General features: G+C 41.4%; 1 long non-coding RNA gene across 1 annotated transcript; it reads right to left on the bottom strand.

Moving 5' to 3' along the window:
- Nucleotides 1-40,602: 40,602 nt before the first annotated feature.
- On the bottom strand, nucleotides 40,603-62,312 carry LOC147582107 (uncharacterized). The gene is made up of 3 exons (XR_015249846.1): nucleotides 62,113-62,312; nucleotides 60,237-60,424; nucleotides 40,603-40,773 (listed from the first exon to the last, which is right to left on the bottom strand). It is a non-coding gene; the product is annotated as an uncharacterized LOC147582107 (long non-coding RNA).
- Nucleotides 62,313-72,089: the final 9,777 nt, after the last annotated feature.

Genomic DNA, 72,089 nt, shown 5'->3' with positions numbered 1-72,089 from the left:
GGCTCAACCCTACAAACCATGAGATCATGACCTGAGCCAAGAGTCAGACGCTTAACCAACTTAGCCAACCAGGTGCCCCTCAGTAAACTAGGAATAAAAGGAAACTCCCTTAACCTGATAAGGGGCATCTATGAAAAATCCACATTTAACATCAGACTTCACAGTAGAAGATTGAGATCTTTCTCCACCATAAGGATCAAGGCAAGGATTTCTGCTCCCATCCCTTCTATTCCACTTTGCACTGGAAGTTCTAGGCAGCAATTATGACTTTGGGTTTTATTAAATAAATTTTTAATTATTATACTAAAGCGTCAGAAACAAAAAGGAAAAAAAATACTAGATAAATTGGCTCTAACAAAACTAAAATCTTAAGTGCTTCAACAGATAACATCAAGAAGGCAAAAAGATAACAAACAAAATTAAAGAATGTATTTTCAACTTATATATTTAATGAGCATCTAGTGTCCCGAATATATATGAATAACATTTAAAACTCAAGAATAAAAAGACAAATCACCAATTAGAAAGTGGGCAAAGAGTTGAATAGACATTTTTCTAAAGAAAATCCACAAATGCCCAAGAACTACATGAAAGAATGCTTGACATCATTATTTGCTACAGAAATGCAAATCAAAACCAAAATGAGATACCATTTCATGCACACTAGAATGACTACAATGGACAAGATGGACACTAACAAGTGTTGGAGAGGATGTAAAGAATTTGAAATAAAATTTGTAAAGATTTTGGAATGAAAACTGCAGCTACTTTGGAAAACAGCTTGGCATTTCCTCAAAATACTAGACATAGAGGTACTATCTGAAAGCAATTGCACCTGTAGGTGTATATCCAAAATACATGAAAACGTACATCCACACCAAAACTTGTACACAGACACATAGAAGCATCATTTATAATAGCCGATAAGTGGAACAATCTTAATAGTTATCAACGGAGTAATAGATAAACAACATATAAAAAAAAATCCACAAAATAGAGTATTATTCCATTATAGAAAAGGATAAAGTCCTGGTGCCTGCTTTTGTGCATGAACGATGAAGGCATTATGCAAAGCGAAAGAAGTCAGACATAAAAGGTCACATCTGGTATGACTCCATTCACAGAAAATGTGCAGAATAGGCAAATCCTTAGTGACAGAAAGTAGATTAGTTGTTTCCAGGAGTTGGGAGAGGGGGGAATGCGGTGTGACTACCAATGACTATGTAGTAGTTTCTGTAGTTTCTTTTTGGAGCGATGAAAAGTTTCTAGAATTAGATTATACTGATGGTTACACTTTCAAAGGGTGAATATTACTCTGTGCGAATTGAAAGAGAAAGAAAAGAAAAGGATCTTCCCCACATGTCATATACTCTAGGAATGCCGTGGATACCGCCTGTCACATCATGCCTGAACTTGCTTGTCTCACCTCTTGCTTCAGTCAGCTTTGGCCTCTCAACAGACTGTCATGAGGGCAGTTGTCACTTACTTATGGAATGCACCATCTGGATACACATTAGTAGATACATAATGAGTTGTCCAGGGGAAATGTGTTTATTTTTATTGGAAATAATTCAAATCGCCCAAGCCATAAACATGAGCGTGTGAGATCTTCCTTGTTGGCACTAACTTGCTCCTATGCTCCCACCCTATCGTGTTCCATGAACTTGGTTGACCATCACAAGCCAGTAGTCGGATACCCTCGGCTTGTCCCCCTTGATGACACAGCATACCCTAACCGTTGTTCTTAATATGATGTTCACGGTCATCAAGTTTAGTTATTGGCCTAAAATAATCTAAAATAAATATCGTTATGATCTAATCTATAATTATATTGTAATTGAGGATAAGAGATAGAAATTGAGTTTAAAATCAGTATAAAAAGGATAGCATGGGGAATATAATCAATAATATTGTGATAACTTTGTATCGTAACAGATGATAACCACACTTATCATGGTGGCCTCAACTACATTATATATATATAACTGTCAAGTCACTATGTCATACACTTGCAACAAATCCAATATTGTATATTAACTATGCTTCTTTTAAAAATGTGTAAATCAATGAATTTCCTACCATATATGATGTTTCTTTTTTAAATTTTTTATAACTTTTGGAGAGACACAGAGAGACAGGGCAAGAGCGGGGGAGAGTCAGAGACAGGAGACACAGAGTCCGAAGCAGGCTCCGGGCTCTGAGCTGTCAGCGCAGAGCCCAGCGCGGGGCTCGAACCCACGAACTGTGAGATCATGACCTGAGCCAAAGTCAGACACTTAACCGACTAAGCCCCCCAGGCACCGCTGTGTGATGCTTCTTAATAAATAACAGGAACAGCTTATGTGGGACCAGCACAGTCCACGCAGAGCAAAAAGCATGTGAGCATGAGATCCCAGAGAGAGATCTGAATGAAGCATTCAAGAAATTTGTCTTGTACTTTCACTGCACATCAGTTCCAAAGGTGGTGTGCGTGTTTGTGAGTTTTCACACTGATCATGAAGGCCACGGTGTGCAGAATTGTATACTTAGAGTGATCACAGCCATTGGCAATGTCAAGTTTAATCATTTTGATTACCGCTTTTGTAAGCTTTCCTTGGGTTATGCTGCGATAATCAACAGCAATCTGCTATCTCACCGGCCTCCAATAACAAAGGTTTAGTTCTTTCCTGTTTTACGTGTCAGCAGCTGCAGGTTGCCGTGGCTCTGCTCAGAGCCTCTTTGCACTCCACAGCTTTAAGAATCCGCCCTTACCTCAACCTTAGGATAAAAAGAGAGGAAAACGACATCCAAACCACACAAGGATCTGAAAGCTTCTGTGTGAGTAGGATAAGGTCACTGCTTATTTCCTTCTCCTTCCAGCAGCAAGGCATAGGGCCGATCTTGATATATCAGTGATGTGCAGCCATCTCTAGATGCTGGCGAGTGGCACCAGAAGTCACATGTCAACACACGGCATTGAAAATTCTCCTACTGTAGGAGAGAAAAGATAAAAATAAAACAACTTGCCACATCCATGCTACTGTCTCTACAAGGACCCGTCTCTTACTTATCTTTCTGCCTTTCATATACCACCTGTTTCCTTCCGTAAGGATATCCTTTCTAATATCCTCCTGTGCTTTGACACCTGGCATCTTCTATGAAATCCCCACAATCAAGTTTCTCCATCTTATTTTCCTGATGAAGGTATTTGGTACCTTCTTTGTCTTTCCATAAATTGTTTTCCTAAGCCTTTATTATGAAATTAATAAATTGCTACCATGATTTCATACTGATTGATATTCTATTACCTCTGTCTAACCGTAAACTACTCAAGACTGGAACTATCGAAAGTTCTCTTTGGTACTTGGATTCTGAAACTGTAAGCTTTCAGTGTTTGCTAAATTAGTGACAGAACACTCTCAAGATCTATTACGAAGTTGGACACTTTATGTCTTATTTGATGACACTCTTTTCCATTTTTTCCCTCCTTCCCTGCCTTCTTTCTAACTTTAATATTAGCTGAGTGCCTTCTATTTGTTCAACAATGCAATATGGAAAAAAAAAAAAGAATGAATAAAGCATTATTTGTTACCATTCAGGAAACCACAATTTACTAGAAGACAGAAATACTTGAATAAAGAGTCAGATCAACTTAAATCATGCCCAGATTGATGTCACCAACATGAAACTGAAATCTGACAGCCTCCATATCTTCCCAGCAATTCAATTGCAGAGCTTTTGGTATTCCAATTCAGGGAGTTTTGAATGGCATTATCTTAATTGTAGAATGTCTAAGGGAATTCTAAACAAATTGTATGTCAAAATCCTTCGGTCGTGTTTTATGGTTGACACGCTTTCTTATATTTTTCAGACAGCGGTCCTTCATGACTCATACAAGGAAATCATTTCCTCATAAGTCTATGTTTTAATGTTTTTTTAAACTGGCCTGCTGACTTTTAAACAATTCTTGTCTTATTATTGCCACAGCATTCATCAAATCACTATTATCGTCTTGTCATCTTGTCCCCAGTGTATTGCAATTATCATCAATGTGTTGGTTGTTAATTAAGTAATAAGTTATACTACAAATGTTAACAATGTGCTGTATCCCAGAAGGGTTCATTTGAAGGTGGTTAAAATAAGAACTAGTCATCTGAATGAAAATACTTACTGGTTGAGATAAGGAGGAAAAGTAGAATCCCTTTTCCTAGACAACTAAAGTTCCATGAGAACAAAAATGCCTATGCAGTAACATAGCTTTTGAGGTCATGAAATATCTACAAGGTTTGGCATCCTGTTCAGAACAGACAAAGCCACAAGGGATAAGATAAAAAGCTAATTTTTGGTGGAATAACAAAGTTTGATGTATTCTTTAAAATAGGCTTTCTCCACGATGCAGGTTGATTGAGTTAGCCGATAATCCAATCATCCAAAATTCCAGATGCTTTTGAGGAAAACAATGGGCTCACTTCTCCAAAACGTTATCTTGCGGTCCTGGGAGGAAACTTCACTCTTTCCACAACTCTTTTAACTCCTTCTGATTATGGAAAGAATGTTGCCTCGATTCTTCATGCCACACTTCAGAAGGAAATTTAAACAATTGTCACCTCCCAGAGATGGTGAAGGAACAGTGAGGAAGCTGGAAATATGTCATTGGAGCAGAATATTAGCTACTAATTGCTGCAAAACAAGTTACTGCAGAACATGGAAGCCTGAGACAACAATACATTTATGATGGCACAGGGGGTCTGTGGGTGGGGCATTTGAGAGTGACCTAAATGCGTGTCTCTGGCTTAAGGTCTCTCATGAGGTTACAGTTAAGGTATTAACCAGACGTGTCATTTGAAGGCTTGACTTGGTTCTAGGACCCTCATCCAAAATGGTGCTCTCACATGTCTAGCGGTTAAGGGCATGCTGGCTGTTGACAGGAGGTACCAGTTCTTCCTCTCCACAGGACTGTTTCAGTGTTCTCATGGACTTGGCTGTCCACAGAGGAAGTGATCCAAGAGAAAGTATGACAGATCATTTCCAAGACTATGCCTACCAATCATCTAAAATAAGTCTTCGGCCTAGAGTTTCTTGACTTCAACATTATTGAAAATGTAAACCAGACAATTGTTTATTACGGGGACTTTTCCATCCAGTGATGTTTTTAACATCATCCTACCTACTAGACATCGGTTATAACCCCCACCCCCAGCTGTGACAACCAAAAACGTCTTCAAAGGGCAAAATGACCCCCAGTAAGAACCATTGAAACTCTTAGCAGTGACAAGTTCTCAACTAATGCTGGCAGAAAATAGTTAGCGAGGATGACAATCACGTTTAGAGAAAAAAGAAAACACAAAATCTCTGGAGTCTACTCAAGACCCCGGAATCAAACCTGGTATCAGTGGCACCTGGGTGGCTCAGTCGCTTGAGTGTCCCACTTTGGCTCAGATCATGATCTCACCGTTCATGGGTTCGAGCCCCGCGTCGGGCTCTGTGCTGACAGCTCGGAGCCTGGAGCCTGCTTCGGATTCTGTGTCTCCCTCCCTCTCTGCCCCTCCCATGCTCACGCTCTGTCTCTCTCTGTCTCTCAAAAATAAATAAAAATGCTTTAAACAAAAGAAAGAAAAAGAAACCGATATCGAATCCTATGCAAATATTGACTGATCACATCCCATGGTCTGAGATAATGACAGGTCTAGAGGATAAAACAGTGAATGGAATGTGGTGACCATTCTAAAGAAATTGCTCTTTTCCATTTCTGTTACTAACACTTTCCAATTCTTATCAGCCACATTCACCAAAAACTCATAGGGTATTTTAGGTGAGAAAAACAAAATTATTAAAGGGAAATAATTTTCGACAACACACTTAGCCATAATATGCTATTTTTTCTAGCCCCAATCCACCTCTCCATAGGATGTTTTTACTAGAAAGTGTTTATACCTTACCTCAAGATTCAAACTGTAACAAATAGCTTACAAAAATCTGTACAATGGAATGAAAAGTGAAATATACATGAAAATCAGAAACCAGATAATTTTGTCAAAACAAGAATAATGATAATATATTAATGTGTCCAAAGCCAGAGAAAAATAAATCATTTAAATATATTAATTACAATGCCTTAATTGATTGCTAAATATACATTCGAATTGCAATTTGAGCTTCCTGAAACGTACAGCAAAGTGGGAGATATGACCAGCTCTATTAATTTCACAGAAATATTCATTCTGTGTAATTATCATCAGTGATTTCTTTCCTCTTTCCTCCCCAAACTGTTGATAAAAGTCGAATTGAAGTTGAAGGGGGGAAATTAGTTTTCTGAGTTAAAAGCTGATGACTGTAACCACCCTTAATTTGGATTTGTGCACTGGTCTGCTACGTACTTACATTGGAATTCAGGGTAAATATAAAAAAGTATTTAGACTTGGAAACATGCCTAGTTTTCTATGACAAAGATTGATGGAAAGAAAGTTTACAATTAAAGTTTTACCAATAGGAACCTTGAAAACAAAGTACATTGGTTGCTAAAAGTTAGGGGAAGGGGAGAATGGATAGCGATGCTATTAAGTATGGGTTTCTTTTGGGATTGATGAAAATGTTATGGAATTAGTTAACGATGATGGTGGTACAACTGTGTGAATGCACTTAACAACTACTGAGTTGTACACTTTAAAGGGGTAAATTTTGTCACATGTAACGTATATTTCAATTTGTAAAAAATTAAAAATGTGTCAGTAATATAAATTCTTTAAATTCATTTTGGAGAGAGAGACAGCATGAGCGAGTAAGTGGGAGAGGGGCAAAGGGAGAGAGAGAGAGAATCTCAAGCAGGCTTGACATTCAGTGCAGAGCCCGATTCAGGGCTGGATCCCATGACCCTGGGATCATGACCTGAGCCTAAATCAAGAGTTGGACATCCAACCGACTGAGCCACCCAGGCTCCCCAGTAATATGAATATTTAACTTGAAAAAAAATCAAATGAGGAGCATCTGGCTGGCTTAATCAGTAGAGTATATAACTCAGAGTCATGAGTTCAAGCCCCATGTTGGACATGGAACCTACTTAATTAAAAATAATAATAATAATAATCAAATGAAACAAACTAGAAAGTTCTTCTACTAAACTTTCAAACAACGACAACAGTAAGTTTTGAGTCTTTTACCTGTGTAGTATTTATGAAAACAACTAGTCCTTTTGTTTTGTTTTGTTTTGTTTTGTTTTGTTTTGTTTTGTTTTGTTTTGTTTTAACCAATATGAAAGCAGGACTCTCAGGGCTTATTGCTTTCTTATCCAAATATGAGGAAAATAGCACCTGCCTCACAGAGTCATTGTAAGGGTTTGTATTAGTCTGGATCCTCCAAGTTGCAGATGCCACAACTGGAATAAATGTCCAAGGATTTAGTAGGTAGAAACTCCATTAGAAAAATAGAAGCTGGAAACACTGGGGACTGATCTGGAACAGCCCTAATCCTAGTGGAGGCAAGAGGAAAGGAAAGTTGTTAGCACCATCCTTGACTAACAGGCAGTCTCAGGAATGTTCAGCAAGGCCATTGTCAAGGAGTCCTCCAGTCAAGGTCAGCCATCAGATGAGAGCTATGTCTCCAAAAGTGGACTCATCTCAGTCACTGGCTAAGAGTGTGGCCACAAAAAGAGTGGCCTCAGTGCAAATGTGACAATAGACTTCAGAGCATGGTAGGTAGGGCCTTTGGTCAAGTAAGCACCCTGTTTTTGAAGGTCCCCAAGTCACATTTTCGTGAATGCTACAATGTTAAATAATGATGTCTAACAAGTGTTCACCATAGGATCTAAGACAGCACATTCTACTAAGTAAGTGATTGATGAGTGGTCACTATTGTTATTATTTCTGGATCAGCATAATTGAGACATGATGTTGGATATGGTAACTCTGTCCACTGCTCAGCCTGATGTCCCCCCCACCAAGGCAAAAATCATTCCCTAGATATCATGCTAACTGATGCTAACACCATGCTAACATGGTGTTCCATACATGTCAATAAACCACAACCACCGGAGTTACAGGGACCAGGGGTTGGGTATATTTAGGAAGGTTGTTTTTTTTTTTTGTTTGTTTTTTTATGTTTATTTAATTTTTTTTTTTTAATTTTTTTTTCAACGTTTTTATTTTTTATTTTTGGGACAGAGAGAGACAGAGCATGAACGGGGGAGGGGCAGAGAGAGAGGGAGACACAGAATCGGAAACAGGCTCCAGGCTCCGAGCCATCAGCCCAGAGCCTGACGCGGGGCTCGAACTCACGGACCGCGAGATCGTGACCTGGCTGAAGTCGGACGCTTAACCGACTGCGCCACCCAGGCGCCCCATGTTTATTTAATTATTTATGAGATAGAGTGTGAGCAGAGAAGGGGCAGAGAGAGATGCCTGTGAGAGATTCTGTGTCTACAGAATCTGAAGCAGGCTACAGGTTCTAAGCTGCCAGCACAGAGCCTGACGCGGGGCTCAGACTCACGAACTGCGAGATCATGACCTGAACCGAAGTTGGACACTTAACCAACTGAGCCACTCAGACACACCTAGGAAGTCTTAAGTGGACAAAGTTGGAGCCCTAAAGAACAAGAGAATGAGGGAATCCCAGGCAGGCAGAGAGAAATTACCTGTGGATGGGTCTGCTGTCAGCCATCAAAGGTGAAAGTCATGAATTCCAGGATGAGCAAAGGCCAACAGCGATATTGAGACAGTGGTGAGTCACAATATTTCCTCATTGACTATGCTGCCTGTGACCTCCTTCCGCTGAATGTGAGAGAAGCACCTTTGGGGAAAGGGTTCACGGCAGGCAGTGGAATCTCCCAAAACAAAAGAGACAACAGGGGCCTTGGAAAGACTTCTTGTGGGCTCGGAGTAAATACTACAAATTCAAGACGCAAAACGGAACCCTTTTCCACAGCGTCAAAGAAGTTCTGCGTGTTATTCACCAAGGAGGCAGCTTTCTGGGGAAGAGGAAACTCAGTGATGGAGGATGGGGAATCTTAAGATTTCTAGTTCATCCATCGTTCTTCCCTCACTCCATCAGTGACTTGGAGCCTGTCACCTAACTTTGAAACTGCTTTCTCATCCTTTATGAGAGGTGCTAGAACTGCTTGCTCTCCAAGGCCATCCCCAGCCGGAAGAACACTACAACGTTGCCCTAGGTAATCACTAAAACAGTAGACACTGAGGATTTCTGATCCAAAAGCTATTTCATCCCTTTCAGCTCTCTGCTTCTTATTTTACTCCAGGGGGGAGAGAGGCAACGGCTGTCATCCATCAAAGGTGAAAGTCATGAAATCGTTAATTGGTTTTGAATTTAGTCTCATCAGGGGGTCAAGAAAAAATTTGGATCAGAGCTGACAGTTTCGAGTTTGTCCTTAATTTATTGTCTTTGCCAAAAAGAAAAGATGAGATACATTTTTCAAAAGTAGAAGAGAAAAGTATCTCCCAGGTATCTAATTTGCATGTGAGAAACAGGCCTTGACCATCAAGGTTCCTGAAAGTTTGAGTTTATGCTGAAAGTGATAGTTGACTCTCAGATAACAAAGGAATGAAAGGGAACCGGACATGAATAACCCAAAATTATGCCAGCGGGGGGTACCGCAGGGATGACCGAGCTGGCACCAAATCTGATCTAATTGTTGATAGCTCGCCCCGCTCCCCCACTGTGGGTGTGATTCTCTTCTCTTCCTCTTTTCCATCTAAGGACCTCCCGATGTCATGCTTGTCATCTATGCTCACAAAGCTTAGAGAAGAGGAGACATATGGAGAGACCCCAGTCAATGAAGGCTTCTATGCCTCCCCTTGTCCTGATCCCCATCAGCTAAAATGCCAACTTCTTCCTTCTAAAATCCCAATTATCTGGAAAACCCAAGCTCCTTATCTGTTAAATACTGTACACCAGACCCAGTTTAAGCTACTTGATTTGAAGCAGCACATGGGGGGGCTTCTGAATAGCTCAGTTGGTTAAGTGTCCGACTCTTGGTTTTGACTCAGGTCATGGTCTCATGGTTCATGGGGTTGAGCCCTGCATCGGGCTCCACCCTGACAGCATGGAGCCATGGAGCTAGAGATTCTTTCTCTCCTTTTCTCTCTCTGCTCCACTCCCACTCATTCTCACTCTCTCTCTCTCTCTCTTTCTCTCTCAAAATAAATAAATAAACCTTAAAAAATAAAGTAGCATGTGGAGATGGGTGATGCAGCGTAGGGGGGACTGTGTATGGAAGTTAGAGAGAATGGAAATGAGAGGTTGCTTAATCATGACTCCACGCACCCTCTTGAATGGGAAGGACATCTCTATGTTAACCAGCGAGAATTTGCACACCCATCAGCCTGACCCTGGATAACTGACATTTGAGTGCTTACATGAGCTACTATGAGAGTCAATAATCATAAGCCCTAGAGATATGCAGTGGGTATACACCTGCCCAGCCAGTGGGATTGCCACAAGCATTTATAATGTTCTTAATCCGAGAAGGACCTCTTTTCCCAACACCCCTCATGCTGCTTCAGTTGAGTTCAATATGACAGCCACTATTTAGACACGTTTTCTATATCGTGAACTGAGATAGATGCGGAAGACACAATGATGAATCAGATGGGGTCCTATTAACTCATAGACCAGTGGGGGAAGCAGTTATAAATAGATATTCCAGTGTGACAGCATAAGCCCATTGATAATGGGAGGCATTGGAGGCGATGAAAGCAGAGGAAGCCGTGTACCCCAAATAGGGGAGAATTTCCTTCTCCATCTTTATAAAAATGCTCTGGGGAATTTCATGGTCTTTTCGACAATATCTCTGAGTAGCCATAAGTCATAAAAGAGTAAACTTTACGCTGAATGTAAGTTTGAAGTTCCAGCAACCTCACCAGCATGATAATCTCTAGAAATCGTGTTCTATTTCAATTTAGGGTGCTAATTATCTCTTGAAGCTTTTTAGCTTAAGGAAACAAACTCTGTTGACTCGGTATCCTTAGAATAATATGTCTTAGTCACTGAATCCTCGTGTTTGCTCATTTTCTACACTGAAGCATTATTCATTCTCACTGGGATTCCAGGGACAGAGTGTAGGGTGACTTCTGAAGCTGGAGATGGGGATGGGGTGGTGGGGGGGATGTTGAGAGGCAAAGAGACATAACTAGGAAAATAATGAGGTACTATGTCAGCTGGAAAGTTAGAGCTTTAATTGGGAGGTGATTAATATCAAGAAACTTTGGTTGTCAACCTTCTTCTCTCTTTTTTTTTTTTTAATTTTTTTTTTCAACGTTTTTATTTATTTATGGGACAGACAGAGACAGAGCATGAACGGGGGAGGGGCAGAGAGAGAAGGAGACACAGAAACTGAAACAGGCTCCAGGCTCTGAGCCATCAGCCCAGAGCCCGACGCGGGGCTCGAACTCACGGACCACGAGATCGTGACCTGGCTGAAGTCGGACGCTTAACCGACTGCGCCACCCAGGCGCCCCAACCTTCTTCTCTCTTAAAGCAAGGCAGTCCGTGTGAGTGACCCGGGCTGGTGTTCTCTTTGCAGCCTGGATTAATGATAGAAACTTGGTCGATAATTCCTGCTCAGAAAGTTAGTCCTCCTAGCCAGGAAGTCCACCCTGAGTCCCTTCACAAGGATGGATGATATCGTACTGCTCCTCACACTCCACGACTGGAGAGAACATGGGTAGCAACGCTTTGAGAGGTCATTTATCAAGAACGAATTTAGAAAAAAGCAACATGGCAGGAATAAAAAGGAAAGGTCAGGGAACATGGTGAGGGGTCGTGGACCAGAGGTCTGGACTCTTAAACAAAAAGGACTAGAGCGTCTAAGTAGCTGACACAATGAAGCAAGAGATATGAAGGAACAAACACAGGACAAGGTACAGGAGAATCGAGGGCTGATTCTAGACTTACTTAATGTTGAATGTTGCAATTTATGGCTGTGGAGTTTTTCTCACATGTCGGGTGACTTGTTAATATCTTGGTTTCCCCCAAAGTGCACTGGGACAGTGATAAAACCCATCATAAAATTCTGTGGAGAAATGCATGCAACATGCACACATATGTGGGCACAAATGTGTGTATGTATACACATAGAACTCAACCTGGTACATAGAAGTTTAGAAGGAATTCCATAAATACCCATTCTTCTTATTGCTTTTGTTATCGTTGTTGTTGTTTTTGTTGTCTTTGGAATCACATATTCTAGAGTCTGGGAACAGATCTTCGATCCTGAGGGACATTCGTAAACATCCTTCAAGGCTTTTGGGTCATATGACTAGTGACACGTTTTTGCTCTGGTTCAACCATTTCTCTTCATCCCCAATAACCGAGGTTGAGGGATTGGGGCTGCCCTGCAGTTTATAATACCCTCTTATTGAATAGGGAAAGGGTTAACATTGGGCAGGGACGGATAAGGGACCTTCAAGGAGGCAGAATGCAGCTGCAAGTCGGAGGCTAAAGCAGCGTGGTCTTTGGGGAAAGAAAAAGGATGTGGGTATTCCAGACCCATCAGGGCTAGGTGCCAGGCGTGGAGCCTCACAAACGTTCTGATAAGGTCTCAATAAAAAGTCAGCGACAAAATTCCTCAGTAGCGACCCAGTGGGGGCCCCTTTCACTCTTTTCAGCTCTTGAGAGCTTTCTACTTTCTCTCAATAAACTCTATCACTTTGCTCCCTCTCTGTCATCCGTGAGATTCATTCTTCGACTCCGTGAGACCCATCCACGGGGTCTCCATGAAGTTAGTACAATCGCCCCTGTTTTACAGATAAGGCAACTGTGCGTCAGGGAGATTAACTCGCTTACAAAAACTGGAACCACCTGGGGAAATTGGAAACCCTGGAATTGAACCAAGGCATGTTTGGTGTTAGAGTTCAATCTCTTCATCCCTCCTCTTCCTGCCTCCCAATAGCGCCATCATTAATAAGTCATAAATGTGATTCAATGGCCCTTCTCTGCCTCTTGCCTTGCACTGCTCTCTAAGAGTCTTGACAAACCTTTCTGCTGAAGCCATCTGCTTTTTGTTTAAAGTTTATTTACTTAGAAAGAGAGAGAGAGAGAGAGAGAGAGAGAGAGAGAGAGAGCGCACGAGTCAGGAGCAGAGAGAGAGGGAGAGAGAATTCTCATTGTTAGCAAAGAACCTGATGTGGGGCTTGAACTCAAGACCTGTGAGAAACGCTTAACCGACTGAGCCTCCCAGGTACCCCTGAAGCCACCTGCTTTTAATCTTGTGATTTGGAAAGGTCAAAGGCACATCTCTGATGTTCTCAGTTGCTCAGCTCCTTCTTACCTCTGTTATCTGCTGAGTGTTCTGATACATCCCTCATCCTTTCCCTTAGGAAACCCAGCAGCCATGTATCTTGGTCTCCTTCACCCCCACCCCCCCCCACCAGCTGACCATCCCCCGCAGTGTGCTACAGCCTGGTAATTCTCAGCACCAGCAGCATCTCCAAAGAACTTGATAGACGTGCAAATTCCCGGGGCCCCTGCCCAGACCTCCTGCACCAGAAACGCTGGAAATGAGGATCTCTGGATGATTCTGAAGCACATACGATTTTGAGAACTACTGTGATGGTCTAGTAAGGTGGACCCACGCATTGTTCAGCATAAAAATTCTAAGAGGATCCTCTCTCGTTTCAATCCATGAAATGATACAATGTGAAATTCTCAAAAATGTTCTAACTCTCTTTATATGAATCCACCATGCTCATGACTGAGATGGTTACAATAAAACCGGGCTTGTGTATATGGGGGTGGGGTGGTGCACAGAAGAGACAAAGAAATCCTATTTGAATGCTAGATTTTAAAGGACACTGTTAGCTGGAAAGGAAACTCACAGAGTCTCAGTTACAAAAAAATGCAGCGGTTACATTTTGGAAACCTGTATGTTAATTTCTGGTGCATGGGCTTATGCACCTCTTCCTCGCTACAACGTAGTCTGGCATTTGCTCTCCAAGTTCTTAAGGAAAATTATAGAGCAGTGCAGGGAATTGGGGAGAGGCCAATGCCCAAAGGTGAGAGAGAAATTTAATTATGACACAAAGGATATGACCTGAGGTAACAACGCTTATAAGAAAAACTGTCTTAACAGGAGAACAGTTAAACTGGACTGAATTCAACCAATTGAACTGATAAAAAGCTAATTATGGTATTTTTTTTTTTACCCCACTTTGCAGAATGAGCATCTGTTTTATTGCAGAAATACTGGTTTGATTCTGTGGTGCTGTCCAGAGCAATGGAGCATATCATGTAATGTAAAAAATGTGTTCCATATTATCTTTCAAACATCTGAAAACCTCCAAATCCCCAAGCACCGTGGTCCCTTTGGCTTCTCCTCTTAAACAAGCTCCTACACAGCAGACAAAAACTTCAGGGAAATGATCCTTTTTACGATATTGCCAGAGAGAGAGAGAGGATTGCTTTCCCTCTGGGCTCCCATTTTGCACCTGCCTTCGCATAGAAGTGGAGTGATTGTCCTAACATCACACAATTACACAGATTTAGGAATCAAGCTCAGATTCCGAGCCCTTAGAAAGGGTGAGGAGAGGCGAATAGAAATAGAAAAAGGAAGTGTCAAGGATAAGCAGAACATCCATCTAGATGCTCAACTGTCTGGAAATGCCTGGTTCCAGAAAAATCAGAGAAGCACGCGTGTTTCGTTCTGTAATCCCCGTGCGAAGTAGGGCACCCTTGAGTCATCTGCCGTTACAAAGGGGATGTTGGCCAGGCTGGGCTCCTAAATGGCTGTTTAACCTTCCATGCGGAGTATTTCTATTCTGTTTCTTTATCCCTTTAACTGCTCCCCTCTCCCCAGCACAGCTCCTCCTAGAGTCTGTCATCACACCTCACCTATCCTGCATTGGAGCCCTAATAAGTTTCTTTTTGCCACAGGGAGCTTATTGCTAAGACTTTAATGAGCTGCAGATTGCATTTACTTCTCTGGTAAATTGTTCATTACCCTTGCAAGGAAAGACACATTTTTGCCATTTTCATTATTTGAGACACTCATGTTAAATCACCGTATGTGCACTTGTATTTTATTTTATTTGCACCCATACATATCCATCCTTCAATTTCAATTATAAGAAGAATAAAATATTTACAATGTTCTGCCACCTTTAAATTTCTCAAATGAATTTTCTGAGCATTTTTCAGCTATAATAATTTTCTTCCAAAGACTGTTTCAATTGAATTCATAAAATGTCACAATACACGATACATGTACACCCTAATAGTGAAGAACTCCTGATTTTGGAGACAGGCTGGCTTGCCTTTTACAAGATATGCTTCTGGTTACTAGATGTCGTTTACTTCAACTGTTCAATACCAGTAACAATGGTTAATATTTATGCTACGCCCCCTTAATGCAAGGTACTGTGAGCACTTAACATGCATTTTCCTTTTGCAGCTCTATGATAATTATATGGGATGAGCACAAATATCAGTCCCATTTTACAGATGAGAAATCTGAAGTACAGAGACGTCAAGCTGTCTGCTCAAACTCACACAGTTATTGGGGCACCTGGGTGGCTCAGTCAGTTAAGCATCCAACTGCAGCTCAGGTCATGATCTCATGTCTCATGAGTTCCAGCCCCGCATCAGGTTCTGTGCTGACAGCTCAGATCCTGGAGCCTACTTCCGGTTCTGTGTCTTTCTCTCTGTCCCCCTGCTGCTTGCACTCTGTTTCTCTCTGTCTCAAATGAACAATATTACTTTTTTGAATCACACACTTCGTAAACAGAAGACTGGGATTCAAACCCAGGCAAGGTACCTCCAAAGTCCACTCCCAGGGTCATGTTCTTTCAAATTCAGGTTTCCTCTTTTGTAAAATGGGGATAATGTTACGGACCTGAGGGTGTTCTTGAGAGAACAAGGAGAAAGAATGGGGCTGAAACACGCAGCACAATGCCTGACTGGTGCCCAATGAGGACTTTTTCTAAAGATCACCATGAGGAACTTCCCAAGGTTACAAACAAGTAAACAGCTCAAAGGTATTCAGGAACTTAAGGGAAAAGTCAAACAAATGATCATGACTTTAGGGGAATTTAGAAGTTGGGAACAACTAAACATGAAGATTGACATTTTGGGGAATAGGACCTCATCTCGACTTCCAGAATCCCTGATGTATTAAAACGAACGAACAAACAAACAAAACCTCAGAGACAAAAAAAAAAAAAAAAAAAAAAAAAGGAAAACAATGTAGGACTACTTACATTGGTTTTTCTAATCTCCCCAGGTTATTTTTCCCTGCTTTTTTCTTACATTCACTTTGTTCTTCCTAGAAATTTTCCAGGGATAAAGCAAAACTCTAAATGCTCTGTCATGGTTTATGAAAGGAAAGAAGCGTCTTTCCAACGCCCCCCTCTGGGCCAAGACCTTGGCTTAGCTCACTGGACCCTCTCACACTGTCACGAGAACGATGCGATCACCCCACACTACAGATGAGGACATTTGCCTCAAGTCCATGGAACTGACCTTACCCTCTATCTTGCCTTCAATCCCGAGATAAGCTCAAAGGAGTTCACTCTCACGTGGACCCATAAGTAACACAGTCTACATCAACAAAGAAAACCCCGCGCGTCAGATTTCAAGAAAAATCCTTCCATTTGTTTATTAATTCAGGAAGCGCTCTCCTCTCACAGCTCTGTGTCTGCTCCCTTGGGGAAGAGAAACCAGTCTTTGCGCGTTGTTTTTGTGGCTACAGATTGACCCTTGGTTTAGCGGACCTCCTTGTCAAGTGCCTGGGGCTTCTTGCTGTATTTGGATTTTGACCCCCCCCCCCCCCCCCAGCATCCATTTGCTAACTTTTGATTCTCCTGGTTAGACTCGACGAGATACAGATGCCGTGAGCTGAGCGGCGCCTTCAGTTCTTGTCCCGGCGCCGGCCACGTGCTTGCAAACAGCCCGAATCCCCCTTCCCCACCTTGTCGTGTCGGCCTCTGCTGTAGGAGGATCGCGCTAACTTAATCTTAATCCTGAGCCACAATCGTCCTGTTCTCCACTGCCACCTTGCCTTGCCCTTCTTCTCCTTCTTTTGCTAAGTGTATTTTTTTAGGCTGAGAGAGACAGAGACAGAGTCACTTGGGGAGGGGCAGAGAGAGAGGAAGAGAGAGAATCCCAAGCAGGCTCTGCACTGTCAGCACAGAACCTGACTTGGGGCTGGAACCCATGAACCTGCAAGATCCTGACCCGAGCAGAAACCAAGAGCTGATCCCTCGACGGACTGAGCCACCCAGGTGCCTCAAGCTTTTCCCTTCTTATAAGATGGAAACGAGCTCACTTATTTCCAGAATGACGTGGTTTTATTTTTTCCCCTTTTCTGGACTGGTAGAAAATAATGAAAGCTCAAGTCCTAAACACAGAGATGGGGGAAGTTGAAGTTCTCTTTTTATATCAGACATCTAGGCTCCCTGGAGGCTCTCCCAGACCTGCTTTTCCTTCACTCTAGAACTGTCTCCTGGCAAGGCGTTCTTTTTGGCAGTTTTTTTTTTCTTTTTGTTTTCTTTTTTCTTTCTTTCTTTTTTTTTTTTTTTTTTAACACAGTAATGTAGGTAGGTTGATTTCAAAGTCTTCGGGTGAATTAGTTTAATGATATGTCCCGGAGGACACATTACCTCAATGGAAAAGAGCCAAGAGGGGAGTAGGTACTTAGCATTAGCAAGTAAGTAGATAGGAGTTTGCATCCGGTCATAAAAACCCACATGAAAGAAACAGGCAAAAAAAGCCTGGATCTGACTCTTTCAATTTTTTTTTTTAACGTTTATTTATTTATTTTTGGGACAGAGAGAGACAGAGCATGAACAGGGGAGGGGCAGAGAGAGAGGGGGACACAGAATCAGAAACAGGCTCCAGGCTCTGAGCCATCCGCCCAGAGCCTGACGCGGGGCTCGAACTCACGGACTGCGAGATCGTGACCTGGCTGAAGTCGGCCGCTTAACCGACTGCGCCACCCAGGCGCCCCTGGATCTGACTCTTTAGAGAGAGACCCTGGCTTAGTCATGTCATCCAAATAGGATTCAGCTTCCTTCAACTGTGCTAAATGCCCATGAGATTCCGGTTTAAATTGAAAAATCCTACTGAGAGAGAAGCAGGTGATGGCATTGCTAGAATGCACAGCCCCCTTGTCTCTCTCCTCCCAGCCTCACTTCTCTGTAACAATGAACCCTCGTCCTGAGCGTGGGTTTCTAACACCGCCTCATCTTGAGGACGTGTCAACCGATGGCAGCCTTCCCCCAATTCTGATTGTGCTCGCTCTCCAATATCTTTATCATCTCTTCCTCTACTGGCTCTTTCCATAAAGGAATTAAAGCACTTTGGGCTCTCTCTATGCAAGAGGGGAAAAATTGTGATTTTCTCTTGGCCCCATGACTCCTGTAGGTATTGTGAACTCACTGCCCTCCTCCAAGAGCCAACCGTGCCGTTTTTCTAGATGTTTCCCCACTGTATCCAGTCTCCTAACCCCTTGTCTTCTTGTTTTTTCCCTTCTCTTCTGGTTTTCCTTTTTAAATATTTGTTGTTGTTGTTGTTGTTTTTCTTCTGGGAGCCACCTTTATATGGCCACTACTATTTTTATTTAAAGACATTATTTGTTGGCTCTGGGCAGAAAAGGTAAGAATTTAGCTAATTTCTTTTTCTTTCTGTTCCTTTGCCATTTTGACAGTTACTTCTCTCCACTTCTTTCCTAAGTCATCAATTTTATGTTGTCTTTGTGGTTACCCATTATTTACAAGAAAATATGAGCACACCCTTCCTTCGTCTTTACCTACCCTCTGCCGTCTCCCATCCTCTGTAAACTGTACGTTGACTTTTACATTGCAAAAATGCATAACATGTATTTTCTGTTCTCTAAACATTATCCCATCTTCTGGTTTGTCAAAGGTTGATCCCTAAAGTTGTACATAAACCAGTGTTATTTCCATTTAACTTTTTTGCATAGTTGAAATTTAAAAAGAAAACATGTGTTTTTTTACACTCTTGAGAATTTTTTCTACCTTCTTAGTAATTCTAATAGCTGGGATTCACTGCATATCTCCTTTTGCAGTTTATAGATTTAATATTTTAATTCAGACCACCAGCTTTCTGGGAGTGATTTTCTTTTTTTTTTTTTTTTTTTTTTTTAATTTTTTTTTCAACGTTTTTATTTATTTATGGGACAGACAGAGACAGAGCATGAACGGGGGAGGGGCAGAGAGAGAGGGAGACACAGAATCGGAAACAGGCTCCAGGCTCCGAGCCATCAGCCCAGAGCCTGACGCGGGGCTCGAACTCACGGACCGTGAGATCGTGACCTGGCTGAAGTCGGACGCTTAACTGACTGAGCCACCCAGGCACCCCCTGGGCGTGATTTTCAACAGTGACTTTGTGCTCTAACTAATATCTACCTCAAGCCATATTTTGCTATTGTCCATCCTATAAATTTTGTTGTAATTTAAGGCATGCAACTGTGTATAATATTAAAACAATTTCTACAGTTACGATAGCATGAGTATTTGGGGGAGGAGGGCTTTTACTGAATTCAAACTATAAAACACATGTCTTCTGAGAAGCACATATTCCTGAGAGATTAAATATTTAATATATTTTTTATTTAGAGAGGAAGATGGCCTTAGACTTGGCTAAGCATATTTTTTAAAGGCAGTAATAAATAACAGAATGTTCAGCCCTTACCAGTTCACCCTTTTTTAGAGTTATCTAAAGAACCGAGGTGAGTGGAATTTTTCATATATCGAAATGAGATTGGAAAGACACATTTGAAGATGCTCTATGGTATAATGGAAACACTCCATACTCCCGTTTCTCTATCACTGCTTTATTATATATAACACCCTATAAAATCATAGTTGTTTTAATCTCCCTTTTCATAATCATTATCATGGTTGTCATTTTAGCATTAAAAAAAGATCAAATTAATCTACAGCAATCTCTGGGTCTCCCTCATTTCCAAACCCATTAGCTTTATTATGTTTTTTTTTTTTAATTTCAGCTTCATTGAGGTATAATTGACATATAAAATTGTAAGATATTTAAAGTGTACACCGTGGCGATTTTATATACATGTACATTGTGAAGGGATTCCCCCCCTGCCATCTAGTTAATTAACACATCCATCACCTCACAGATTTGCTTTTTTATGTGTGTAAGAACACTTGGATTCTACTTTCTTAGCAAATTGTAATCATACAATACAATAGCATCAACTAGAGTCACAATGTTGCACATTAGATCTTCAGACCTTGTTTATCTTCCAGCTGAAAATGTGTAACTTTAACCAGCTTCTCCCTATTTTCCCCAAACTGCAGCCAGCCACTAGCAACCACTGCTTTTCTCTGAGTCTTTGAGTTTAGCTTTTTTTTCTTAGATTCCACACGTAAGTGATACCGTGTGGTGTATGTCTTTGTCCAGCTTACCTCACTTAGATTGATGCCTTCAAGGTCCATCCATGTTGGGCCACATGGCAGGGTTTCTTTCTTTCTAATAGCTGAATAATATTCCACTGTGTGTGTGTGTGTGTGTGTGCGTGCGTGCGTGTGTGTGTAATTGATCTCACATCTTCTTTGTCTATTCATTCATTGATGGCGCTTTGGTCATTTCCCTCTCTTGGCTACTATAAATAATGTTGCAATGAACATGGGAGTGCAGATGTGTCCAGCTTTCATTCCCTTTGGATATACCCAGAAGTGTGATTCCTGGATCATATGATAATTCTATTTTTAATTTTTTTTTTGAGGAACTCAACACTGTTTTCCATGGTGACTGCACCAATCTGTATTCCCACCAATAGTGCATAAGTGTTCCCCCATTTTCTGAATCCTTGCCAACATCACTTAACACTTTTCTTTATATGGTCGCTATTCTGGCAACTGTAATGTGATATCTCACTGGTTTTGATTTGTATTTCCTTGATGATGTGTGATGTTGAGCATGTTCTCATGTATCTGTTGGCTATTTGAATGTGTCCTTTGGAGATGCCTTTTCAGTCCCTTTGCTCATTCTTTAATTAGATTCTTTGGCTACTTTTGCTGTTAGGTTGTATGAGTTCTTTGTATATTCTGGATATTAATCCCTTATCCAACAGGCAATTTGAAAATATCTTGTCCCGTTCTGTAGATTGTCTTTTTATTTTGCTGATGGTTTTCTTTGCTGTACAGAAACTTTTTAGTTTGATGTAGTCACATTTGTTAATTTTTGCTTTTGTTGCCTTTGATATTGGTGTTAAATTGAAAAACATTATTGCCAACACCAACATTAAGGAGTTTATCCCTTATGTTTTCCTTTAAGAGTTTTATGGTTTCAGATCTTACATTCCCGTGTTCAATCCATTTTGAGTTAATTTTTGTGTTTGGTGTAAGATAGGGATGTGGTGTCATTGTTTTGCATGTTGACTGTCCAGTTGTCCCAACACCCTTTATTAAAGAGATTATCCTTTCCTCATTGTATATTCTTGACTCCTTTGTTGTCAATTAACGGACCATATATGCTTTGGTTTATTTCTGAGCCTTTTATTCTATTCCATTGGTGGATGTGTCTATTTTTAATGCCAATACCATGCTGTTTTTATTATTACAGCTAGGTAATACAGTTTGAAATCTATAGTAGAAAATGTGATGCCTCCAGCTTTGTTCTTCTTTTTCAAGATTTCTTTGGCTCTTTAGGGCCTTTTGTGATTCGTTACAAATTTTAGGATTGCTTATTCTGTTTCAGGAGGCGGGGTGGAGAATGCCATTGGAATTTTAATAGGGATTGACTTGAATCTGTAGATTGCTCTGGAGAGTATGGACATTTAAACAATATTAATTATTCCAATCCAAGAACGTGGAATATCTTTCAATTTATTTGTGTCTTTTTCAATTTATTTCACCAACGTCCTATAATTTTCCATGTATAGAGCTTTCACTCCTTGGTTATAGTTATTCATAGGTTTTACTCCTTTTGTTGCAATCATAAGTGGAACTGCCTTCTTAATTTATTTTTCTGATAGTTCATTTTCAGTGTATAGAAATGCAGCCAATTTTTGTGTATTGATTTGGTATCCTGCAACTTCACTGCATTTGTCTTTTAGTTCTAACAATGTTTTGATGGAAACTTTAGGTAAGGCCACTAGCTTCAAATTCAGTGTGCATTAATTTCTAAAAGTACTCTTTCATTCATTTAGTCATATTCTAAAAGTTTGCTTCAATCCAAGGTCCCCCCCCCCACCCAGAGTTACTCACATGTTTATAAACTCTGACATGAAAAAAAAAAATAAGAAAGAAAGAAAGAAAGAAAGAAAGAAAGAAAGAAAGAAAGAGAAAAGGGAAGGAAGGGGATGAGGAAGCAAGAAAACATACTAAAACTTCTCTTTGAAAGTAAAATATGTCACTTATACCTTCAGTGACTTCAAGCTTAGAATCTTTCGGCGCTCAGATGCAAGAGGAAGGGTCATAAAAAAACATGGTTTGGTCTATAAAAGAAGGAAAGAGCTTGCCACCCTATATTTCAATCCATTTGATCCTACCACAGTACCCGCTCATTTTTTTAAATGTCATTTACTCGCGGCAGAGGCAAACAGTCTCACCTCCTGAAGGTGTTACCTTGTTAAGAAGCATAATGCTTTCCTAATAAAAATCCAGGTGATTGATAGCATGTACACAGAGGAAGCAGATTTGGGGTAAAAGTTGACAGCTATGGAAGTATCAGAAATGCCAGCTGCTGCTCTGTGGTTCCCACTGGAAAGAAATTTGCCCTCTTGCTGGGAGCCATCTGTATAGGAGTAGAAAGACTCACTCCCAGGAAGTCTCACCGTATCTGTGGCTAAAATCATCTAAACAGACTCTTATGGTCCCTTCATGGTTTTTAATAACAAGGAAATTATTAGTACATGTTTTAATATCATTGCAGACAAGAATAACTGGAAATATCAAGTAATAACTAAACATTAAGGGTGCTGTGTTCAGAATGAAATTTGAGTATTCCTTCCTTTAGACACTGCTCTCTGATCACGCCTCACCCCAAGTGGGCTAAGGACCCCTCTCATGGTGCCCACCAGAGTATCTTTTGCTCAACCTTTGTAACAACTGATGCACTGTGCCTTAATTATTGTATCCCTTTCTGTTGTTAGCCAAAGGCAGAGATTGCGTCTCTTTGGAACGCACAACCCCAATATGTGGCTCAGTTCCTGGTGTATAATCGGCACTTAATAAATTTTAATGAATGAACAAACCTGCGCGGCACTGCACAGGCAGTTTCTCATCTGATTAGTACAATTATCCTGCTGAGTGAAAGCACAGACGATTTTATTAGCACCCCTTTTAGATGGGAGGGGGGGCATAAAAAGCTCAGGGACACGATTTACAAAGGTTACGCTGTGAATCAATGGCAGAGGGGGTACTCCAAGCTCTGCTCTCTCAAGCTGCTGACACCGCAGCACAAAGGTGACAGTGAGTGACAGGTCTAGTGCCCGGGTCTCCTCAGACAAGATGGGGAGTCAGGGACCTAGGCATTCCCTAAGCACTACGGTTTTGAGCAAACCACTTAGGCTCTATTTCCTCATATTACCTAGGTAGAGAAAGTGGGCAGACGGATGTGAAGGTGTGTTACAAAATAAAAACCCCAAGTAAACTAATGTTCTAGTCAATTATAATCCAAAATCATTTACAGTCCAAACATCCAGACATTTATAATCCAAACATTTATAATCCACACGGCCAAAAGCGGCCATTTCTTCATCCATCCGGGAGAGTCTATTGAGACTCTAACTAGTTTCCTCGTTTCCACTCTTAATATCCACTCCCCTACAATACATCTTCCACGTGGTAGCTAAGTGACCTGTCCAACAGGTGAAGCTTGTGTCTCCTAATTTAAGCCTTCCAAGGGCTCCTGGAATCTCAAACCATTAGGTCGCAACATGGTCCTTCAGGAGACGATTGATCTCTGCTCACATTTCCAGTTTTATCGAGACCCAGTCTCACCCTGCTGGGTATACGCTTGTCTCATTGGTCTTTTGCCCTTCCTAAAAACAAATATGTAAGGGATGGCAGATAAATGTGTGGTGTATGTGTGTGTGTGTGTGTGTGTGTATGTGTGTGTGTGCATGTGTGTGTGCGTGCGTGCACGTATATATGCGTAGTGTGTGAGAACTCTATATGTAATGTGAAGGTCTTTTGCAAAATGAAACTACTCACATCATAGGATATTTTTTTAGCCATTTAAAATAGTGTCTAAAATGTCCATTTCTCATTTAGGGAGTATCAATTAAGGTCTACATGTATCTATATCTATCTATAATTATCTATTCTTTACTTGAGAGAGCCTTCCTGGCCTCCTAGACTAGTTCTAGACTAGGGCTTTAGCTCTCTGTCCTAGGCTTCTAGAAATCCATAGAACCTTATTTTTTGCTTTCATAAAACTTATCACACCTGGGACGCCTGAGGGGCTCAGTCAGTTGAGCGTTTGAGTCTTAATTTTGGCCCAGGTCATGACCTTACAGTGGTGGGATTGAGCCCATGGGGCTCCATGATCTGCCGTGAGCCTGCCTGAGATTCTCTCCCTGTCTCTCTCTCTCTCTCTCTGTTCCTCTCTCTCCATCTCAATGAAAAGAAAATTATCACAATCTTCCCATGTCTGTCTCTATGGAAACCCATAAGTTCTATGAGTCCAGAAAACATGTTTGTTATCTTATTCGTTACCATGTACTACGAATTTAGAATAGTTGCTATTAATGTAATAAATACCAAGTGAATAAGTGTTGGATGGACACTTGATGAAGAGATACAAAAATGTAACTTAATATGCTGGTTTTGAGTTAAGTGAAGGGCGTAGAAAACTGAAATACGTTGTGACAAATGCTATGAAAAGACATCTATGGCTTTGTTTTTTAAGTATTCAATCCTCTTTCTCTTACTTATTTTGGAGACCCACACCATCCTATCTCTCTGCTCTTGACACCTTTTCTCCAGGGGAGCTGACCCCAATGCCTTGTTCCCTGGATGTGCATATGACCAAAACAAGGGCCTTCAAGGTCAGTACTGGTACTTGGACAGTGACTACAGAAAAGCGAGACCTTGCCTCTCAGTTGTTGAGCTTGGTGGAATGTAGGCTTCGATCTGTGGGGGGCCGTATTTGCACCACATGGGGGAGTCCACTTAAAAATGAGATCAGTGTCTGGGAAAGAGGAGTTGAGCTAGCAGAAGAGAGACCAAATTCCGAAGATACTGTTGGAACGTTTTTATCAGATCATGACTTGATGTTGCCAATGTCTTGACTTTTACTTTGAATGAAATAGCCAATTTTAATCGAAATTAAATTACGTTTGGCTTAAGTCAGTCTGAGTTCAGTGTCTGTAAACTGCAATGGAAAATGTTTGAACTCATTCTGACAGGCAAGTGCAAGAGGCAATGATAGATGCCTTGCCCAAGGGGAGACAGAGGGTTTCAGAGAAGCCCACACGGAGGACACTCTTGAAGCTAAACCCAAATTACGGTTGTTAATACTCGAGAGAAAATTAAACTTGAGCTTGGCACCAATTGCATTTGGGGCACTCATGCCCTTGATAGAAGGCATACCTATATGTATGACCTTATCACTTGGAGCCAAAATATAACTAAAGCCCATACATACACTTAGCCCATAATCTTCCCTTTCCTAATCCCTAATTATCCAGATTTTTGCAGGGCAGCATAATTTCCCAAGCTATGCACCTACCAGAATAGTAACCAAAGAATCAGATCTTGAACCCACTCTAATTGCACCATTTACCAGTAGTATTAAAATACCACAGGAAAACTTCTCAGTTTCTCTTAATTTCACAGATCCCCTCTTCTTTATCCATAAAATTATGCTAGAAATTTATAGCAACGTGGATGGAACGGGAGAGTGTTATGCTAAGTGAAATAAGTCAGGCAGAGAAAGACAGATACCATATGTTTTCACACATATGTGGACCCTGAGAAACTCAACAGAAGACCAGAGGGGAAGGGAAGGGGGAATAAAGGTACAGAGAGGAAGGGAGGCAAACCATAAGAGACTCTTAAACACTGAGAACAAACTGAGGGTTGATGGGGGGGGGGAGAGGGAAAATGGGTGATGGGCATTGAGGAGGGCACCTGTTGGGATGAGCATTGGGTGTTCTATGGGAACCAATCTGACAATAAATTTCATAGTAAAAAGAAAGAATGAGAATTAAAATACCACATGATCATTAAAAAAACAAGAAATACCTACTTAAAAATGGGATAACATATAATAAATGCCCAGCATACAGCATAGCATATCATAGAGGATTATGTTTAGTTAGCTGAAATGTTCTGAAAGAATTCTGCAACCTGACTTCTCATGCTAAAAGATTTTGCACAATTTCTTCAACTTAAGTATAATGTCTAACACAACTTGAAGACTCAATAACTCTTTCTGGAGGAAACAGAATAAAAAGGAAGACCATCACAGGCTTAGGACCCACTTTGTTTTCAACTTTCTTCTCTGTCCACTGTAGCCACGATTCTATGTTCACTACTCTATGCATATCTCATCTCCAAATTCAACAGATGTATTTTATCTCTTACCAAACTTGACCTCTATGTAACATTAAATCCCATAAGCCGTTTTTCTTTTCTTAAAACTATCTCCTCTGTGTTTCAAGGAATTGCTTCCATTTTCTACTTTGTGAACACCTCTCTCTCTGTTGAGTTGGTTAGCCTTTCTCTAAACCTAATTACTAAAAGCTGGTCTTTAGATGGAGCCTCTGGGTGTCTCAGTCAGATAACGGTCTGACTTTGGCTCAGGTCATGATCTTGCAGTCTGTGAGTTCAACCCCCGCATCAGGCTCTGTGCTGACAGCTCAGAGCCTGGAGCCTGCTTCGGATTCTGTGTCTCCCTCTCTCTCTGCCCCTCCCCTGTTCACATTCGGTCTCTCTCTCAAAAATAAACATTAAAGAATTTCTTTTAAAAAGTTGGTGTTTGGGGCGCCTGGGTGGCGCAGTCGGTTAAGCGTCCGACTTCAGCCAGGTCACGATCTCCCGGTCCGTGAGTTCGAGCCCCGCGTCGGGCTCTGGGCTGATGGCTCAGAGCCTGGAGCCTGTTTCCGATTCTGTGTCTCCCTCTCTCTCTGCCCCTCCCCCGTTCATGCTCTGTCTCTCTCTGTCCCAAAAATAAATAAACGTTGAAAAAAAAAATTAAAAAAAAAAAAAGTTGGTGTTTAAGTGATTACCATGGGGAGAGGGAAATGGGGAGTTATTGTTTAATGGGAACAGAATTTCAGTTTGTGAACATGATAATTTTTGGAGATGAATGGTGGTGACCATCGCCCAACAGTATGAATGTATTGAGTGTCACAGAATAATGCACATAAAATTGGTTAAAATGGTAAATGTTACATATGTTTTACAACACTAAGAAAGTTGGTATTTGTCCAAATTTTTTGTCCCCGTCTTCTCAGTGTTCAATATTTTCTTTTATAGTAATCCCACCCAAGCGCAAACTTTCAACTGTCATTTATACTCTATCCTTTAAACTTAATTTTAAAATCTGTTACGTTCAGTGTCAAATGATGCCCTGGACCCATCTATTTGGTCACTCAGAAATCATTCACTGCATGCCATTTACACATCCAACACTGAGCTAACAATTAGGTATAAGTTGTAAACCAACAGGTATTTTTATTTAAATATTTGACCTAGTTAGGGTTCTGTCCAAATTAATCCTGAAACCAGGAGTTGGGTACAGATCATCTGGGGGAGGGAGGGTTATGAGAACCACAAAAGGATAGGAAGCAAGGAATGGTGAGTTCATGAAGAGGGTGCATCATTGTGGGGTGTGGGCATTTCATCCATTGGGGACGCTCTCCAGGCTGTATGGAACTACCTTGGAATGATCCCACCAGGGCTTGGAAAGGCTGGCACATATACGCACAACCCCCACCTCGCACTGTTTGCAGGTTGTCCCCATGTACATTAACGACTTCACACTTCCTCTAGATCATGCCTGCTGGAAAGCAAACGAGTCCCCATGATGCTGGAGAAATTCCTCAAGCAAGAGGGACTTGTTTCCAGACTCCTTTTTGTTTTTGTTTTTGTTTTAATTTTTTTTAATGTTCATTTATTTTTGAGAGAGAGACAGAGAGTGAGCAGGGGAGGGGCAGAGAGAGAGACACAGAATCTAGAGCAGGTTCCAGCCTCTGAGCTGTCAGCACACAGCTCCATGCGGGGCTCGAACTCATGACCCGGGAGATCGTGGCCCAAGCCGAAGTCAGATGCTTAACCGACTGAGCCGCCTGGGTGCCAGCTCAGAACCTGGAGCCTGCTTCAAATTCTATGCCTCTCTCTCTCTCTGCTCCTCCCCTGCTCACGCTCTGTCTCTCTCTCCTTCAAAAATAAATAAAAACATTAAAAAAAAAAAAAAGATCACAGTCTTCAAGTACTTTCCCTCTAATGGCACACTTGTGGTATAACAGAAGCGAGTTTCAGACCCACATATGACTGACTTCCAAATCCAGTCTCATCTTCCTCTTCTGTAAAATGGGGCTAATGGTATTTTTTTTTCAAAGCATTGGTGAAACAGTTAGAGATGTTACCATCTATGTAATATCAGGCATGGTGCCTCCCAGGGTAGATATTTCATACACGTTGGTACCTCCCATGGGCAGAACTGGTTCATCTCTTTCTTGGTAGAGGACCAAGAAAGTATGCCTTCTTTTTGTTGTCAGCACCTGAAATAGTAAGAGAAGTTCAATAGAAGAATGCTCAATCTTACTTAAGTCTTTTCCCTCTGTGTCTCCTGCCTTCCATCACCTTCCATTCCAGCTTACCTTCTGTATTTTCAGTAAAATGATGTATCTAAAACAAAAAACCTTCGGGCTGCCTGGGTGGCTCAGTCATTTAGAGGTCCAACTTTGGCTCAGGTCATGACCTCAGGGTCCGTGAGTTCGAGCCCCGCCTCAGGTTCTGGGCTGACAGCTCAGAGCCTGGAGCCTGCTTCAGATTCTGTGTCCCCCCCCCCCCCCCCCGCCGCCCTCCTCTCTCTGCCCCTCCCCCACTCATGCTCTGTCTCATTCTCTCTCTCAAAAATAAATAAATGTTAATTTTTTTAAAATAAAAAGCCTTTAAGGGTTATTGCCACTTACACTGTAATCCACAATTGTTCAGAGTGTCACTGAATGCATTTCATGGTCTGTGCTGTTTTCCTGCACACACAACACCAAACTATCCAGGGTCCCCTGGTGGTCCTGTGCTGCCTCCTTCTAAAGGCTTCTGTGCCCTCACTCTGCCTGGGATCTTCTTCTCAAACGGGTCTTCATCCCCAGATCAGGTCAGTCACCCTCTGTGAATGCGTCTTTCCTTAACCACTGAGCTCCTTAGCTGCCTTGGGCTTAGTTTATAAGAAACCCCTTAGGGTCCCCTCCGAACCTTATGCACAGTCTGCAGAGAATTTATTGCAGCCTCTTGCAGAAGCCGCACACCACGAGAGAAGAGATTATATTGTATGTATTGTCTTTAATCCCAAAATCTAATCAATGAGATAATAAAAGAGTGACTGTGTAGTGTTTAATGGGTCAATTGAACACAGTTGTAGCTCCTGCTAGCCTTTCTAAAAGTCCTCAATGAAATAGTCTCAGATAGTTTTACAAGCAGAAGTTTCATCTTAGTAAGTCATGATATGCAAGTAAAGAGAATTGACTGAGCAACGTTTTTGCACAAATTGGTTGGAAAATATAGGGAGGATGAGAAAACAGAGGTTTCGGGAACCAGCGGAAAACTCCACCAAGTGCCAGTTGATATTATGCTGTCTCTTATACTCTGGGTAGTGAGGACACTCCTGAGCTGTACATTTAGCAGTAAATAATTAGTTCAATTACTGGAGATGGGGAGTGGGAGTGAACTACAGGTGATGGCACCAGTATTAATAAGTACATGAAGATCTTTACTCATTGCACAGATATTTGTGAGTATGTGCCAGGCAATGAGTGAAGGATACAGCTTCTGGTCTGGGCCCTGCTCTCGTGCAAGGAGGAAGGATCCCATGTGGAATCCTGGTGACCCATCTGGGTGCCTTTTGGTATCCCTTCCCCAGTTTTAATGGGAAAAGGATAGGCAGGGCAACCTCTGACTGAGAAAGACATCATGACCAGAGGGTCAGGTCCCTCAAAGATGAGGATCTGGGTCTGTAAGGTATCTAGCAAGGCCAGCAGCAAGAGTAGCCAAGGGGAAAAGGAATCTAGAATGGACAATGCAGCAGAGAAGTGATTATAACAGTTGCAGCATTGAGACCAACAACAGCTGGATGAACATCGTTTATCCTTCTATCTTTCATGTTACAAGCTCCCCTCAAGAATAGAGTTCTGTCAGGGGGCACCAGGGTAGCTCAGTCGGCTAAGCATCTGACTTCAGCTCAGGTCACGATCTCACGGTTCGTGGGTTCGAGTCCTGCCCTCAGGCTCTGTGCTGACAGCTCAGAGCCTGGAGCCTGCTTCGGATTCTGCGCCTCCTTCTCTCTCTGCCCCTCCCCTGCTCGTGCTCTGTCTCTCTCTGTCTCTCAAAAATAAATAAATGTAAAAAATAAAAATAATAAAAATAAAAAAATGAATCTCCACCAGAATCCTGCAGAAACTGTTTTGACTGTATATGGGTAAATTCATCAGAAGTACACAGGGGTGAACAATGGCAGACATAGAGATTCACTGTTCAGAGCCACCTTCATGAAGGATTTATTGCCCAGTCAGGAGGCTACGGTCAAGAAAGAGTCTCCTGCTGTTATTTCCATCAGAGTCTGTCTGTAGAGAACTGTCTCATCTAAGGTCATGTCCTCCCTAAAGCAGCATGCATCTTGTGACCAAGTGAAGCGAGGTGGGTGTAAATCTGAATGATCAGAAACCTCAAGGCTCAGTATATGAGTATAAGCTTGTAGCGGATTTCACCTGAACTACAGCCCACTTATGGATGGTCTTGGTAGATCATTGCAAGGCAAGTCTCTCCCAATGGGTAGAGATTGGATTATTCACTCTGTGTTGAACGAGAAGTTCCCTGAGGTCAGCTTCTATGTGAAACGTGGGCAATGGCAAATGAAATGGCCAAAACCGACCTCCCTTCTGCCACCGCCACAGTTCAACCTGCCGGCGACAGAGCTCAACTCTTGGGCCCAAAGGGGCACCGTTACTTGAGGAGATCAAGTGATCACTTGATGGAAAGTCATCGCATCAAATTTCTTCCAACCTGGAAATATAAGCAATTCATTCTGACGAGAATAGACCTATGAATGCTTGAATCCACATGCACTGTGGGTGTGGTCATGGGCTCCCTCCCCTTTGTGCAAGGCCTCAAAGGCGTCTTTGTGTGGACCTGTGATTACAAGATCCACTTTTCATATGTCACCACTTTGAATCAAAGACCTATATATGGGGCAGTGTCCCCAGTAAGATGCCTATGTGGGACAAGAAACCCAAAAGTGAAAGTAGAGTCCGTGCTTGCCATATCTCCTGGTGACTCACTTGGGGAATGTATGCTTCTTGTCCCCATGCTGTGAGTGGAAGCATAATTAGCTTCTTCTACAACCAGGTCTTTCTCATGCCCTGCTGTGTCTCTTTGGACCACAGTCACCACCTGTCACGTATAGATTGCTGAAGTGTATGAAATACACATCAGGCTACTGTAGTCCCCAGATTTTAGTTTTGCCAAATGTCTTTTGAAATCTTGTTCATTTGACTTGAAGTGAGAGAAAAGCATAATTCCCATTGTCCCCACGGTTGGGGGTGGGGGGAGGGAACATTCCCTAGAACTGAGTTTCTTTAAGGAAACGCTCTCTCTTGACCCCTCGGAGACAGATCTTGAGGGCTAAGGGACCAGAAACCGGTTGTGGAATAGCAGAACATTTTCCACTGGTCTTGGTTTTGTTCTTGGCTTTTGGGAGCCCCAGAGAAAAACAAAAGCAGAAAAAAAGGTCCCATTTAAAATCCTGTTACCCAAGGTTACAAATATTCCCTCAAGATAACACATGGGGAGCTTTGAATGCCAGGCCAAGGAGGTTGAAAAACATTAAAAATCATCCAAATCAATTTCTGGTGATGTTTGTTCCTGCCTTTATAGATATTTCTTTGCCTTTGCTTGTAGTTTCTGCTAACGCTCAGAAATGCCAATGGCATAGGCATGTTGGAGCCGGGTGGAAATTTGGCTTTCATTATATGCCTCAGATAATATACCAGCTCCCATTGATTTGAAACTGGACTGAGGTCTTCTAAAGAGACTTAAATTTCTTTTCTGGGTGTTTCGATTGGACCAATTTCACTCAATTTTGAATTTCATTACAAACTGCCTTCTGAATTCAATGGAAAGCCCATTTCCCTTGCAAGTCCACCAAAAGCATCTCTCCAAATTGCACTTGAACTTTTCTTAATGGGATATCAGCAACCTCCATGATAAATATTGATCTTGTATTCAGTCATTCTAAAATAAAACATTTCCCATTTTCATGTGTTTCAGCCTGTGGAGGCAAATGCTCCAAAGAAGAGGCTAGTCTTCACTTTTCATCAACAAACCTAGTGCAGCTGGTTTGTACTGTGCCAGGAGGATCTGAGCAGGTTTTCCAATGCCTTCTCCTCAAATCAGCCATTAGATCTTGAAGCCCAGTAGTCAAGGGCTTATTGAAAATTTGTGGTGTCAGTAAGAGAATTACAAGGATACTCGCGTATAATATATACACCCAGGAAAGGCAGTTCTCTTTGTTCACGGAAAACCTATCATTTGGCCTGAGACTACAAATGTAAATACCTAAAAGTTTTATAAAATTTAAACTGCAGGGGGAAAAAAACGAAAGTATTATCTGTTTTTGATTAACACATCCGAGGTCTGGCTGTCTCTTGCCTGAGTCTTTCTAAATTCATCTCTCTACTCTAGGCATATAATCTTCCCTTTAAAACCTTGATTTTATCCTGGAACATCTGAGCCCCGCCCCCAAATTTTAGCAGTTCTCCATGGTTTAAATGTTCAAATTCTTAGTCTAGGGATCTAGAATATTTGTATTCTGGTTCCCAATTATTCCTACACCCCCGTTGCCCCTGACTCCTACAAGGATGAATCCTTTCCTTACGTACCACGACCCGGTTAGGATACAGAATATTCTGGCCTTCTTCTGCTTGTATCTGAAGAACACATAGTCCTCTCAAATGGTTTTCCAATGGAAAGATTTCATACTACAAAGTCTTAGAGAAGAACTTGGAAGCAGGCTTCTTTGGGAGATACCCCTGAAAACAGGAGTGAAGGAATGGGGACAGTGGGTCAAGCAGAGGAAGGTACATTATAAAGCAGATTACTGTTGTGAACAAATGGACCTCAGTGCTTATGGGTACTTTCTTTAACAACCTATCAGAAAGAGTGTCAGCATTGTGTCCAAAGCTGGAAGCAGGGACATCTACTTCTAATCTTCCATTCCTCAATAGTGGGGGGTTCCTGGAAGGCATTCGTTCACCTCCCTTTATGCACTGCACCAGGTACAGGAGCTAAATAGCCTTCAGTAAGAAGAGATCTCTGCAGCAGAAAGTAGAACGTCACTGTGTCTCTTTGGGGTGCAATACAGTCAAAGTACATGGAACTGTCCAACAGGAGGTCACTCAGATCAGAGGTGGGCTGGGAGCCATGGTCCGTGGCAGCAGTAACATTGGCTCATCTTCCATTGGTACTTCAAAGTGAGCCCAAGAGGGATGCATGGTTGCTTTGTCCTGGTGCCTGACTTCGGATGCACTACCTGCCCTCTGCTTTCATAATTCTCCCAGTGACTCACAGGCTCTATTTAAGGCCTTATGAATGACTTCTCAAAGATGACATGGCCCCAGGACCTCTGGTTGTTATGTGCTTGTATAGTTAGTATACCAGCGGATAGGGCATTATAAACGTGACATACATCCCTAGGCTCCAACGAGACGCTCTGCTCAACAACTACCACACATGACTTTTACTTTCACAAGTGCTCAGAACCCCCTTTCTACACAGTTCATCTTGCCACCTCCCCTAGTTAACCACTAGTTTAACTAGTAGATTTCGCCACTAGTTAACATCCTCTATTTAACATCCATTCAGATGCGATGCCTATCAGAATGTGGCTTATGCCTCAAAATTCCACTTGGCTGCTGCACCATCTATGAAATGATCTCTGATTGCCCCAATATACAATGATCCCCCCTTTCGATTAATCCCTGTGATAACAACTAAGCAATTAGTTCACGATGACACACAAATGTCAGCAGAAATGCCCCGTGCTTTCAGATTCAGAATCAACAGAGAAATAAGCCTTCTCGATTCTGCACCTGGAGGGCGGGGTGAGGGGGGTGAAGGTAACCTACATTTTCTTTCTGATTCTTGGTTGCTGTCTCCTCTGAATTAATTCAGTTTGTGGACCACCTCATAGATGATGTCTCTATTCAGACACATGTCAACATAGACCTGACCTGTAGCTCTTCTCTTAAGTCCAGCAACAGCAATAGCAATAACATAGCTATCAATCTACGTGAGGCTTCCTTTTTCCCAGAAAACTGACAAAACTTCTAATGTATCCTGGAATGTAAAAATTGCATTGGCCATGTGTGACGACAGGGAATCAGCTTTCTTCCATATTAATGAAGGCCCTTCAGTTTTCTGCCCCTCCTTTCTGTCATACCTGTTTTTACCTCCCTCCATCTTAAATTTCTGTTCATTTCTTTTTCTCTACACCATGCTGTCAACCCTCCTACATCAACCCCGATGGAACCGTCAGGGTATTTGCCTAACACAATCCGTTGCTTCCCTGTAAGAGACACTGGTACCATTTGTTAAGTAATGATTTTGGCCTTTAAAGGGTGGCTATCTCTAAAAGGTGGGTATGAACCTGGTAATGGTGAAATAGATACTTCACTTCTTCTAAGAGAGATACTCACTGAGTCTGGCTGTACTCAAGGGAGCAGACACTGTTTCACTGGCACCCAGTAATGACAAGTCACTGAAAAAAATGACTCACTAAGTAAACAAATACAAAACTGATGTGTCCCCAAAGTGTCATTTTATCCATACACAATGATAATATAGTCATCTTGTGAGCCAGAGATGTTCAGATTTTTCCCAAGTCTTTTCTTTCTCTGAAGCCAATAAACATGGGACCCCAAATCACAACCAGAAACTGTTACCAGGTGGCCATGAAGAATTCTTGTAATAGAGGGGAAACTCCCCAAAGTCTTTGTCACCAATGCAGGATCTCCTTGATGCCCTTCGGTAGGCATACAAGTGAGGACTGTAGGAAGAATCCCAAAAGAAAGAAAAATTGTACCAACGTGTCCAAATGATTGGACACTGTTAGTATAAACTCCCAGCTCCTTCTCTTAACAGGCATGCCCAACCCCATTCTTATCGACACATTATTTTCTAAGGCTATTAACCTATTCAAAACTGGTGCTCTGATGTCTAGCCATCCTAGGAACTGTGTTCTCCTTCAGATAATTCTGCCTGCCTTGCTCTATCTTTTGTATAATGTCTTAACAGCTTAACTTTCCTCTGTTCCAAGTTCTTAGCACAGTTGTATATTTTGGTTCAGGCACAGCAGTGATATTCTACAATTTGTAGCTATAATATTTAAAACTCACACTACAAATTATGTTTTTTGGTGCTCCACTTTATAGCCTGTGGCTTGTCCCACTCAACTGGATATTTGCCCCATTACAGATAACGTACATATGCTTCCGATAAATGCTTTTCTCTTAAGTTCTGAGCTTTTTAAAGGCAGGAGCAAAATCCAGAGGCAGTAAGAGACCTACAGAGGTGTGAACTATACTAACAAATCAAGATGCAAAGGAGAACCGAGTAGCAACCATTTCATAGAGCATGTAAAAAGGCCCCCCAAAAAATCTGCCTTAAATATGGTTGATAAGGATTCACGTCATTAGATTGCAATTTGAGGAATTGCACGTGACTTTTTTTTTTCCTAAGTACGAGTAATACTGTCTTTGGCTTATGAACATGAGCAATCCAATGCAGGAGGATGGGATGGGAAGAGCACTGGAAATCTTAAGGAAAATCATTAAGACCCAGGGTGAGAGAGAGATTGCATCCAAGCAGAGGGATGTGATTTGCCAAATGGGATGAGAAACACATCTGAAGTTACATGACTATAGCGTCATTGCCTGGGTATCCGCCATTAAAAAGAGAAGCAGGTGGTAAAACTCAGTTGTTAAGGCTGTAGGTCCAGCACCAGAGTGCGAAGCGAGCTCTTTCTTCCACCTGCTACTGAAGCACGTTGGTAAGTTTCTGTTTCCTTCTTGGTATAATGAGACTGATAACGTCTACCTTAAAGAGCTATTGTCGAGGTGGCATTTTAATTTTTTTTTAACGTGTATTTATCGTTGAGAGAGAGAGACAGAGCATGAGCATGGGAGGGGCTGAGAGATGGGGAGACACAGAATTCAAAGCAGGCTCCAGGCTCTGAGCTGTCAGCACAGAACCCGAAGCGGGGCTCGAACTCACGAACCAAGAGATCGTGACCGGAGCCGAAGTCGGGCGCTGAACCGACTGAGCCACCCAGGTGCCCCGTGGTGGCATTTTAATAGCTCACGGCTATGAGTACTTGGAATGGCCTAGACACCACTTGGGAATGCGGTTGTGTAAGCTCATGCGATCCTTTGAAGGATATTGAGATCGGTGCTATGACTCACCAAGGGCAAGATGGCTTTGAGGAATCACTCAGGTTCAGCAGTAGGATGTTCTGGAACTACAATTTGAACCCAAGTGTTCTGATTCCAGAGACCCCCTCGTCTTAACCAGACACCAGCCGTGCCTCCTCAATGGCCCATTCTACCATTAAAGTTCTCCATATATGAGACAATGCACAGAAATTCTTTATACTAGAACTTAAAACATAAGTATCATTTCTTATTACTTTATCAGTACTATGTGTGTAATTATTAAGTTCTCCTAGAAAATATTAGACTGGGTTTCAGGCAACCTTCACTCTGGGCTTAGCTCTGCTGCTACCTTGATGTACGTCTTTGGCCAAGTCATTTCCTTCTCTGTTGCTCATTTTTCTTACCTGTAAAATGAAGCCTGGCCGTGATACTTCCTTACTTTCTTCTCCAACAGCTTATGATTCATAGGTAAATGTAAGGGTTATGTATCAAACACCTTAGAGGCTTCACTGAGCAAACTTTAAAGACCTTCAACTTTGCTTCCTGAGTGCCTGCTTTTACTCAGTATTTTAGAGAGGATGCCAGAGCGGAGGGCAATTAAGGGGGCTAACAATTTATTCACATTTTGTGTTTCATTCCAGAACGGAGAAGAAAAAGAAAAGCAAGTTTAAAAAAAAGAAAAAAAGAAAAAAACAATCCCATCTTCATTTCCCAGAGAGAGGCTCAGAGCCACAGAGGTGGAGAGATTTCATTGCCTGTCCAGAGTGATCTTGGATGTCCCTTGAAATAAATTGATCTGGGGTCCTAACATATGTAATTTCAATTTCGGTAATGGTAGGTCTGCAGCATTAGCCGTGGTTGCCAAAAAAAGGGTTGACATTTATTGCAGGCTCAGACATGGAGAAAAATGATTCTTCACATGAATACATTTGCCTAAAGCAATGATAGTCTCAGAGGGAAATCATAAACAGAAAGAAAATGCTACTTGACTACCCTCAAAGCCAGGGAAACCTAGAGAGGCTGAAGAACAAATAATTAGCATTCAGGAGAATCCGCTTTCCTTTTTTCCTCAGCTCACTGTAACGGATTCTGCTGGTGTTCCGCCATAGCCCCTTGGTAATTTCCATTCCGTGTGTGCCAATGGCCTCCCGCTCGAGCATCTGTGCTTCTCTGCCTGGGGGCTTTCTCTGGCTGAGCGGGGGACAAGTGAGAGGCGCCAGGTGGCTGATGATCCTGGGAGCAGCCCTCAAGTGATGCCACATGGTACCAAGTGGCTGAGGATCTCAGCTTCCTCGTCTCTCAGGTAGGCCAACTTTTGGATCTGTTCTCCCCAGGCATCAGAGGTCATGAGCAAGACCGAGCCCCAGTGCCTATGTCAGTGACACACTCTTTCGCAGCACCTGCACCTGGAATTGGCTTCTGTGATGGTTTGGAGAATACACCTGTCAGATCTCTGACTGCGGGGAAGCAGCAGACTGAGAGATCCAGCGGCTTTGTTCTTACACCCAACACTGCATTTGCACCAAGACCACGCTTCCCAAGAACTGCTCTCAGCCACTGACTGAGAGACGGGGACCCTGAGGCACGTGCAATATTTCTCTGCTAGCTTCTAGGACTCAAGGGCTCCATACAGGTCTTACCAAACTTTTCTAAGAGGTCTAAGATGCTTCTGCCCGACGTTCCTTCTTCCCCGTCTCCTTCCAACTTCCACTGAAATCTGACCATTCTCCAGGCTTCTCCTAGTCCCTTCCCATTTTCTCTTAACATAGACACTTTCCCTCAATGAAATCCATATACGTGTGACCCTGCCTTGGTGCCTGCTTCTCAGAGATGTGGAATAACAAAGCTTTCTTGGCTTTTTCTGTCTTATTTCCCTGTTGCCTACCAGTGTTTCCTGGGATCACCCAAATTGGGACGCCAAATTGGGATCACCCAATACACCACTTGCATTCAAATCTTTGTCTCACACCCTGCTCCTAGGGACCCAACTTAAGAAGATCCTTCCTGGGGCGCCTGGGTGGCGCAGTCGGTTAAGCGTCCGACTTCAGCCAGGTCACGATCTCGCGGTCCGTGAGTTCGAGCCCCGCGTCGGGCTCTGGGCTGATGGCTCAGAGCCTGGAGCCTGTTTCCGATTCTGTGTCTCCCTCTCTCTCTGCCCCTCCCCCGTTCATGCTCTGTCTCTCTCTGTCCCAAAAATAAATAAACATTGAAAAAAAAATTAAAAAAAAAAAAGAAGATCCTTCCTCCTTTAATTCATAACACCCCAGGTCTTGTAACTTCTACGTTCCCTCCATCACCTGCCCATGCATGCGCGTGCACACACACACACACGCACACACAAGCGCACACACACACGCATGTGTAAACACTGGCAATGGAGAACTTTAATATAAAATCATTTGAGACAATATTCTTCCACAGGTTTAAACACAAAGTAGGTAGTGAATATTAAATGCAGACGTTTATTAGAGACTTCAAAGGGGGAAGTGCTGAAATCACAGATGCCTAATGATTGATTAATGTTCAGTCCTACTTCATACATGGGATCCATATAATGATGGTTTACATCTGGATGCTTCAGCAGGACCCATCAAAGCGTCCAGATTCTACAAAGATTAGAAATGATATGAAAGTTTCCAGGACAAAGGGTGAAGATAACGGTAGCAAACTGATAAGGACTTTCTCTTTGAGAACGCTACCGTATACAATAGGGTTAGTGACCATGCTGAATTGGAAGAAGGCTTAAATTGGGAGAAGAATGAAAGGCCAACGTGGAGTCAAGGGGCTTATTATTATCGATTTGAGCCTTGTATAAAAACATGCCCATTTGAAGCTCTCTTGAGATTTTATCTTTCTTCTGGCTGGCTTTATCTGGATAATACACTTTCACTAGTTAATGCTTATCAGATGAATGAGCATCCTCCCTCTTGTTGCCTGGGAATAAGAGAGCCCTGGCACTGATAATATGGAGCAGATTTTAATCCAGGGTCCATGACCTCATCACCTTGAGCAGCATGGACACACCACACATGTTAGGTAGTTTTGTATCCTATCTACTCCATTCACGTTTTTATCACAGCCATTGCTATGATCATGGTTTGCAAGTGAATAGATTCTTAAACCACTTCCCTCTGTTGCACTAAACATCTCATGCTGTCACATGAATTCCTTGTAACAATTAGATAAGCCATTTTTGACACATGGACGAGCCTGGAATTATAATAGAGTTAATACTCCGTGGCTCCAATTCCTGACCAATGGGATATTGAAGCCAACGGTTAAATACAACCTTTTCCTGTCCCTCAGGTGGACAAGTTGGGGGATCATGACACACGGATCAAAGGTTTCCCAACAGAATTTAGCCTAAGAGATCCATACTGTGACCATCCCAACAACAAACTCTAAAGTATTCTTTCCTTCCTTCCTTGCTTGCTTCATTTTCCTAATGCCCTATCCTTTTCCTTGGGACTGCTTCCCGAAATTAACTATACAATGCAAGCCTTTGCCTGAGATTCTGCTTTTTGAGAAAGCTTGACTAACACTAGTATCTAAAACTCATGGGAGAAAGGACAAAGGTAAAATCTAGGAAAACCTGGAGAAAAGAATTTGATATGGCTAAGGGCAGATCATCTGCCTGGAGGTCGGTCTAGAAGCTCAACACACAGTATGGTAAAAACTTCAGTTTTATTTGAACCAAATTTGGTATCTGGGGATCTCCAATAGAATGGATAGGGTCCAAAATACTAAAATAAGGAGTTCTTGGTAGGGGGTGGGTCTGCAATTTCAAAGAGTGGGAGATGAGGTGTTTCTCAGTGGTCATACTTTTTTTTTTTTTTTTTAACGTTTATTTATTTTTGAGACAGAGAGAGGCAGAGCATGAACGGGGGAGGGTCAGAGAGAGGGAGACACAGAATCTGAAACAGGCTCCAGGCTCTGAGCTGTCAGCACAGAGCCCGATGCGGGGCTCGAACTCACGGACCGCGAGATCATGACCTGAGCCAAAGTCGGCCGCTTAACCGACTGAGCCACCCAGGTGCCCCTCAGTGGTCATACTTTTTAAACTAACAATACAGTTAGGCATGGAAGCCACAGCACCATCAGGAAGGAGAGAGGATTGGTGGTTAGGGGTTGTCCAGAGCCTCATGCCCTTCCACGCAGGTAAAGCTCCTTATAGTCATGACAGGACTGACCAATACACTTGCAGTCACCTAAACAAATGAAAAAAAAAAAAAAAAAAACCTGTCAATTGTGTACATTCTGCAAAAACATAAGATGGCAGACAAAAATAATCGACATAAAAATATTAAAAGACAAGTATGAATAGCACCATTTAACTTGAATTAAATTAAATTAATTTAATTTATTGTTTCTTGGAGATACCCATTGCCATTGTTTCATGGAGATACCCACCATAATCCTATTCAAATGACACAACCCCTCCCCCAAGAATTTTATACATACAGCATCTATGTCAGTCACTGAGTATATGGAGACCTGTGACCCGAGGCAGAAGGTTATTTGGATAGATTGGGCAATTGGGGGACTGTGACTCAGTGGGTGAAGCATCCACCTAAGGCAAACCAGACAATGGACCCAAGGCAACATAGATGGGTTAGAGACCTCAGGAGCTATCCGGGAAAAGGATGCTAAAACGCAAACTGTTGGGTCCAGGACTTCTCAGGAGCTAGGTGATGCAGTCAAGGGTCGCTGGAGGTACCATAGCTTCATAAAACTCACGAAAGGAGGATTTAAGAGCACTCAGCCAGGGTAGCAGCTGTGAGGCCATGGTGTATAACACAGGTGTATTAGAGAGAGACCTTTCTCATCCATCTATATCAACAAAGCAGGTGCTTTTAAGGTACTAGGGCAGTGATTCTCAATCAGGGGTGAGTTGCACCCCCCAGAGATATTTGGCGATGTCTAACGATATTCTTTGGCTGCCACAACTGGGGAGTTGCCCCTAGTGTGTCTTGAGTAGAGGGCAGGGGTCCTGATAAGCATCCTGCAGATCCCTACAGTCCCCACGACAAAAATTTACCTGGCCCAATGTCAATAGCACCAAGGCCGAGAGATTCTAGACTACAGGGATGTTTACATCCTTCTCAGAGTTCCTCAGTAGGTAAGAGGAAAAGAGCCTGCTCTCCATAAAGGGTAGGAGGGAAATTACATTTCATGGCACCTGACACGTGCCAAGTCTAGTACACAGCTTCCTTTGAATGTCACAAACAAGAGTAGGTATAATGACATCACTTTACGGAAAAGAAATAGAGTCTCAGAAACAGAAGCAACGATCCAATAAATAACTCATCTTAGCTTGGACTTAAATCTTTTATAGACAAAGCCCAAAGCTGAGACCTTACTGGAAAAAAAAGAAATACATTAGTTAGTTTTTCTAGTTTCAAAATGAAAATCATTTTCATCGATCGCTTATAATTTGTAACAAGGCAGGAAACTGTCACTGTGCTCATGACTGGTTTTATGTGCCAATAAGTTCAGTCTCAAGCTAGTAGCTTTTAATAAACGTAGACATCATGCTATTAGAATGTTTATTTAATCATTAAGTTTTATTTAGCACTGAAATATTAGGAATAGTTTTATCAGGGAGGTAGGATGACAGATTATTTTTATGACTGCCTAATTATTTTCCCCCAAAGTTTATAGATTTTTTATAATAAGCATATACTGAAAACTATAAAGTTGCCAGATAGGTATATTTTAATGTGGTATAAATATAACAATTGTTTCAAGATACAGAATAAATGGCAGATAATATAGATGTTTATTTGGGGATTCTTTGGATTAGCTGACCAGGAAATCCAAAATTCAATTCCATTGAATACGACCATTCCTCGCCTCCAAGCAACTTGCAAAATAGGGTTTTGTCCAAACGGATTCAAATATTTGTAATGCCTTCTTCTTAGGGTTGCCTGTGAAGTTTCTGTGAATAATCCCACAGCTAATTTGAACTTCATCTTTCCACAAATATTCCATCCATCATTATTGGGTGTAATATCCCCTACCCTTCTAGACCTAGAGTCCCTTCCTTGAATTGTGGTGTTCTAGTTATATCATTCTTAGTTTCCTCCCCAAAATTATGAGCTTCAAAGGCCAAGTTTTATGCGTATTCAGCTGTATATTTTCTTATCACCGAATGCAGTATTCTGCAAATAGAAGGAAGTCCATAAATGTTTGCTTTGGTGAAACAATTCTAGCCCTTGGGCCAAGGCGTTAACAGAGTGCCAGAATCCCAGAGAAGAAACAGGTGTGGGGTGTTGCAAAGAGAGTCTATGCTTAGCAGGCATGTTTATATTCAGGGTTAGTGGCCTGTATTTTTAATTTACCTGATTTTTCCACAGTATTGACTTTTTTCTTAAATAACTTCTTATTTAGATCTGAAGATCAGAAGTCTTTCAAGTTGAAACCCTGCCTACACAGTCATTTATGAGCTGTACAAAAAAAAAAAAAAAAAAAAAAAAGAAAGAAAAAAAGAAAAAAGAAAGAAAGAAAATAAAGAAAAGAAAACGCCAAGGAACATTAAAAATCTCTGACATGAAAAATGTGTCACAACACGAGGTTTTAAGGTGGACCAAGTAAAGAAATAGGAAGCTTTACAATGCGGAGCTGCTCTAGGGGAAAGGTTTAGACTGCCCTGGCGTCAAGTTTAACCACACATCCAACAGGTGTTGGTGAATTGCATCGGAACAATGAGTGAAGTCTGCCATCTACAGGCCCCTATGTGTATTACAGCATAGGCTCCCGCAGACCTTGAACCTGAGAAGGCAGGAGTCTTGGATAACAGGACTGCCCCATGATGGGATCTCAAAGACACAATCCCATGACAATCCTGAGACAACCCTATGTTGAATTATTTGGGGTCTATGTTTTGTTTCCATCCTTCAATATAGGTATATAAGCAAAATGTTAAAGCTAGCTAAAAGAAAAACTCCCATCCACCCCCTTTCCTGCCAAATCATTACTTGACAAAATTGAAGATGTGAGCTTTCTGCCTCCGCCATTTTTATTTTTATCTTAGTGTTCTGACCTTTCTTTGCATTGTAATTGACTCTATCTATGTCTACCTACCTAGGAATTGGTTAACTCAGTGCAGGAAACCCCTAGAAAGTTAACTCAGTGCAATTCCTACAGCGTAGGAAACTCCTAGAACTGATTTTGGTACGCCCTCTTGTCAAGCCCAATGTCTGGCACATAGCAAATGTTCCACAAAGATTGGATGCATGAATAATTACGGGAATAAAAATGCATGAATAAGAAGGCAAATCAATAAACTAATTATTTCTAGGTACTCTTGTTCCAAATTACCTATGAATTTATGAATAAAAAATGAATACATGAACACATACATATTTATGGAAAATGTGAATATATATATGTATATATATATATGCATATATGCATATATACATATATACACACATATATACACCTGTACCTCTCTGGGTATCTTTGTCAGTTGTTTAGCAACTTCTGTAATAAATCCAGGGGGTTGCCACTTTTGCTTAAAACCTTAAATCCGTATATTTAAGATTTTATAAATTCAGCTTTAGGGCCCCAGTTATGTCATGTCATCAGACCAAACGTTCTGAAAGATTTATCTTATTTATAAAGTAAATGTGGTACCAAGGTCATAGTTATTACTTCTCATTTATTTTATCCTTTCCGCAATTGACTGTCTAGCTCTAGTCAGAGGAAATGAGAGGCAAGGAAAAATGTTTAGATAAGATCATTATAGACAGAATGAAAAAGAAAGTAGAAAAATAAGGTAAAAATTGTTTCTCCTAAGAGACCTGGATTCTCTTCCCGGTTCTCTCTACCAACACAACCTTGAGGAAACTTTTGGGGTTGTTAATCTTGACTGATCTTTCAAAGGAAGGGGCCAAAATTCATCGTTCACTGTTGCGTGCCAGGCACTGTGCTCAGTATTTCCCTGAATTGTCACATTTAATATGCCCGGCAGCCCCAGACTGGGAGACACAGACAGATACACCGTTTGATGGGCATGAAATTGAATTTCCGGGAGACTGTTTCTGCAGGGTCACATGTCAGGAGGTACCGTGGTGCACTGGAACCAGCTCATACCAGCTTGTAAGAGCCCACTCCCCATTCAGAAATGCCGTATTGGTCGCTTGGAGTCAGCCACAGTGGAACTATTCATGAACACGTAGATCAGGGATTCCCAGGAATCAGCCCCGACTCCTCCCCCAAGAGCGGATTGTTTAATATGTACCAGCACCCCCCTGGTTACAAAGCAATAATAAAAGTTTAAGAATAATTGACTCAAATGCATGTTCTTTCAAATAGACCACAGTACCCTAGAGTTAAGGGATAGCCCATTTAAGATTTATATAGCAATTTATAGTGGTTAAAACAATACTGTCATGTCTATGTAGGTTCAATGAGATGAAGCTAATCTCTGTTTCTCCTCTCTTCCTCCCTGTTTCCTGCCTCCTCCTCCCTTCCCAGCAGAGCCCCAGCCACATCCTGGGGGCCTGCTGTGTGCTCAGTGTTTGACAGAAACTACAAGATTTACAACGCTGAAGGAAATAAGGCCTGGGTCGGGTAAGGGATTTAGAGAAAACCATGAGGTAACTAGGTACGGAGCCCTGAATCCAGAATGAAGTTTCCCTCCCTTTGATCTGCTCTGTGAGTCTCCTGGTGACTCCCCAGACCTAGTCCTCAAGTTGCGTCTTCTGACACGTTCCGGAAAGCCACACTTCTCCCTTTATTCATTTCTTCAACAAACAGCTGAGCACAGAGTGTGTGAGACACATTGTTTCCACCACTTAAGATGCAGTCGTGAAGTCAGGAGGGGACTGCCAGTCTCTGGCCCTGGCAACTTCCCCTCTGGTGGGGGACACAGAAGCCGCAGGGACAGAATAGCAAGACAGTCCGGCCAGAGGGGCTCGGGTTTGAATCGTAGGTGCACCTCTGTCTGTGCGACCGTGGGCGGGTTACTTAACCTCTTTGTGCCTCAGTTCCCGCTCATACTTTAAGAGGAAATAAGAACAGTCCCCATGTCTTAAAGGATTACATTTTGTAATTTTTTTTTTTTTTTAGTATTTATTTATTTGGGGGAGCGCGCGAGCAGGGGAGGGGCAGAGAGGGAGGGACAGAGGATCCGAAACGGGCTCTGAGCTGCCAGCGAGAGGCAGATGCGGGGCTCAAACTCGCGAACCTCCAGACCTGAGCCGAAGTCGGGCGCTCAACCAGCTGAGCCACCCACGTGCTCCCACTTAGTAATGTTACATAGCATCTGGTACACAGTTAAGGGCTCCATACGTGTTAGCCACTACTTTTAAAGGAACAAACTAGTGACATTCTGTAGGGAGATTTACGAAGAGTCCTGAGGTTGGCATGAGGGGACAATTTTAGGTACGGTGATCAATGAAGTCCTCTCTGATGAACTGGTAAGACGCTGAAGAGGAGCCCATCCAGACAACACTTCCAGCATGAGGAACTGAATGGCTAAGCTCCGCAACGGGTCAAGGGTTTAGTGCTCAGGAAGTGTCCGAAGCCAGCGTTCTCGGAACACAGGCCGAGTGCGAGGGGATGAAGAAGGGAAAAAATCCTGCGAGGCAGTTATAGCCCTGAGTAGTTTGCACTGTATTCTAAAAGCAAAAGAATTTTTTAAAATGTTTATTTATTTTTGAGAGAGAGAGAGAGCAGGAGCAGGGGAGGGCAGAGAGAGAGGGAGGCGTAGAATTGGAAACAGGCCCCAGGCTCTGAGCTGTCTTCCTGGAGCCCGATGTGGGGCTCGAACCCACGAACCATGAGATTATGATCTGAGCCAAAGTCAGACGCTTAACTGACTGAGCCACCCAGGTGCCCTCAGATATTTTTTTTTTGTATTTATTTATTGTCAAGTTAGCTACCATACAGTGTCGTCTTGGCTTCAGGAGTAGATTCCCATGATTCGTCACTTACATACAACACCCAGTGCTCATCCCAACTAGTGCCCTCCTCAATGCCCATCACCCATTTTCACCCTCCCCCCTAACTGCCACCCCCATCAACCCTCAGTTTTTTCTCTGTATTTAAGAGTCTCTGTGGTTTGCGTCCCTCTCTGTTTGTATCTTATTTTTCCTTCCCTTCCCCTACAGTCTTCTGTTAGGTTTCTCAAATTCCACATATGAGTGAAAACATATGATATCTGCCTTTCTCTGACTGACTTATTTCGCTTAGCATAATACCCTCTGGTTCCGTCTACGTTGTTGCAAATGGCACGATTTCATCCTTTTTTATCACCAAATAGTATTCCACTGTGTGTGTGTGCGCGTGTGTGTGTGTGTGTGTGTGTGTGTGTGTGTGTGTATATCACATTTTTATCCCTTCATCAGTTGATGGACGTTTGGGTTCTTGAGGTTCTTCCTTGGAGCATTTCTGCTCCTGGTTCTTGTCTCTTCAGTGTGACTCTTCCTTAAGGCCCGTGGTTAAGGATCCCAGGGTCTGCCTGGTTTTACAGTCTTACCATTATTTGTTCTGTGGCAACTTTGAGAGATAATGAGCAACCCCTTGGAAATTGACAACATTTCCAAGACATCCTCAAATTGTTTGTGTCCTGGATCTTTGTCTTTGGTTTCTAACCCTTTGGCTCAATTAAATAAGATCACCTGGATCGGAAATCCACTGACGGTTCCTGCAAATGTATGCATTAATCCATTTGCTGGAGAGAACTCCCAGTTATCATCAAATCTCAGCAGGCGTTTGACTCCAGAAGGAGTAAGGACTGTCAATTTAAATTGTCTGAAAGCCCACATGACCCTTGCTTTTACACCTTCCCATTTCCCATAAGCCTCCGTTGGGGCCAGAACCGGGAAGGACCAATTAAGTCTTCTCTGATCTCCAGCGAGGAATTGATTGGAAGATTCCTTGCCTTACAGGCCAACCACTTCTATCTCAGGATCCTCTTACAAAGTGGTAGTAACCTGGAGTGCTTGGGTGGCTCAGTCAGCTAACCATCTGACTCTTGATCTCATGGTGCGTGAGTTCAAGCCTCGCATCCTGGCTCTAGCATGGAGCCTGCTTGGGATTCTCTCTCTCCCTCTCTCTCTGCCCCTCCTCCACTCATGTTCTCTCTCTCAAAATAAATAAATACACTTTATATTTAAAAAAAACTGACAGTAACCTGCCTCTCCGAAGACAGCATTATTATTGTTGTTGTTGTTGCTATTGTTCGATGAGTGGGCAAACAGCTTTAAATTTGGGTTCACTGGGAAAGGCCTATGACCATAATCCTGGGATTATCTGCTTGCCCTGATGCCCCAGGCACAGCTCAGTGATCCAGAGTGGGCAGCCCAGAGCACCCGAATGTCATCTCCTAGTCTACTCACCCATTGTACTGGAAAGAGAATGAGAAGTTGCCTGAAGACTATTTCTTTTTAATTTTTTTAAATGTTTATTTACTTTTGAAAGAGGCAGAGACAGAATGAGAGTGGGTTAGGGGCAGAGAAAGAGGGAAACACAGAATCCGAAGCAGGCTCCAGGCTCCAAGCTGTCAGCACAGAGCCCGACGCGGGGCTCAAACTCACAAGCTGTGAGATCATGACCTGAGCCGAAGTCGAACCCTCAACCGACTGAGCCACCCAGACGTCCCTTTTTTTAAATATTCTTTTTCTTTTTTTAATTTTTGGCTGAAGACTATTTCTACTGGGTTTATAAAAGAGGAACTAAGACACCTAGAAAAGGCTAGGGCTTATGACAGTTTCCCTACAGAGTCATATTAAACAAAGCAAAACAACAACAACAACAACAACAAAAAGTTAAGTGCCCCAAGCAATGAACTCAGGTATTCCAGGGACTTTCCATGTCACTCAAGCAACTCAGCAAGAATTCTCAGAATCCAGGGGCGCCTGGGTGGCTCAGTCGGTTAAGCATCCGACTTTGGCTTAGGTCATAATCTCACAGTTCGTGAGTTCGAGCCCCACATCAGGCTCTGTGCTGGCAGCTCAGAGCCTGGAGCCTGTTTCAGATTCTGTGTCTCCCTCTCTCTCTGACCCCCCCCCCCCATTCACGGTGTCTCTCCGTGTCTCAAAAATAAATAAACGTTAAAAAAAATAATAAAAAAAAAAGAATTCTCAGAATCCAAAGTCTCCTATATCACGTGCTTGCCATTAATCTCACTAACAGCCCCATCCGTACACTCTTTCTTATATCTTCCTCCCAAATGTAATTAGTAACATATCTGGCTAATTCTAGAATTCTTTTCCCATGTCCCACATTATTCAGATGAGCTACAATAAAATAACAATGAACAGGAAAGAGAAGGGGCTCTGCCTGAACTGGCCTGGAGTCCCTGCTTCTCCTGCATACTCAAGCTCTTCTCCAAACCCTCTTCCAGACCACAGAGCCCAGCAAGCAGGCCCAGGGCTCTCCCTTGGGGTGGAGTGCTTAAAGGTCAGGTTCTCCTTAGGGGAAGGAAGGAAGGAAGGAAGGAAGGAAGGAAGGAAGGAAGGAAAGAAGGAAGGAAGGAAAAACCTGAGGCCCCTTGCCTGGTAATGAACCCTACCCTCATCTCACCAGGGCGGGAGGGACAAAATCTCCATAGGGTGTAGACACCAGGTCTTGGACCCTATGCACATCCTTACAGCATTTATTTTCCAGAATATTCCTTTTCACTGCCGTCTTTTCCTCCTCCTTCTCCACTATTGTAACCTGCTATCTATCTCATAAAAATGGAAGTTGGTGTTTTTATTATTTTATTTATTTTATTTTTTATTATTGAAGCATAGCTGACGTGTGATTTGATGTTAGTTTCAGATGTACAGCACATGATCCCACCTCCTATACATAACTCAGTGTTCACCACGATACGTGAGGTCCCCGTCTGTCACCGCACAACCTTATTGCAATGTTATTGACCATATTCCCTATGCTGTGCTTTTCATCTCCGTGACTTACTTATTTTGTCACTGGAAGTCTGTACCTCTCAAACCTCTTTGTCTATTTCACTCTTCCCCCCACCCCCTTCCTCTCTGTCAACCACCAGTTAGTTCCCGATATTTATGAGTCTATTCCTCCTTTTTTTGTTTGCTTGTTCATTTGTTTGGTTTTTCAGAAAATAAATGCAAATGTCATATGATTGCCCTTGTATGGGTGTGTTTTTATTTTCTTTGGAAACCTAATCATAATCTTTATTGTCACTGAGATCCTATTTTCAAGGACCATTTCCACAAAATGACTTTTAGAGGCGATTTGGTGGGGGCGGGGGGGGAGGGCAACAGGGATTTTTTCAATAACCACGGTGGAATGCAGGGACCTGGGTCTCAGAGGTGGAATTTTTGGGGAAGGTGTCCACTCTGGGCTGCTGTTGTCCTGACCTTGAAACATGCGTGCGGGAGCCTGTCTTCATCGGCCATCTCAAATTGCCACGGAAAGAGGCGATGACAGTTTGCTTTCACCCAGTCCCTCGAGTTATGAGTAATTTTGCTAGACTCTTGTCATTTTCTGGCAGATTTCACGAAGTTGTGCTGAATTTGCAAACAAAGGCAAAAGGCAAACAATGGTTTAAGCTGCTTTGAGATTGCCTCATTAAACCACAGCCTGCTGGAAGCTTTCCGCTTTTAGCAATGAACACATCTGAGCTCTACAATGATGTCACCATCTAAAATTCCGTTCACATCGCTTTGGGGCGATAAAGCTGTCCCATGAGCAACTAACAAAATGATGATGATAATAATAATAGTAATAATAAATTAAATACACAAGGAAGAAAAAAAAGGAAAGAGCAGAAAACTGCTCCAATTATCAGGAAAGCTGAATTTCAGACCTACTGCTGCCATACCAGCCCCGTCACCAATTAGCAATTTCCTTGAGTTCCTCAAGACTCGGTTTACCTCTCTGGAACTTGGATATACTGACGCCCTTTCTGTTTGGGCATTCCACTGAGCTCAGCACTTGTTTCCTATACAGAGAGGAGGTCGTGTGCCGTGCTCTCCAGGATCTTCCATTTCAGAAGCGTGCCTTTGTGATTAGGTGAGAGCCCTTTACACGCGGCAAAGTCCTAAACGTGTAACGTAAGATTCTCCAGAGTATTTTCTATTCCAGCCAATTCCGGCACAACCCACAGATAACAGCAAAGTTAAAAGAATGGCACACTGAGACGCAGGGAGGACTCTCAAAAGAATACAGTTTTATTAAAGCCGGTGGACAAACTACCTGGACCACGCAGATATTGTGAGATAGGTGCCCTGACCAATTCTGTCAGGTCAAGTTTATGATAAGAATGAAGTTCATTGGTGCTGCTGGTAATGGCAATTCTTTTGCCTTGAGGAAACACCCTCCTGCTTCCAGGCACAGTCTCTCACAGTGTCCCACCTGACATTTCCTTGGGTCCGAGTCGTCCTTGTCCTGTGGGTGCTCCTACTGGTCAGTGTTAGGAACATCTGTTTCTTTAGATACACCCTCTATGTTCTAGGCCATTGATCCCAACCAGAGGCAGGCTCTTAGCCAGCCAGGGAGAGTTCCAGCATTGGCAGTTCCAGGTACCAAGGGGAGCACCATACCTGTCGGAGAAGGCTGATCCCCAGTAGCAGGCTGTAAGGGCACCCACACTTAATGTTTCCTTCTCCTTCCATAGCCCACAACCCTGCCTGAGAGGAGTGTTTTGCACACTACTTCAAGTACAACCATGACACCTTGCACCAGCTCACGGCAATCTAAATGTTCTTGCCAAACGTAAACCAGTCCCTGGGTTGATCAGAAACATCACCAGCCCACTGCAATGGCCTGCCCTTTCCAGAGCAAATCTGCTTTGTCAAATGGGCAAAGCAGCCTTCATTGGCTGTTTTCAAAGTCACCTTGCCCTCTATGTGGAGCAGAGTCCTGCAGATGAATGGAAAACTACTCCAATGACCACTCTCTGAGAAGTATGGCCCTGGTGGTCAGAGATTGGGGCATGACAGTGGCCAAAGAGGACAGGGTCCAACTCAAGAAGCAAATGTCAGTTGCACCCCATAGCTTAGGAAGAGTAAGTCACAGCCAGAGACATGTTAGATGGAGGGGAAATTTACCTCATGGTACTCCACCTCCCTCAAACACTCACTACAATAAATAACTCTTGGAAAGATCATTAAGTTTTCAAAAATATGCGGTATTATGCATTCTTCAGGAGCATTTAGAAAGAAAGAGCTAGGAAAAAAATGTCTTATTAGTACAGTGAACAAGGTTGTATTTCCTATGAAAATTGACCCTTTAGCTATATTGGAAGTCTCCAAATATCTTGCTACGATTTCTACCACCTCCCTTCCTGAAAACAACACTTTCCAATAGGTCCTTGTCACTGTGGTCCCATTTAGCCCATGAAGAATCCAAGGTGTGAGCATTTCTTTCCAGCCAAGATTGGTAACTGAACTGGAATGAAGAAGCCACAGCTCACAGTCTTAGCTCTCATTGAAAATGAACTTGCGGGGCGCCTGGGTGGCGCAGTCGGTTATGCGTCCGACTTCAGCCAGGTCACGATCTCGCGGTCTGTGAGTTCGAGCCCCGCGTCAGGCTCTGGGCTGATGGCTCAGAGCCTGGAGCCTGTTTCCGATTCTGTGTCTTCCTCTCTCTCTGCCCCTCCCCTGTTCATGCTCTGTCTCTCTCTGTCCCAAAAATAAATAAACGTTGAAAAAAAAAAATTAAAAAAAAAAAAAGAAAATGAACTTGAAGGGGCGCCTGGGTGGCGCAGTCGGTTAAGCGTCCGACTTCAGCCAGGTCACGATCTCGCGGTCCGTGGGTTCGAGCCCCGCGTCGGGCTCTGTGCTGACTGCTCAGAGCCTGGAGCCTGTTTCCGATTCTGTGTCTCCCTCTCTCTCTGCCCCTCCCCCGTTCATGCTCTGTCTCTCTCTGTCCCAAAAATAAATTAAAAAACGTTGGAGGGGCGCCTGGGTGGCGCAGTCGGTTAAGCGTCCGACTTCAGCCAGGTCACGATCTCACCGTGCGTGAGTTCGAGCCCCGCGTCAGGCTCTGGGCTGATGGCTCAGAGCCTGGAGCCTGGTTCCAATTCTGTGTCTCCCTCTCTCTCTGCCCCTCCTCCGTTCATGCTCTGTCTCTCTCTGTCCCAAAAATAAATAAACGTTGAAAAAAAAAATTAAAAAAAAAAAAAAAAAAAAACGTTGGAAAAAAAAATTAAAAAAAAAAAAAAGAAAATGAACTTGAAGACCAAGCCCCAGGCAGCATGATGACTTTCAGTAAACATTTTTCAAGATCACGTTTCTTATGTTCCACTCTTCATACTCAGCCCATGGAACATTGAACCTTTGTTTATTTCATTCCTAATTATCCAAAGACTGTAATGGTTGTTTATTGATGGGTTGGACAAGAAATGTTTGTTTTCTAAAAAGAACAACAACAACAACAGCAACAACAACAAAATTTAGTGTGAGTTCTTTGTGTCCTCCTGCATCCACCCTTTTAAAATCTACCTTTGAGGACATTAGAGAAAAGCAACTTGGATAGGTAGACCCAGACCACAGGTTCTGTGAAACAGCACATCTCAGCCTTCAGTGTAGAGACTAGAGATCTAATTCTTGGAGAAAAATTAGAATATTTTCCCTGGGAGGTATTAATTCAATATACTGACTATTAGAATAAAACTGACGTTATATTGCTGAGTAAAATTCCCTGACTACACATAAAGATCCTTCTGTTACTAGGAGGATAAGAATTAGGGGTGTGTGTGTATGTGTGTGTGTGTGTGAGTGTTTATTTATAACTTGAATCCATAACACAAAACGGTCACACATTAAAGATTGGTAGAATAATTGAGTAAATTAATAAGCAATGAAAATCAGTGATCGGGTACAAAGTACCCCATGGGGGCAGCCAAATTGAAAACTAGAAAATCATGAACTCAATACTCAAACCAAGAAAATGACAAAAGCTTTAGTCAAGAATGAAAGGAACATTATGAGATAAATCAACCAAAATAATGGGCGTTAAGGATGCAGAGGGCATCTGGAGCAAGGAACACAGTTCTGGGTCAGACAAAATTCAGTTAATATTCCAGGACCATTACTTATAAATGGTAGGACCTTAATACATTTGCTTACTCTTTTTAAGATTAATGTCTATGAGATTCAGTGTAGATTTAGATCAAATTTTATCACTCAATATAAAGTAACATAAATGAATACAGATATTTGGTAGTATAACACGCTTCTTGCTTGAGTCCCCTGAACTTAAGAATCCTTCAAGCTTGCTCACCATTATGTCACCAGCACAAGTTAAGTCCTGGTAATAGAATGAGAGTTTAACAAACACTGGAAGGATAGAAAAGCAAATTAATGAATGAGGAAATAAAAGATACTTATATAAACGAAATGCAAAATTTTGTTTTTACTTTTTTACCCTCACTTGGGAGGAGAAAGATGTATTGTTTGTAGTTGATTCTAACATTGTCTCCTGGCCCCCCAAATTTGGTAAGCACTCTCCTGGAGAGTATCAGAAGGGGATAGGATGAAATGTCCCCAAATTAATTGCTAATACTGTCCGATAAAGGAGAGATTTGTGATCCTAGCCCTACCTTGACAATTCTGGCAGTAAAAATTGGCGGAAAGAAAGGCTCAAACACCTGAACATGGCCCTTAGGACTCTGGCTTCTTCTGAAATCTCTTCTCACAATTATTTTGTCTTCCATATGGCCAATGAAACATGTCTGTCTTTGGGTGTCCTTTTAAAAAACCAGTCTTGACAATGATCCAGAAAAGGACCCAAGAAAATAAATGTTTTCTAATCTAAATTCGAAGCCGACTTAAGCGAGAGTTGGAAATAAGGTCAAGGGAAATGAAACCTTTTCTCTTTTACTGTTAAAACCAGTTTAGGTGGATATGATGAACTGTGTATAGAAGCAGCACTCAACAGGACCAGGCTGATTTTCCCGAGAAATCAGTGATTCTTGCTCCAGCGTGAGATCTTGACGACTAGACTTACTGCCGGACCTCAGGCACACCAGGCCACATCTTCTCTGTCACTGGGTGGATTCCTAAAAGGATGGAAGAATAAAGGACTGACCTAAAACTGCTCTCTGTTTTTTCCATAAGTCACCAATCATGGGAAAGGGTGTGGAAAGTGAAGAGGGACAGGAAGTTCACACTAATGGGTTTCCCTCCACATGGAAACGATAAACATGGGGAAAGGAAGTTCCTCATTAAAATACTGTTACTGGCGTGTTGATATTTTTTGAGAGGTATGGTGTAGACAGGGTGTGAAGACTTTAAAATAAAATAGACGTGGAATCAAATCACAACCATCCCATTCAAATCTTTGCAAGTAACCTGACCTCTCTGTGTGCAGATTCTACAACTGTAGAAGCATTCTGTCTACTCCTTTATGGAGGTGTTGAGAATGTATACTCTACTAACCATGGTTCCAGGCACCGTAGTCAAAGAAAATCATTGGAAAATTAAAATAATAATGACAATGACAACAATTATAAAGTTCTAATGCCCAAAAGGCTAAACCGAAGCAAAGAAAAAAAGGAAAACTCAGTTTCCTATGCAAAGTTGCTCTTAATGGTAACTAACATTTGGCAATAAATTGTTATGTGTTGAGAAATGCATCACACAATTTATATTCCTTGCTTTATTGGGTAGCAATGTAATAACCACATGGTGTAAGTATTGATATCCCTTTATACAGAAATGAAAACTCAAGACGGGAAAGGCTACCTCACTTGGTCAAAATCAGTCAACGGGAGAGCAAGAAGTATACACCTAGGTCGTCTGGATTCAGAGATTATTCCCTAATTACTATGGTGGATAGCCTCCTCACAGTCAGCGGGCAAAGAAAAGATTCATAAATGAATGCAAAGAAGGACCTCCAGGATGCAACGGGTCATCAATTTCAGCTCAGGCACCAAGAAACCTTCATCATCTTTATATTCTTGCCCAAGGCTGATTCCATGTTTCCACAGGAAAGTTTCCTTTCCTCTTTGACCCTGGAAAAGTGATATGTGCAACGATGGATTCAACTTTGTACATTGAAAGACCTCAACAAGCCGCTCCAGGAATAACAGGTCAGGTAAGTAGAAAGACTGATTCATAATGGGAATTTTAAAAAGTCATGCGTTTCAAAGGTATTTCAAATCTTGGCCAAGAGACAAGAAAAAAAAGACCTGATTGTAAGTTGCGCATATTGAAGAGCCCAAAACACAAGGATGAGTAGAATGTATAATATTCATTTCTCTCTCTCTCTCTCTCTCTCTCTCTCTCTCTCTCGGTAACTTTCAAGTTACATTTAGAAAGCGGGGGTAAATCCAGGAGAGAGATCACAGGGGGATGAGGCTGAAAATACCTTCAGATATTTAGGGCCAGACCCAGAGCTAAGATTTGGCAAGTCGCCCATAGAGAAAAAGAATAATGATTCAAAGTCTGGGAAAATATCTCTCGGCTTTCTCTTAAGGATTTTGTCATGTCCAAACTGGATAAAGAAGGCTAAGTCCTAAGTCAATAGCAGGCTTATGTAAATAGTACATTGTTGGCATGGGTGAGAAGTGGGAATGACTGAGACATCCTGAAAGTTATTCTGTTTCCACTGAGGGAACAGGTTTAAGTGACGGAAAGTGAGATTGACTATAATACCCAGTTTGAGTAAACTAGTGTGAATTCATTACTATGGGAATCAGGGAAATTTTAAGGTACATGCTTCTCCTGGGTGTATCTGGGAAAGGAAGAATGGCAAACATCTAACAAATGGATGGACATAAACTTAAGGGTCTACATAATGTTTGACATCGTATTATTTGTTCAAGGATAATAATGATCTTCTTGTTGAAATTCAATTTCTACATAGGGAAGTGGGGAATAAATAAGAAATCTCAATGCAGAACAGGCAAAGCGATATTCCCAGCTTTGCAGCTATTGCTGTGTTTTCTAAGCCTGTCAATTATCCGATGGGTTACTTGTCAGTGAACGTGCAGGAAAATAAGCACTATGTGAGGGAGACTCAACTCAAAGCTTGAGGGGCAGTTTGGCCGCTAAATTGGTATGTGGAGTAGATTGTATTGTTCTGCTGAAAATATTAACTGATCTTCATCTCCCCCATCCCTACAAGACCCCTCCTTCATGCCCCTCCTTTAGCAGAAGAAAAGTCAGAGGGGAAAACCATTGTTTGGGAGAGGTAAGCTTAAATACTATATATTACATTATTTTCAGTGGGTCACTGGGTGAAAACTCAGAACTCTACAATGCATTTCAGAAGCACTGTCTACAGAATACTTGTATTTTTGCTCTAGATAACATTAAATGATAACCCACATATCAGCTTTTATGGTTTCCTCAGAACCCTGGTTGGTGAGATTTTTTTTTTCCTCTTAGACAATGTTAATGATTTAAGCAGGATTTCTATTCCCCAGACGTCAGGAAGTTTTAAATGAAAACAGAAACAAGAAACAGGTTCATTATCCACAGGTAAACACAATGTACAACATCTGGTCACTTCTTCTAACTCGATCTAACCATTCCCCACCCCCTGATTTATTCCCAAGATAACAAATGATGATGAACAAATGAAGTTACTCCCTCTTTATTTAGAGCACTGATATTTGGGCTTCTAATGTCCTTAAAAGAAATATCACAAACCACAAAACAAACAAAACTATCTAGGTATAAGATATAGAGATATTCCATCTCTTACAAAGATTCCCAAGGAGATGAAATGAACCTTTGTGTTGTTATGGTATGCATACCTCAAGATAGCCCCCCACTTGTATTTGTTCACAGGTGAGGGAGGAAAATGTATCCTGATAAATGACCAAGAAGTAAAACTATCCCAAATACCTTCGAGCATACATTGTGAATAAGAATAACCATCAGTTTAAACCAAATTACAGTCAAATGCAATTTTCTTAAAATACATGTATTATATTATTCAGAAAGTTGTAGGTTATGCTGCCCTGATAAATAACTCCAAATTTCGGTGGCTTGAAGAAGCAAAATAGTTGCTTCCTGTTCACAAGCCATTGTGGGTTGGCAGGGATGGGATCCTACGCCATTTCTGACCTAGTCCAAATTCAGGCTTGAACAGAGTCTCACTATTTGGAAGATCAACTTGCTCCATAGCACAGAAAAGGTGAATATGGAGAGTTGTATCCCAGATCCTAAGTTCTTCTGACCTCAGAAGACACACATATTTTATTGACCTCAATGAATGACTTGATCATGCCTAAGCTGGAATGTGAGGAGGAATTAAAATCTGACCGTGTGCCCAGAAGAAACCCAGAAATACTAGTGTGCAGAATTAGTGCCATACACGCTAAAAGGATGTTACCCAATGGTTTGAAGGCAGCTATAGGACGTTCCCCAGTGTAACATTCATGTGGCTTGTGACAATGTTCCATTTAGGCTGTCGGCTCCCCATTTATTTACTGATATTTACCTATTTTTAAAAATTAAGCATCTTCTTGATTCAGATTCAGATTCACCAAAAATCTCCAATTCTATTGGCATGAGAGATTCTTAAATGTAAAATTGCTTCTCTCAATTTGCTCTATTTTTTTTTTTTTTTTTTTTTTTTTAGCTAAGCTCAGACTTCCCTGTAAAAAATAAAATATATCCAACTCAGTCTGGGAGAAAAGGTAATCTGGGCTGTCTTCCTGAGGGATGTCACATCAGAGTAAACTTTGATAGCATGGGTAGGTGTTACAAAGTCACCTGTATGGAGAAGTGACAAAAGGATCTATATTACAGACCAGAAAAAATATATACCCCGCATGCTTGTGGTAGGCAGATTCTTGGAAGGTATTAATTAAAAACGCACTTTTTTTTTCTCAAGTAAAAGTTTACAAGTGTTCAAAAACTGCCAAGTTGTATATACTATTTAAGAGGTCAGAGATCTGGGTTTGTCTGTCCTAAGTGTGCACAAGGAAGCATAGAGATAGTACACATTCATCACTAAACCACACACCTAAAAGGACTGTGGACGGTGTCTTGCAAGAGGTTTTGATATGCACAGAGGTGTCAGCAAGGAATGTAAACCAAATCCATCTAGAGAACTCAGAGCTTGCCCTGAGGCCTTGAGAGAACTTTCTCCTGTTTTCAATACGTCCTGCTTTCCTTGCATCTACTGTCAGAATATTGAAAAGTCAGACTGCACTTGCAAAAGGAGAAAGAAAATATAGATGGCTGAGTGTAAGGAGGTCAATTTGATAAGGATTTATGTAAATAACTATTAGTTTATTTTACAATCTTCTGAACACTGGTCTGTCTCCTTTTTACCATTGCCCTATTTAAATAATAGTTACGTACTCCCAAGTGTTACTAAGCACCCCTACATCTTTTTACCACTGAGGGCATACACATTGTTGAGAATAAATGGCAAGGAGTCCATAAAAACGCTTTTATTTATTTATTTATTTATTTATTTATTTTATTTTATTTTTATTTTTAAAATATAATTTATTGTTAAGTTAGCTAACTTACGTTACATACAGTGTGCTCTTGGCTTTGGGGGTATATTCCCATGATTCATCGCTTACATACAACACCCAGTGCTCATCCCAGCAAATGCCCTTCTCAATCCCCATCACCCATTTTCCCCTCCCTACTGCCCCCCACCATCAACCCTCAGTTTGTTCTCCCTCCCAAAAAAGTAAACCCAAATAATCCAGTGAAGAAATGGGCAGAAGACATGAATAGACCCTTTTCCAAAGAAGACATCCAGATGACCCACAAATACATGAAAAGATGCTCAATATCATTCATCATCAGAGAAATACAAACCAAAACCACATTGAGATACCCCCTCACACCAGTCAGAGTGGCTAAAATTAACAACTCAGGAAACAACAGATATTGGTGAGGATGTGGAGAAATGGCACAGTTGGTGGGGATGCAAACTGGTGCAGCCACTCTGGAAAACAGTGTGGAGGTTCCTCAAAAAATTAAAAATAGATCTACCCTGCGACCCAGCAATAGCACTGCTAAGAATCTACCCAAGGGATACAGGAGTGCTGATGCATAGGGGCACTTGTACCCCAACATTTATAGCAGCACTTTCAACAACAGCCAAATTATGGAAAGAGCCTAAATGTCCATCAACTGATGAATGGATAAAGAAGATGCGGTTTTTATATACAAGGGAATACTACTTGGCAATGAGAAAGAGTGAAATCCTGCCATTTGCAACAACGTGGATAGAACTGGAGGGTATTATGCTAAGTGAAATAAGTCAGAGAAAGACAGATATCATACATTTTCATTCATATGTGGAATTTGAGAAACTTCACAGAAGACCATGGGGGAAGAGAAGGGGGAAAAAATTAGTTTCAAACAGAGAATGAGGCAAACCATAAAAGACTCTGAAACACAGAAACAAACAAACAAACAAAAAACGGCTTTCAAAGACATTCTAACTTTGAAGTCAAGCACCATAAGAGAAGACTATTTATCCTTGCTGGGGGAAAAAAAATGTCCTTTGTTTTTTCAACCACTATATAATGAAATCAATAACTTCATAGAAATGTGTAAGAATTAAATTAGATTAACCAAAGTAGAATATTTTACATTGGTAACAATTTCCTCAGAGATACTAAGACATTATCCTTTGCTGAACTCCTCCAGAGGGAAGAGTGAGTCCCACTTAATTTAACATATGCCATTATACTCACTCAATGTCATGCTCTCCAACAAAGAGAATCTTGCATGCATTATCTTCTTTTCATGACCTTGATCCTTACCTCTCTCTGCGGATGAGCTGTTATAATCGTGACCTCCATGTACGGCTGCACAAATGTGCCAAGCTCACACTGGCTGTCAGTGATGCAGTTGGATTCATCAGAAGATGTTGAATTCAGCTCCATTCTGACACAGGTGGCTGTGGAATCTTCGAAAAGTCGTTGGCGTCTTAGTCTCAAGTTTTTCATCTCTAAAATGGGTATAAGTACGACTTAATCATCTAATGCAGTTGAGGAGAGGATTAAGCAGTAAAATAGAAAAAAGTCTCTCCATGCATGCTGGTTCTCTTCCCTGAACTTGTACTTTTGCTCCGTAGTCTGCTATAAAGTCCGTTATGTTTTTTATGTATTGTTCTATCCAACTTGATTGACCATGGAAGGGACTATCCATAAAATAAAAAATGATCATAGAAAAAGTATATTTATAACCTTATATATACACATTTAATATATTTCATGTCTGTTTATAAATTACCACTTAATATAGTCCAAGTCTGTTTATTCACATTATCATGAATGTAATCATATTCATATTATACGTTAGGGCAATCAAAAATATATCCATGATACAGATTACATGTAACAATAGAGACTACGAACATATAATGCATATGTGAATAAAAAATTTTTATACACTTTGTTAAGTATATTACATGCACAGTATGCTCCTATATTTTATATACATATCAGAACAATTTGGCAGAACTGGACTTGAGCAGGGTATAGTTTCTCTATGCAGAAAAACAAACATGGCTACTGCCCTTACTTTGGAGTTGAATATTAATGAAGGGAGAAGATAAAAACATCATCTTTCCTCACTTCCAGACACTTACACACGGGCACACATGTCTACTTGGAAACAAAGCTTTACCTGAAGGCAGAGGTGCTTCTGAGATATATAGGACCAATGTTCAGAGCCTTCTCTGACCAAATGGCAGCTCAATGGCCACTTGTCCTGCTGGTTCCTCTGAGGTCTAGGTTCTGACAGTGAAGACTGAGCGTGCTTGTGGTTGGTGGAATAATCGTTCCCCAAAGACGTCTACATTCTAATGCCCAAACCTATGAATATGTTACCTTACACGGAAAGCAGGATTTTGTAGACGTGATTAAGTTAAGAGTGTTGAGATGGAAAGACTCTCCTGGATTATTCAGATGGGCCCAATGCAATGACAAGGGTCCTGGTAGGGAAAAGGAGGGAGGCAAGAGAGTCAGAGTCCTAGTGATGCAGACTCAAGCCAGGGAACACAGGCAAAATCCAGAAGCTGGAAAAGACAAGGAATGAATTCTCTCCTAGCGCATCTGAAAGAAACACAGTTGTGCCAACACCTTGATTTTAACCCTATACGATCCATTTCACACATCTGACTATGGAAATTTTAAGATAATAAAGTTACTTTGCTACATGTAAGCCACTGTCTGTGGAAACTAATACAGTGCTGATTCCTGCAGGCACCAATGTTGCTTGACTAGAGTCTCACCATCATAGAGGCTGGTCTCAGAATCTGCTCCAATTATGCGTTGGTCTAAACCAAAGTGTGTCATACTTGCCTGGCCGTTTGTGTCCTAGAAAACAATTGTCCTTTGCCCCGAATATTTCACACACTGTGAGGGTGTGCATCGGTTGTTGCTCATTTCACTCTTAGCTCACTGCTTCTAGGTCTCAACGAGAACCTACAGGGAAAGTGGCCCAGAGGCAATCTGCAAAACAGACTCCTTGTTCCACATAAAAGCAGTCTCTCTTCTCCTGTCCCACTCCAGACCAGGGCTCACACCCATTTGTTTGCCAATACATCATCATAGTATACAGCTCATGGTGAAAAGTAAATCATATTTGTTGAGCAACAGCCCAATCGTGAGCCAGCCTTCCGCAGATACATACCTTCTTTCCCAAGTTTCTCCTAACACCACCCAGTGTCTTCTTCCTTGCCTCAACCACTACCCCTCCAGGCTACTCCACTTTATGCTTTGTCACAAGGCAAAGGAACATGAGCCCTCTTTTCCCTGGCTTCCTAAAATAAACACGATGTTATGGGTTCAACCGCCTCCCTCAAAAAGATGTGGAAGCCCTAACCCTGGGTACCTGTGAATGTAATCTGATTTGTAAGTAGAATCTTTGTAGGTGTCATCAATGCAAGACGAGGTCATAATGGATTAGGGTGAGCCTTAATCCAATGACTGGTGTCAGTAAGAGGAGGGAAACTTGGACACAGATGCCAAGGGAAGACAGTCACATGAAGGCAGAGATCCAGAAGCCAAGGAATGCCCAAGACAGCCAAAAAACCACCAGAAGGGAAGTAGGAGGACAGAGGCATGGGATGACTTCTTTCTGAGTCTCCAGGAAGATCAACCTGGCCGCCACCTTGATTTTGGACTTCTGGCCCCTGTACTAGGAGAAAATGCATTTCTGTGGTTGTAAGCCCTGAAGTGTGTGTTATTTGTTACAGCCACCCTAGGAAATAATACACATGGCTAGGGCAAAGCCAAGAGCTTCACTGCTTACACATAAGTCTGCATCTAACCATCTGTGCGTGTCATGTGTCATCCATCCACATGCACAAGCCACTGCATCTTTTGTCGACTTGGGTTGACAGTGATAGATCTATTTTTGCCATCCCAGAAGGAGGGGGACACTGCACCCTCCCATGAGGGGCAGCGTCCCCACTGGGGTAACCTGCGCTCATCAACGTCGCCTGGATATAAAGTGGAAGTTAATGTGTCAGCCCAGCAGCACTCCTGTTAACCACTGATTTGTTTTCTCATTTGCGTAAACATGAGCTGAACTCCCCGCCAAACCAGGGGAAGGAAACCTCATCAGGGAGTTTTATAGGTTGTATAAGTGTTTCCGACACCTGGGCCTCGTTGTACATACAGAATCCTGCATCTGAGTTGCTCGTTTTCCCTGTAAACAGAGTTCAAAATTCCGGGCACAGGCATTTCTCTGAATCCCTCAGGAAAATAAACACAATGCACTAAACATAAAATGAGCTACCCCCAACCAAGGAACCCAACTAACAGAGGACAGCAGGGTATTCTGTGGTCACACCACCTGGGCAGTGAGAGTGTGTTCTAGAGTTATCCTAAGCTAGATTTAAAGTCTCAAAACCAAGTAGTAACCATGGCAATTCCCAATCCCTGGGCTGTTTTCTGAAGTGTATTTTAGAAGCCTTTCCTGTTTATTACAGCTATCTGTCAGCCCAAAGGCCTTTGGTATGTCTCCCCTCCTTCTTCATTGAATTCAGAAAATTCGAGAGATTACCAAATAGCAGGATTTCAATCTCATGAGGAATGACTGGAACCATACAAAGTACAAGTCTTGGGAAAACGGAGAAGGTAACATGTCTCCAAATTGAAATAACACTTCTTAAAGCAGAGATTCCAAGACAAACCTCGTATCATCTTTGCAGGCCACCAAAACCAACTTCTGGGGGAAATGGAGGAGATAACATCAAAAGGTACAAATTTGCAAGCAGTAGATAAAAACTCCCGCAGATCTACGGCACAGAATTAGTGATTTTAGACAGTACTGTATTATAAGCTTCAAGTTTCTAAAGGACTAGATCGCAATTGTTCCCACTACAAATAATAATAATAACTATTATCATTATTATTATTATTATTATTATTATTATCTGACATGATAGAAGCGCTAGCTAACAAACACCACAGTGGTAACCATAACGCAATATATACTTGTATCAAAACAACATGTTGTACACCTTAAATTCACACAAAATTTATGTCAATCATGTCTCAAGCTAAAAAAAAAAAAAAATCCAACTTCTAATCTTCTGTGATCATTCATTCAAGATAATACTTGAATGCCTCGCCTACTATGAGTAAAAGAAGCCAGGCATAACTAAGACGCATAAAATGCTATCCCTCTACTCAGGAGATAATCGAGCCATGCAAAACCTGTAATTGCAGAAAAATGCTTTGGAGTCTGAGAATTAGGGAGGCACTGACAGCCAAAATATATGCACCTACGTTCCGTCTCTGTGACACTGCTTGCCATCTGTGGGATCAGGGTGAGTCTCCAACTTTCTAAAACTCAGCTACTTCTGGACCCAAATGCGGCAACCATCGCCTTCCTCACGTTCTTGTGAAGAAGATAAACTACTTGAGGTCATTTGGAAATTCAAATCAGCTAATGAATATAATCTACATTTGTTGCAGTTTTTTGATTGATAGTGGTTCAGTATCATCCTGAGTACTTAGATTCATTGCCAGACAGCCCTGTGTGTTTTCTCTCCTCTCTCACTCTTTTCTTAACAGCTTGGCTTTCCTTGGTGGATAGATAATATTTTTGTGCCACACAAACTTTAAAGTGAGACTGAATAATGTTACAAGTACCTCAAAAAGAAAAAAAAAATCTGGCAGTGAGAAAGGAAGATTTTACTGAAAATTGACTAGGGAAGATGAGGAGAAAATTCCTCTCACTAACTACAGAGCAAACAACTGAACAATTGTGCTTCAAATCCTTAATTATTTCTGTTACCTCCTAAGACTTCTCTTTAGACATAAGGTTAATCTTTACCCTCTGTATATTCAGCACGGACACTCTCCTTGTTTCTCTTGTCCTGACACAAACACATCCTTTTTCTTGTCTCCTGGAGAGCATCTTTAAAAATAGGTATTTAAATATAGTTAACAAAGGAATGCCTGGGTGGCTCAGTTGGTTACGCATCCAATTCTTGATCTTGGCTCACCATGCTTGGTATTCTCTCTCTCCCTGTCTCTCTGCCCTTCCCCCATTCGTGCGTGCTCTCTTTCTCTCTCTCTGTCTCTCTATCTCAAAATAAATAAATTTTAAATAAATAAATGAATAATACATATATGTGTATATATATATATATATATATATATACACACACACATTTATTTATTTAAAGTTAACACATGGTATAATTCACTCATTGAACTCACTCACACAATTTACAAATTTTTAGTATAATCACAAAGCGATTCAACCATTACCACTATATATTTTAGATTATTTACTACCACAAAAAAGCGATTGCATTAATAATCATGCTCTGTCAGGGCATCTGGGTGGCTTAATCGGTTGAGTGTCTGACTCTTGGTTTCAGCTCTGGTGAAACCCCCAGTGTCGTGGGATCAAACTCCTCCTTGAGCTCCGTGCTGAAGGTGGAACCTGCTTAAGATTCTCTCTCCCTCTAGAGCCCTGCTTCCTGACTCACTCTCTCTCTCTCTAAATTAAAAATAATAATAAATAAAATAAAATAAAATAATAAAATAAAGTATCACTCTCTATTACTTTACCATCCATGTCCTGGTAACCACAAAACTATGGTCTCTTTAGATTTACTTATTCCATACCTTTTATATAAATGAAATCATACAGTATATAATCTTTTGTGACTGGCTTCTTTATTGTCAAATAATATCCCATTGTATGGATGTACCGTGTTGTGCTGAGCCATTCTTCCTTGATGGCCATTTGGGCTGCTTCCACTTTTGGGCTATTATGAATAATGCTGCTATAAATATTCACATACGAGTTGTGTGTATGTGTGTGTGTGTGTGTGTGTGTGCATATATTTTCATTTCTCTTGAAATTATACCTACTAATGAAATTGCTGGATCTCATGGTAACTCTGTTTATCATTTTGAGAAACTACCAAACTATTTTCCAGAGTAGCTGCACCATTTGACATTCCCACCAGCAATGTGTGGGGGTGTCAGTTTCTCCACATCTTTGCCAACAGTTGTTTGCCTTTTGACATATTAGTGGGTGAGAAGTTGTTTTTTATTTGCATTTTCCTAATGATTATTGATGTTAAGCATCATTTCATGTGCTTATTAGCCATTTGTAAATATAGTTTAGAGAAATTCCTGCCCAAATAATTTGCAGTTGTCTTAGTCTATTCAGGCTACCGTAATAAGAATACCACAGACCGAGCGGCTTATATAACATTCATTTTTCAAGTTCTGGAAGCTGGGATATCCAAGATCAGGGTGGCAACAGATTCAGTGTCTGGTGAGACCCACTCCCTGGTTCACAGACAGCCATCTTTTCACTGTGTCCTCACATAGTGGAAGGGGCAAGGAGTGCCCTGGGGACTCTTTTATAAAGGCACTAATCCTGTTCATGAAGGGTCCCCTCTCATGACCCAATCACCTCCTCAAAACCCCACCTCCATACAACATCACACTGGGGGTTATGTGTCAACATACAAATTTTAGAAGGACACAAACATGTGGTCCATAACACCCATCATTTCATTCATTTATCTTTTTATTGAGTTGTAAAATGTTTTCTGAAATATACTCAGTACAAATCCTTTATCATACAAATGATTTGCAAATATTTTCTCCCACTTGTTATTTTTCTTTCACCTCCTCAATAGTATTGTTTTCAGAACCAAAGTTTTAAAATTGATATAGTCCAATTTACCTATATTTTAATCACTTGTGCTTTTGGTAATATCTAATAAATTATAGCCTAATTCAAGGTCACAAAGGTTTCCTAAGTGTTTTCTAAGAGGTTTATAATTTTAGTTACTACAGTTTGGTCTATAATCCATTTCAAGTTAATTTTTGTGCGTGGTATAAAGAAGACAGAAAATCTTGTTGTTTTGCAGGTCTGTCCACTAATTTGTCCCAGCACCACTAATTTAAAAGACTATTCCATTAGATATTCCTTCCTGCTTTGTCAAAATAGTTGGCCATACATTTGTGGGTCCATTTCTGGGTTCCATTGATCTACATGTCTGTTTTTGCACAAATACTATACTGTCTTGATGGTTATAGCTTTGTAATACAGCTTGAAGTCCAGAATTGTAATGCTCCAGCTTTGGTTTTCTTTTTCAGGATTGCTTTGGCTATTCAGGTGTCTTTTCTGGTTCCATTCAAATTTTAGGATTGTTTGTTCTAGCTCTGTGAAGAATGCTGGTGTTATTTTGACAAGGATTGCATTGAATATGTAGATTGCTTTGGGTAGTATTGACATTTTAATGATATTTGTTCTTCCTATCCATGAGCATGAAATATTTTTCTATTTTTTTGTGTGTCTTCTTCAATTTCTTTCATAAGCTTTCTATAGTTTCAGTATATAGACTTCCCACCTCTTTGGTTAGTTTTATTCCTAGGTATTTTATGGTTTTGGGTTCAACCGTAAATAGGATCAATTCCTTGATTTCTCTTTCTGCTGCTGCATTATTGGTGTATAGAAATGCAACCGATTTCTGTACATTGATTTTATATCCTGCAACTTTGCTGAATTCATGGATCAGTTCTAGTAGCTCTTGGGTGGAGTCTTTTGGGTTTTCCACATAAAGTATTATGTCATCTGCAAAAAGTAAAAGTTTGACTTCCTCCTCGCTAATTTGGATGCCTTTTATTTCTTTGTATTGTCTGGTTGCTGAGGCTGGGACTTCCAACACTATGTTGAATAGCAGTGGTGAGAGTGGACACCCTTGTCGTGTTCCTGACCTTAAGGTGAAAGTTCTCAGTTTTTCCCCATTGTGTATGATATTAATGGTGGGTCGTTCGTATATGGGTTTTATGATCTTGAGGTATGATCCTTCCATCCCTGATTTCTTGAGGGTTTCTATCAAGAAAGGATGTTGTATTTTGTCAAATGGAAGAAAGAAAAAAAAAACAGTCTCTTCAACAAGTGGTGTTGGGAAAACTGGACAGCTACATGCAGAAGAATGAGCCTAGACAACTTTCTCACACCAGACACAAAAATAAAGTCAAAATGGGTGAAAGACCTAAATGTAAGATGGGAAGCCATCAGAATCCTAGAGAAGAAAATGGGAAGCAACCTCTTTGACTTTGGCCGCAGCAACTTCTTACTCAACACGACTCTGGAGGCAAGGGAAACAAAAACAAAAATGAACTATTGGGACCTCATCCCTCAGCCACTCTGGAAAACAGTATGGAGGTTCCCCAAAAAATGAAAAAAAGAACTACCCTATGACACAGCAATTGAACTACTAGGTATTTATCCAAAGGGTACAAGAGTGCTGTTTTGAAGGGTCACATGAACCCCAACGTTTATAGCAGCACTACCGACAATAGCCAAAGTATGGAAAGAGACCAAATGTCCATTGACTGACAAATGGGTAAAGAAGATGTGGTATATATATACACACACACACACACACACACACACACACACACACACCATGGAATATTACTCAGCAATCAAAAAGAATGAAATCTTGCCATTTGCAACAATGTGGATGGAACTGGAGTGTATTCTGCTAAGCAAAATAAGTCAGTCAGAGAAAGACAAATATCATATGACTTCACTCATACATGGAATTTAAGATACAAAACATATGAATATAAGGGAAGGGAAACAAAAATAATATAAAAACAGAGAGGATGATAAACCATAAGAGACTCTTAAATACAGAGAACAAACGGAGGGTTGCTGGAGGGGTGTTGGGTGGGGGGCTCGGCTAAATGGGTAAGGGGCATTAAGGAGGACACTTGTTGGGATGAGCATGGGGTGTTATAGTGATGAGTCATTAAATTATAATCCTGAAATCATTATTACACTATATGTTAACTAACTTGGGTTTAAATTTAAAAAATAAAAAATAAAAGACTATCCTATTTCCATTGAATTAATTCAGCTTCTTTATTGTAAGTTAAATAACCATAAATGTATGGTTTTAAATCTGGGTTCTCAATTTTATTCCATTGATCTATATGCATACATTTATGCCATTACCAGACTCGACGGATTATGATTGATTTACAATAGGTTTTAAAATTAGGAAGTATGAATTTTCCAATCTTGCTCACCTTTCCTAGCTTCCTAAAGTAGAAAACTAAATTACTGATTTGAAATTTTTTAAAATATAGACATTTATGGCTATAAATTTCCCTCTGAGCACTAGTTTAACTGCATCACATAAGTTCTGGTGTATTGTTTTCTCATTTTTCTCAAGGTATTTTCTAATTTCTCTTATGATTTCTTTTTTAAGCCATTGACTACGTAGGATTGCATTATTTTTTTTTTCAAAATATTTGTGAATTTCTCAAATTCTGTTATGTTACTGCTTTCATTCCAATATGGTCAAAGAACATATTTGTTTTATTTTAATCATGCAATGTTTTTAATGCTTTTAAGTTGAATAAGGTTTTAAGACCTAATATACGGTCTATTCTGGAGAATGTTCTGTGCTTAAGAAGATTGTACATTAACCTCCATTGGATGGAGTTCTCTACAGATGTTTAATAGGTTTATTTGATCTATAGTGTCACACAAGTCTTCCATTTTCTTGTTTAGCTTCTGCCTAGTTATTCTATTCATTGTTGAATGTGGGGTATTGGCCAGGGCCTAAGAGCTTGGTTTTCTTCACCAATGATCCCCAACAGGGTAAACCTTTCATGTACACATTCTTCCGGACTCCCAGGGATACATATGATTTTATTTTTATGCCTGGTCCCTATGAGTCAGAGCAGATTATTGTTCATTCAGTGTTTGGTGACAGGTTGTGTTTAATCTCTTGTGCCACAATGGCTTCTGCCTTGTGTTGATGAGTGTTTGTGTGTTGGATGGGGATGCTTTTAAATCTTCCCCACATCTTGCAACGATTCTCCCTCAGTAGGTATAGCCTAACATGTATGCACAGACATCATGCCTCCCAGTGTTGCTTCTGAACCACGGAGAACCCCTCTTAGCTATCTCTGTTCTTAGTTACCGCTATTGAACTTCTGGCTGATGGGCTACTTTGCTCAGATTATGGAGCAAAATTGTGCTCCACCAAGCTCTCCATTGTTTTTAATAATGCCCTTAAGCATGGTGTTCTCCAAGCTATGTTCTAAATAAAGTTAGTCCCCTAAGGCACAGCTGTGAAGCTCTGTAAGAGTTTTAGCCAACTGCAGAGCTTGCAACAGTATAGTCCAACACAAGACCACCCTCATTTCTGAAAACAAGTGCGATTTCCAGGATGTCCAACTACCCTCAATTTTTATAATTCCCTAGGAAGATTCACAGAGCTCACTGAAAATTATTATATTCACAGTCACAGTTTATTATAGAGAAAAGATACACATTAAAATCCGCAAGGGTCAAGACAGATAGGACAGAGTCTAGGAAAAGTACTAAATGTAGGGCATCCATTGTCCTTTCTCCGTGGAGTCACAAACATTAATTTCCTGGCCTCAGTGAATGACAGCACAAACTGTGGTCCGAATGAAAATGGCAGAAATACAGACTTTTTTGGGTCTATTGTCATTTATGGTTAATTCTTCAGAGTAATTTCAAGGTCAGTGAGTCTGAGACCCTCGTTTTACAGCTAGGAAAAATGGAGTTTCCAACACATGTCACAACTTGTTCGTGATCACCTGACGCCTTACGACAACTGGGGACTGACTGTGAATTCCTCAGGGTCCCTGTGAGCCCTGGAGTACAAGACGCCAGCCTGGAATGTTTTATGCATTTTAGAGAAAATGCTTTTGTATGGTACGATACTATTACCTCTTTAGGACCCTTGGGACTTTCTTTTAAGATAGCTTTCTCATCTATCACTGCACTCTTCAGTCTCCTCCTGTGCCACCAGAGCATGTGTTTCCAGTTCGTGTCTTCACATCTCTTATCCCTGTGAACATTACCCAGTCAAAACCCCACTTCACATATGAGACTCCTGAAGCAAATAGTGGGTGGTGATCCTCTAAATGTTACCTGTCCTGTCACAGAATTCAGATCAGAAGCCATAACTCCTTATTTTCAGTTCAGGCCTCTTTCCGGTATGTTTTATTCTGCTGGCTGTCCTTTTCATCAGAATCAAAGGAGACTTCCCGCCCTCCTCTCTTAAGCATCAGCATGCAACATCACAGCCCCTCTGGTTAATTATTCCTCCCTTAGGTCTCCAGCTTGATGCAACAGCAGAGCCCTCTGTCACCCTCCATTTTCTTATTTATTAAGTAGGTACATGCTGTGATAACCTGACTTCCGTTTGTCTTAGAAAGTCACACTTTTTGTTTTTCTCCTTAGTTGGTATTTAGAGTGCATATAATTTTGGAATTTTTCTGATCTATGTATTCTGGAAGTGAGAGAAAGGTTAAGTGCTATCTCTAGTGCCAAGCCGCCGAGAAGAGCCCAGAATCTCTCATGTTCATAAGCAGGTGCAGAAGATCAGAAGATGCCAACACTCACAAGAAAGATACCTCTGAGAACAAACATGTCCGGACTAGGGATAAAGCCTGAAATAATGAGCAGGTTCCCTCCCCAAATATCCCACCAGTGATCATGGGATGAAAAGTGACTCAGATTGGGAAAAGATGATGCAATCTTGCAGAGGCTGAAGGGATTTTTTTTTTTTTTTTTGGTTTGGTTTCCTTGTGATTCATATGAAAGTTGTTTAAGTGAACATGTGGAAAGTAGATTGAATACGCTCCCCACCGGCCTTGCTTATGTGAAATGGCAGACATGACATCAATATCGTATCTTAAGTCTGTGAGCTAGAGGATAAAGCCTCCTTTTTTGTGTTACCATGTTGGCTCAAAGGCCACAACGACCGAAGAGGTTTAATATTTACACTGTTCCCATACCGACTTGGCCCTATCAATGGAGAAAGTTTCACGTGGATAGAGAAAGATGTACCAAAAAGGTGATGGAGATCAGCTTCAAGGCACCTTATTTGCATGAATTTCTCTAAACATTCTGGAAGGAGCCTTATATACGAGTTTATATGATTATGCTTCTGGATGTTTTTTAAAATACTCTAATTGCAATAGGTTAAGCTAAGTGTCTCTTTCTACTTTATGGTCCTTTCTGTTATATTTTTCTTCATATTGGATGAATGTAAGTAACCATCCATTACTGGGAGGATGGCTGGGAACCTGGGTAGCTCAGTTGGTTAAGTGTCAGATTCC

Source organism: Puma concolor, chromosome B1, assembly GCF_028749965.1.
Source record: "Puma concolor isolate L17-30 chromosome B1, mPumCon1.1.hap2, whole genome shotgun sequence".
Taxonomy (NCBI): domain Eukaryota; kingdom Metazoa; phylum Chordata; class Mammalia; order Carnivora; family Felidae; genus Puma; species Puma concolor.
Note: the sequence above shows the minus strand (reverse complement) of the source record. Positions and strands in the feature narration are given on the sequence as shown.